The following is a 72,089-nucleotide window of genomic DNA, read 5'->3' as shown; positions in this document are numbered from 1 at the left end:
TGTCATCCTATCTCTGTGATAACCGCCTATCCCTTACGTAGTATATTGCATAAACAAGAGTTATCAGGTAGATTAGCCAAATGGGCTATAGAGCTAAGCGAATATGACATTACATATCAACCTATAACTGCAATAAACTCACAAGTTTTAGCAGATTTTGTGGCAGATTTTAGCCAAGGGATACAATTGGAAGCAGAAAAAGAACTGCAGGTATTTAACGGGTCTAATCCAGGAACTTGGACCTTATTTATTGACGGTTTATCAAATGTAAAAGGAGCAGGTCTAGGCATTATCCTGGTACCACCTGCGGGTGAAACCATACGACAAGCCATAAAATGTCATCCTGTCACTAATAATGAGGCAGAATATGAAGCTGTGATTGCAGGTTTAGAATTGGCACAAGATCTCGGAATAGAGTAGGTCATAATCAAAATAGATTCGCAGCTCGTAGTTTACCAAATGCAGGGGACTTATACAGCTAGAGAGGCAAGGATGCAACAATACCTGGAAAGGCACGGGATTTAGTTAGACAATTCCAAACTTGGAAAATCATGTAGATACCAAGGGAGGAGAATGTCGAGGCAGACGCTCTAGCTAATCTTGCATCCGCTGCAGAAGTAACAAATGAAGAAAACGCTTCCGTGATTCATTTGTTTCATTCAGTGCTTGATCAAGATAAAAACGAGGTAAATTACAATAATCTAACTTGGGATTGGAGAAACGAGATTGTCAATTTTTTGCAGTATGGAATACTACCTGAAGATAAGAAGAAGGCTCAGGCACTCCGCCAAAAGGTTGCTCGTTACTGTTTAAATCAAGGCAATTTATATCGAAAAATGTTCGGTGGTCCTCTACCAAGATGTCTCGAGCCTTCTCAAACGGAATATGTGATGAAAGAAATACATGAGGGACATTGTGGAAATCACGCTGGAGGGAGATCTTTGGTAAAAACCATAATCAGAGCTGGCTATTACTGGCCAAAATGGAAGAAGACGCGGAAAATTTTGTGGCTAAATGTGACAAGTGCCAAAGATATGGCAACAACATGCATCGACCAACTGAATTATTACATCCAGTTGTTGCACCATGGCCTTTTATGAAGTGGGGGATGGATATCGTAGGACCACTACCACAAGCCAAAGGCAAGGTAAGATTTCTGTTAGTACTCACCGACTATTTTACTAAATGGGTAGAAGCAGGAGCCTTCAAACAGGTACGAGAATAAGAAGTCAGAGACTTCATCTGGAAAAACATCATATGCTGATTTGGGGTGCCAAAGGAGATCGTGTGTGATAATGCCCGCAATTCATAGGTGCACAAATCACATAATTCTTCCAAAGTTGGCAAATTAAAAGGATTACCTCGACACATTATCATCCGGCGGGCAATGGACAAGTTGAATCAACAAATAAAGTTATTATCAACAACTTAAAGAAAAGACTAGAAGAATCAAAGGGCAGTTGGCCAGAGGTACTACCTGGAGTCTTGTGGGCTTACCGAACAACAGCAATAACAAGTACGGGAGAAACACCATTTTCACTGGTATGCGGAGCTGAAGCCTTAATTCCAGTCGAAATAGGGGAGCCAAGTACGAGATATACTCAAGCTACTGAAGAGTCGAATGAAGAAGAGATGCGGGTAAACTTGGATTTACTTGAAGAAAGGAGGGAAACTGCATTAATAAGGATGACATCGCAAAAACAAGTTATTGAGCGGTATTACAATCGGAAAGCTCGTCTCAGATACTTCAAGATTGGGGATTACGTACTCAAGAAAGTTTTCCAATCCACGAGGGCGGCCAATGCAGTAAAGTTAAGTCCAAATTGGGAAGGGCCTTACAAGATTCATGGTATCGCAGGAAAATGTGCATACGAGCTTGAAACATTGGATGGCAAGAGAAACCTTCAAATTGGAATGCTGTTCATCTGAAGAAGTATTATTTCTAAGGGAAGAAAATACCAACGGTCAGGTAACCCCACTCACGATTTTTATTTTTGAATTGTTATAATTTTACTAACGATTTTAGATGATAGGCAAAACACTAGCCCACACTAAATGATGAATTTTGACCTGAAAGGCACGTGGAAGGAACATAATTCCCGGTCTAGGGTTACAACTATTCTGATGGAAATGTAATGGGTTAAGCAGTCTTCATCTAAAATTGTACCTCCGAGTCCCGTATGTTTTTCCTTTTCAGGAAAAGGACCGCATGGAAGGAATAATCAAGTGCTCGAGATTTCGTACTTCAAAGCTCAAACACTTGGGGGACTATATAATATACATGTGATATATGTATAAGGGAGGCAAAGAAGGCAGAAACAATTAAATTTCAAGTCAAGCCTAAAGTCTACTCAATAAATATCAAGTTTAGAGCAAAGTCACGAGCCAAAAAACGCAAGCCTGATCCAAAAACCTATGATGAATACACTCGTGGATACAAATTTCAAACTCCTAAGAATGTTTAGGTTAAAGGCAGTATTTAGCCATGGGTCATAAAGAAACCCTTGGATGTTTTTTAAATCTGTTGTAAAGAAAATAGTTACGGAAGAGTTATAGAAGATATTTAAATACATTTAAGATGTTATTTAAGCTTGACAAAGTCCGAATGAAAACTTTATCAAAGTTATTCCAAGAAACATGCGTGTGTTCCTATTTCTCATTTCGTATGTTTACACCATTATGAAGTTGAGACGTCTTCTTCATTAAGTGTCGTATATAAAAGGGCCATCTTTTATAATTCATGTTTGATTCAAAAATCCATGAAATTAACTAAGCATTTCTAAAATGCAAAAAGTTAAAAGGGTAAAACAAAAATCCGCATATTGAAATTAAATAGAAGCAAGACCTTGAACTTATAAAGAAATAAGGCAATGGCAAATCATTAAAAAAGTATAACAGAGACTCAAAGTCAAAAGCATTAAGTTGAAGCAAAAACTTTATAATATTAAGTTGAAACTAAGTATGAACTTAGTTTTAAACTAATTTTCATTATAAATCGCCGAAAAGACCTGGGGATATGTTGTTACCAAAAATATTACCCCTAAATGGGACCAGGGGTAAAACCACCAAACATTCCACCCAACAAAATAAAAAGAGTCAAACTTCACAAATAAACTTTCACTTTTTCAGCAGGTTCTGAAAAAGAGTTCAAGACGACATCATCAGCAACAGAAGGCTCGATTTGGTCAGAAGGAGCTGGGATATCCACCGCACCAGGATTAGCTTCAACATTCTCGGGGGTATCAGCCATGGGTGAAGAGAAACTTTGGCTTTGCTGAGTTTTTTCTATGATCTCCTTAATCTTTGCTAACTCAGCATCCAAGTTAAAACCTTCTTGGCTTAACTCCATAAGAGTATCGTGGCGCGTGTTCAAAATGGCCCAACTTACTTCAACAGCAACCTTGTCCTCAAGAGCCTCGTAGTCTCTTTCCCAATGATCAATTTCACTTTTGAGCTCCTCCCTCTCAGCTAAAGTAGCATCGTAAGAAGACTGTAAGGGGGAAAGTGAACTCTCCAAGAACTTGACATTATCAGAAGACACTCGGAGATCTTCTTGGGTCTGAGTGAGTGTTTGAACAAGTTCACCAGCATAAACTTCTTTCTCATTAAACAAGGCCTTCAGACCTCTAATCTCTTCAGTAGATTTGGAGAGTTGTTCAGCAAAAGACGACTCGAGGAGGTTTTTATCCTTGCCTGCCTGGTTGGAAGAAGCTTTCTCAACTGCTAGCTCCAATGCCATGATTCTTAGCTGCTGCTCTAAGGTCTTGTTTTCTTCTAAAACTTCCATTTGCAAGGTGAAGACTTTCATACTGCTCTTACCAATTATCTGCCTCAATCCGGTAATCATGCATCAATTGCTCTGTATGGGAAACCCTTTTCATCATCTCCGTACCGATGAGATTGATCTACATAAAAAAGATGAATAAGAATCTTAGCAAAAGGAAAATGGAATAGAACATGAAAAGAAGTCTATACCTTCAATGATGATTGCACGATGTCATTCATCCAAGTCAAAGAACTATGACTTTCCATCTTGGACTTTTCAACCGGACCAATCAAGGGTTTCAACCATACGTCAGCTTGGCCTGACTTCTTCAGAAGATTACCATCGGCAGGAACCTCAATGGTAATTTGCTTCATCACTCTACTTCCAGTTAAAGAACCGACTTCAGTTCGAGAAATATTAGTAGTAGGGACTGTAGAGGAAGTCATAATGGCTTGAGGCGGAGCAGAAACAGCAGCAGTAAGTGTCACACCTCCTTTTTCACTACACCCCCGTAAGGAGTATAATAAAAGGGAATTTTTTTCAATTAAAGGACAATAGAAACGGGATTATATTATTAAGAGATTCAGAGTCGCCACTTGGGAGATTTATGGTGTCCCAAGTCACCGGTTTCAAATCCCGAATCGAGGAAAGGGTTGACTCTGTATTACAGTCCGCGAACCAGAAATCCGTGTAAGGAATTCTGTTAACCCGGGAGAAGGTGTTAGGCATTCCCGAGTTCCGTGGTTCTAGCACGGTCGCTCAACTGCTATACTTGGCATAATTATCTGATTTTAAGAATATTTTGAACCTATGTGCACTTTAACTTTTAACCGCTTTTATTCATTTTTTAAAGAAGATTTCAACGTCATCTAAAATACGTCTTTGGATCACGTCACATGAAATGCACCCGTAATCCGAAACATATTTCATTCAACGTTATAAGGATTTGGATTTGGGTCACATGAAATGCACACCCGAGTTTATGAAGGTAATATTATTAAGGTTCGCGCCTAAAGCAACTACGCGTTTTAGCTTTGCGAGGGCCATGAAATTTGCTAAATGGCACGCCTCGGGTTCTAAGGTTGAGTTTAAAATTAAAAATGAGGGCCACGCAATTGTCATTTTTGGTTTGGCATGGCGCGCCTCGACTATCTAAAAATATCTATAGACTTAATTTTTTAGGGCCATAAATTATAACTTGTCGAATATGGCCCGCCTCAAGCCTAAACCAAAGTGTATAGGGGAAAAACTGAATTTATATTGAAGGTGACGTGGCATGACACGTGGACTGGTCAAATGGTCAAAACATGATGATCAGTTAAGAGGCACGGGCGATATCAGATACGAGGAGAAGAAAGTTAAATAGGCACGAGATGCTATTCAAATGATACGAGTCTCGTATCTATTTAACTTAATTAAAGCCAGGAGGTCAGAAGGAATTGAAGATATGAATCTGATGGCATAAAGGAGTCTAAATTCAGTATTAAATGTCAAATACGTTAGCGAATCAGTATTGAATAGGAATGATTGTGTAACGTTTCATTTAATGTCATTTAATGCTCATAATTGCCTCTTTAAGGCTAAGGCATTATACCTTTTCCTAGAAAAATCAACTATAAAAGGAGGAGGTCTCAGCATTTGTAGGGACACGGAAAATCATTGAGATTACATTGAAATACAAACTTATTTACTGCTTTATTATCCTCAAAAATTTCTTATTCTTTTCGTCTCCTGATTATCAGTAACCCGATTTTTTTCTCTTAATTTCTAGTTTTAACCGAAATTCTATTTTTTTTGGTTAAACAGTATCCGCATTGGAACCCGACTATATCCGGATTCGCGCCGCATAGGGCCCCATTCGGGGGGAAGCGCTCCCTACCAAGAATTTTTCCATACTCAGGAGTCAAGACTCGAACCCGAGACCTCTGATTAAGGGAGGAGCAGTCTCATCCACTGTACCACATCCTTGGTGGTGGTAGAGGTATCAAGTTATCATCACACTAAAGTAAGCAAGAGGTGAATCCTTAAATTTTGTTTGGAATTAGGTAGGCCCTTTAATAATCAAACTGCACTCATCCGGAGTACGAGTGTTAAATTTAATTCGGAAAAATCCGCCTAACTGGCTCTAGTTTGGGACGAGTTTAGCATAATATGTTATTATTAGCAGGTAAATTTGAGCACAACACAAATCCTTTTTCGTCGCAACACAAATTAGCCTATTTTAAAGCTTGTGCGATTACAGAAAAGAAATTTAGATTTGATTGGTTAGATATAACCATATTAAATATAGGAAAAAACTTATGTTACTTGATTGGTAATTAAACAAAAAAAAAATGAATAAATAAACAAATGAAAATAATTTCGACTTAAGTGGATTGAGTTATGGCACTTGTTTGATATTCCAAATTAACCCACCCATCCTGACCCAATTAAACTTTGTGCAAACTTGTTTATTGATTCATCATTCAACCCATTTAGCTCGCCCAGATTTAACTTAATTTGCCCATTTGACACTCAGTAATTTGAATTGAATCCACTTATTGAGCTACATGATATGTTATTGTCGAAATATCACTTTCTTCGATGCACAAAGAATGACGAGTCCCTGCATACAATGTAAACACAACCACTTTGTGTGAATTTGAATATTGATTTCTTGATATATTAAAATAATTACACAAAAGTACTAAGAGACACAATTATAGTTAAAAAAAATTGAAAATATCATTATGAAAAAAAAGCTAACGTTAAGATTTTCAGTTGATAACGGTGCAATTTCTTTTGGAACTGAGGGAAAATTATAGCTACTTTCACGACGGAAAAAGACGGATTTCTTCCTTTATATTGCAAAAAGATGCCTACATTTAGAACGTATTAAATATGGCTATCATTTTGTTTATTTAGGTATTGTGTAGATCCAACAAATAGATTTTGGTTGATTTTGATCAGCGCCGCCAAGTCCCATTTTAGGAAAAATTATAGTCATTGGCCATTAATCTTTTTCCGATTTACTATTCGTTATCTGAAATCTTTGATTCGACCAATACAACTTTATATTGTATAAGTTTATTATGGGAAGCAAATACTTTCTACCAAAATACTTTTATAATTCAAACCTAAAACCTCTAATAAAATGTGAAGGTATTTCAACTATCTGACCTCGATGGTATTGACCAAAAGATCGAATGGAGGAGCATGTCCAGAACTATGAAATGAACCCAATTGCTGCTGTGTTTCCTTTTCGGCGAACACAAAAAAGCATTGATAGATTTATCTACCTTTGCATTTATCAATGTGTTCCCTGACATGACACTGTTAGCATCTCCAAATGTGTCTTTCTTTACACAAAAGAGCTTTTATAGTTCCATCCGCATCAACTTCCAGAATTTTATAGCTCAATATCATTGATTGCCCTTTGTACGAAACATAGACCTTATTGGTAAAATTAAATGCCGATCGAGTCACCTACAACCCTGCCAAACAAGTGTTGCTTTAGGTTTGATATCAAAATATGCGGATAATATTGTTAGCGCCTCGCATTTGCGGAGAGAGTTAATTGTATTGGAATATATAGTTAAGTGTACAGAGTTTAGAAGTTAGTAAGATATGGGGACCTAATTGTACATGTTAGAAGTTAGAGTGTGTTAGAGTTATTTTAGTTACTTAGTAACTAATTGTTAGTTAGAGGTGTATATAGTCGGTAGTCTTGTACTCAATTAGCTCATTGAGCTATTCTTCAATTCCAGTGATTTCTTCTCCAAGCTTTCTCTACTAACATGGTATCAGAGCTGTGGAGAACGATTCATGGATGCAAAGGCTCAATTTAGTAAAATCGTTTCCTTACATCTCCAAAATAATAATTTAATAACTGTGTTCTTCATTTCCCAGCAGATTGATGAAATTTCTGCAAAATTAGGTCGATTTTGTTACTGTTTTTCTTTGATTGTGCAATTTAATTGAGTTTGAGGTCACGCGTCAATGGCGGAGAAGACGAAGATCGATTACACTCATCCTTTGTTCCTGCAACCTTACGACACCCAGGACTGGTATTGATTCCAATTCAACTCACAGGATCTGAGAATTACCTAAAAGCAAAGCGTAACCAATGATCTGACTCTGTTGCCGTGTACTTTACAGAGCTGAAGGAGCTATGGGCTGAATATGATGTGCTTGTACCTTCTCCGAACTATGGATGTGTGAAATCAAAGGAATATGTTGTACATCTGTATCAACAGGGGCTGATGCAGTTTTTGGACGGTTTGAACGATACTTATGACCAAGCTCGAAGACAGATTTTGATGAAAGCGACTGAACCTACACTCAACCAAGCATATGCTATGATCACACAAGATGAAAGCCAACAGTCTATGGGTGATAGTGTTGATACCCAATTTTCCCTATGTATTTTTCAGTATGCAAAATAACTTTAAAATGGCATATGTATGCATATATGAGTATATCCAAGTGTTTCATTATTTTTCGTTAATTTTTAAATCAATTTATTCCCCTATTTTATCCATAAAAATCCAATAATAATTTCTAAAATTATCACTTTTGGTGATTCACTTATTGAATTTTTATATTTATGCTAAAATATAGCCAAGATGATTTTTGCATATTTTTACAAATTTTACTTAGTATTTTTAAAGCTAAATTGCATAATTACAATATTAGCCTCTTTTAGGATTTAATTACGTTTACATTTACAGAATTAACTCCAGTATTTTTAAATAGTTAATTATATGTTATAAATCATTTTAGCGCTTTCAATTTATTTTCAGAAATTAATTTATTACTTTTTATAAATTAAATAGGGCAAATTGGCTATTTAAATAATGCCCCAATTTCATTTCAATTATAACCTAAAAATCTGACCCCAATTGAACCCAATTAAACCCCGACCCAATCCCAATTAAACCGACCCAGACCCGGATCCCCACCTATCCTTTCTAATCTCGACCGTTGATCTACCAGATCAACGGTCCACGTTATTTCTTCCCTTTTTAACCCAATGACCCCCCAAAACCCTACCCCATTCATTCATTGCACCGCCCCTGAATCCCTCCTCTCCCAAATTCTCTCTACAACACCACCCAAACCCTAGCCACTGCCACCCTAATCCACCCTAATCCATGGCCTTCCAGGGTCATCTGAGACCTGTACCAGCCTTCCATGGCTTCTATGTGTTTGGTTCTGTGGTCTCATGACCAGATTTTGAAGGAATTTGGTCCAGTCCTTGCTCGATGACCTTTAGCCTGTCATCCCTAACCTTTCTCCGGCCAGCCATGGCCATTCGAGTCAGATCCTTGACTCTCCTGGCTAGATCGGTAACTTTCAAGGCCTTTCTCATTGCTTTTGGGTTTTCTGAAACCCTAATCTCTAAGACTTTTTCGATTTCTTTCAGATCTACCTTAGATCTGTGCTTTCCATGAACTTTTTAAGTGTTTCTCGAAGTTTCTTTGACCATTCTTTCAAAATGACTCTTCACTTCCGGTTAGGGTTTTCCTTCGAGTTTTTCTTTTCAAAATCTCCTCTCTGATTTTAACTTGTTTCTGATTTTTGCTATGTTTTGTTCATGTTGTTCTCCTATCTGAGTTAGCATGTTGAAAAACCCTAATTTCTTTTGGGTTCATTCGAGTTCTGAAACTGTTCGTTAGGTGTGTACCCATCTGTTTGCTAGTACTTGTTTGATTTATTTGGTTATCATCTTTTAAAATCGATTGTTGTTGAAGCCCTAGGTCTTTCGGGTCTGAAATTGCTTGTTTGAGTACTTGACTCGACTAAAGCTTTGTTTTAAAACTCTCTTTTCTCTATGTGACTTATCTGACTATGGCTGAACCCTAACTTTTTAAAAGGGTTTCCCACCTGCTATTTTCGAAACCTTTGCATGTCTCTAAGGCTATGTTTTCTTCTCTATTGATTCAATGTGATTTGACCTACTTGATTACTATGCTTCGAATGCTTGCTTTACTACTGAAACCTATCCTACTTCTGCTACTACTGCCCGTTTGTGATTTTGTCCATGAGTTTGGCCTCGCATTTCTGATGACCTTGTTCACTTTATTTATATGTTGAAGTTTCTTCCTTGATTGATCTTCATCTTGTGACTAATTTCAAAGCTCTCCTTTTATGAACCCTGATTTCACTCGCCTGTTCAAATTGATTGATTCTTTTCCATTTGTTGTAATATTTACCTTGCTGAATCTATTCCCAAAATAAGTATATTTCTGTACTTAGACTCGATCGCTTACTTAATGTTTTTTACTACTTCTTTTATGGCAATAATCAGGCTGTCTCTAAATTGATTTCCTTCCTTATTTGAATCTGTTAAACAGTGATTCCTTAATTAAAGGAAATCACTTGTATGATTGATTCTGACCGGAGATTGTTTCTATATTTGTATTAAAACTTTAGTTATTACCTTCCTCCACTCGTTTTCAAAAGGCTATAAATACCCTTCACCCCTCTTCTTTCAGAAACAACGAACACAAGGAACGAAATATTTGAGTTCAGAATACACACTTCACTCAAAAATCTCTCTCTTTTTTTTCTGTTACTACTTGTGTTGCTGCCTTGTCTAGCCGGTTGAAAGCCAAGGCTAGGCTGTGGAAATTTGCTTACGTTTCTTTCTGCATTTGCTTCTTTACTGGTATGTTCTAATTAATCTTCCAGCACCAGCAACAACATTTTTCTTTACTATCTCCTTAACTCTTGCCTATTTCCTGCTTGTGTTCAATCAAGTTCCATTTCTGAGCATGCTGTAATCTGCCCCTTTCTCTTCTGAATTAATGTTTCTTATGTATGAACTCTGTCAGTCACTTATTATTACTTATGAATCCCAAACCCCCATATCCCCTATGTGTTTGTATTCCGTGGTTAGTTTGTGGGCATGTCAGCATTAGACATTGCTGTGCATAACCCAAACCTGACCTTCCCTGGGGTCATAACCTTCACATCCCCTCTATGTGTTGTATTCTCTGGCTGGTTCCTGGGTATGCCAACACCATCTATTGCTGTGCATGTACAAACCTGACCCCTCCTAGGGTCATATGCTCCCCGCAATGTATTCCCAAACCCTTGGCCCCTTTGTATGGAAATGCTGATTGTTAGCTTTACTACTGCTGTTTTTTTACCCTTACCCCTCTCTATTCTCCACTCAGTTTTAAATCTCTGTTTCTGCACTTCCACTATACTCTTAGACTTAGGTTCTGCCCCTCTTGTGTGAGCCTTGCCTTGGGATCCATGAGCTCCTTCTGAACTTGGACACATCAGGGCTGGCCCTTCCATACTATACTCATCTCTATCTGGTTATGCAAACTTGTGTGTACACACTGCCCGGGGTCCCTTGAGACCCTTAGGGAACTTTGACACACCCAGGTCTGAGAAAGGCTTTGAAACAAGTGGCATTTGAGGTGATTTGTTCCATAACTCTGAGAGGAAGTCAGAATCAGGCTTCCTATGGTTGCAACTTTTTTTTCACACTTTTCTGATGTAATTCAGTATTTGGTCTCTAATAATTTGTAATAAACATTGGGGCTGGTTAGTGAAAAGGGCTGGGTAATTATGCATGTTTAACTATTAGAAGGGTAGAGAACATGCCTATAGGACCTGTTTTTGTATGATTAATTCAGCATTTAGATAATATGCCTATAGGATTTTTAGCCTGCATGTTTAATTATGCATTTAGATAACATGCCTATAGGATTTGTCCCAAATTCTGCATGTTTATTACCACACTTAGATACCATGCTCCTAGGATCTAAATGGTTACAATCAGACATCATGCTCATAAGATTAAAATCAGTATTTCTCCATAGAAATCATGCCTATAGGAATCTCAAGTAAACCCTGCCTGCTTCATTTCGCGTTCGACTAGATATCATGTCTATAGGAATTAAAAATCAGCAACAGTAGAGATCATGCCTATAGGATCTGAAACCAGTCTAGTTTAAAATCAGTTTGACTCATACTGTTCTGAACTATTTTTCAATGACTCTCTCTCTTCTGGTTAATACGATTTAGAAAGCATGCCTATAGGATCTCAAAGTGCTCGTTTTAATCGTTACTGCCTTGCCACATTCCGAATCAGTAGTAGATACCATGTTTATAGGATCTCACCCAAACACCTAGGCAAGCCTTAGGTGATAACAATAATAAAACTGAACCTGCCTTTGTTAATCAGTAGTTGCTACAACCAGCAGGCAGGCCTGATTCGAACTTCTTATCTGAGTTATGTAATAAATTGGTCTGCTTCAACAACTTAAACTCCTCTTGCCTTAGTACTTTAGATCCAGACCCTGATTGTGTTTGAGTCATGCTATTTATGCGCTTTGCTTGAGGAGGTATACATGAGCTATTTAGTTGTTTACGTGCTTCCCCTTAACGTGCAGTCCTATGTGTTTTTGTATGTCGCCTTAGCTTTTTTACCTTTTGAAACCTCAAAGTCAGCCTAATATCCCTCCCTTTAGGAATAGTAGTCCTAAGTTCCTCCGGGACTGATAGGAATGGGACGGGTAATAGCATGCAATAGTGGTCGAGACCAATCCGCGCTTTAGTACCTTAACGGGGTGGGAAGGGTAGACATAGATATGATGACCGGTGCGCTAATACCACGTGTAGCCCCTCGTTTGAGGAGTGATTACCAGTTATTGCATTGATGTGATCCATATTGCAAATAAACCTAGGACCTCCCCTCATCTTTCTTTTCCTTTAAATATTTATAGAATTGTAATTTCTTTTCAAAATCCGCCCTTTAAATAATTGCTCTTTCAAACTCTTATGTGTTTAAACTTAACCCCCTACTATTTGAGCCTATATTTGTTTACTTGCTAATTGCACAAATTCACAAAGAACTGTTTCGCCGGGAACCACACTAGTGGATCCTGAGGGGTGCCTAACACCTTCCCCTTGGGATAATTTCAAGCCCTTACCCTATCTCTGGTTATCAAAAATATAGTTGTTGTTGAACCTTATAGGTGTCCTAATGCACCCTAAATCATTAGGTGGCGACTCTTCAAATGCAAAACCCAGTTCCCAAAAGGAATGAGTTGTCCTATGCCCAAAATGTCATAAACCCGATTTTTCGATGTAAAGAGGGAAAAAGGGGGCGCGACAGATAGTGCAATGGCAGAAAAGGTGGATCCTATGGCAATGCAAGTTGGAAGAGGTCAAGGTTTTCGAGGAAAGAAACAATTCCTACAGTGTGAGCATTGCCAAATGAAGGGCCACTCTAAGTAGAATTGTTTCAAAATCATTGGTTACCCTGAAGATTTCAAAGGGAAGAAGAATTATCAGACTAGAGAGTATAGGACTAAAGAACCTTTCACTGCAGTCAACAATATGGAAGGACCGTTAACTTCCAATTCACAGGAAGCAGCATAGCAGAAAGGAGATTACTTCTTTACTGAAGCACAATACCAGCAGATACTTCACTTGCTCAACAAGGATTCAAATGTTGATAATCAGATACAAGAAAACATGGCATATAATATTGTATCTCTTGCCTCAAGTGTTTATAATGAAAATTGGATAGTGGACTCAGGGGCCACACAACACATAGCATCTTCACTAGAATTACTACAAGATGTCAAGAATGTAGATAGTTGTAAAAGGGAAAAGGTGAGATTACCAAATGGAGACAGTACTGATATTACACATATTGGTAGTATATAGATTTCAGCAGATACTAAACTTGAAAATGTGTTGTATGTTCCTGACTTTATGTTTAACTTAATGTCAATTTCAAAGTTAACCAGAGACTTACAATGTGGTGCTCTATTCCTGCCAAAAATATGTCTTTCAGGACCTTTACAGTGGCATCGTGAAGGGGATTGGTAAGAAAACTGGTGGCCTTTATCTGATAAGAGGAAGAAGAATAGAACAAATAACTGCTCATATCAGTAAAGTGGAGAAAAACAAAGATATAAGAGAACTTTGGAACAGGAGGTTAGGACATCCTTCATTGAGTAATGCAGCATGTTTCTTTTTTGCATAATAAAGTAGACAATACATTGCATATAAATGTTCTATTTGTCCATTGGTTAAGCAACATAGGTTACACTTCCCTATTAGTGAGCACCTAAGTACTAAGCCTTTTCAGCTTGTTCACATGGAAGTATGGGGACCTTATAAGTGTCACGACCCCAACTCCGATCGTGATGGCGCCCAACACAATGCTAGGAAAGCCCGACCACTACAACACTCTCAACCCTCGTACGAAGCTCATTACCAATTAATAGAGTAAAATTACCAATTTAACATGATTACATTCCGTGATAGCAGTAAAAACAGTGCGGAAAGCCATAAGAATATCAATACAACTCCCAAAAGATCTGGTGTCACGAGTCGAGCCTCTAAATACAAATGAGTAGCAGCCTATACATGAGAAGTCTAGAATGCGGAAATAAAAGGGGTAAGGGGAGAAATCGGGTCCTACGGACGCCAGGAAGCTACCTCGATAACGCCGGTGACAATCTGGACAGCAGCAAAAAAAACTCTACTAAGCCTCCGGGATACCTGTATCTGCACACATGGTGCAGGGAGTAAAGTGAGTACTCCGACTCAGTGAGTAATAGCAATAAATAACGACTGAGGATAACAAAACTCGTAAAAAGCACTAAGCAGTTCTATATCAAAGCAGTAAGAACATTTAAACAGCAACTGAATGAAGAAACCGGATAAAATCCTTTAAGCCAGTACTCAACTCATTTACTCCTCACGATAATCGAAATCATAATTATACCGCTGCGGCGTGCAGCCCGATCCATATAGTATACTGCTGCGGCGTGCAGCCCGATCCATATATATATATATATATATTACTGCGGCGTGCAGCCCGATCCAATAATAATAGTCGACTGCGCTCACTGGGGTGTGCAGACTCCGGAAGGGCTCCTTCAGCCCAAGCGCTATACTACTGCGGCGTGCAGTCCGATCCATATAAATATACTACTGCGGCGTGCAGTCCGATCCATATAAATATATATACTGTTGCGGCGTGTAGCCCGATCCGTATAAATATATATACTGCTGCGGCATGCAGCCCGATCCAATACGTATCAAATACCCTCACAACGGGGTTCTCAACCCCTCTCAGTCAATATAAACTTAGCCCCTCGGGCATACTAAGATAGGATAGGGACTCCAGCCCACATGTTACTCTTGTTTTTGGTTTAGCTATTTAGAGCCAGTTCGTATTTTATTAAGCGATTAGAAACATGACCGAGGGTATGATTTTTACCGAGTAAAGTGAGGTTGATCAGTACAAATACCCCTAAGGGTTCTACAGGTCGGCACAAGGCCCCAAACATGGCAACTAGCCCAAACTAACATTTTATTAATTAAGCCTCAGTCAAATACAATAGAATCAGCAATCGGGATGGACCAGGTCCAAATCCCCAGCAGTAATGGCCCCACGCACATCATGCGGCGTGTGTCTCACCTCAACATAGCACTACGTTGTGCAANGCGGATCATCATACTGGCGCTCTCTGATGACCGGTCATACAAGGAAGACTGAGAAACAACACAAGCCAACACTCGACTAGGCTCTGAAATGTCTAATCTCACCATCCGATTGGCTAAAGCCTGAACATCAACCGCGAAGGGCCTCTCCCCAACTGGAATGTACGCCAAACTCCCCATGCTAACCGCCTTCCGGCTCAAAGCATCGGCCACCATATTGGCCTTCCCCGGGTGATACAAAATTGTAATATCATAGTCCTTGAGTAACTCTAGCCACCTCCGCTGCCTCAAATTAAGATCTTTTTGCTTGAATAGATGCTGAAGACTGCGATGATCGGTGAATACCTCACAGGATACTCCATACAAGTAGTGCCTCCAAATCTTCAAAGCATGAACTATAGCAGCCAACTCCAAATCATGTACAGGGTAGTTCTTCTCGTGGGGCTTCAACCGACGAGAAGCATATGCAATAACTCTACCCTCCTGCATCAACATACATCCGATCCCAACTCTCGAAGAATCACAATATACAGTGTAAGAACCTGAAGCTGATGGCAATACCAACACTGGAGCTGTGGTCAAGGCTGTCTTGAGTTTCTGAAAGCTCTCCTTGCACTCATCCGACCACACAAATGGAGCACCCTTCTGAGTCAACTTGGTCAAGGGCAATGCAATAGAGGAAAATCCCTGAACAAACCGGCGACAATACCCTGCCAACCCAAGGAAACTACGAATCTCTGTGGCTGAGGTCGGTCTAGGCCAACTCCGCACCGCCTCTATCTTCTTCGGGTCGACCTGAATGCCTTCGCTAGACACCACGTGTCCCAAGAAAGCCACTGACCCAAGCCAAAACTCACACTTGGAGAACTTTGCATAAAGATTCTTCTCCCTCAATCTCTGTAATCCACTCGCAAATGCTGTGCGTGCTCCTCCTGGCTATGCGAGTACACCAAAATATCATCAATAAAAACAATCACGAACGAATCCAGATATGGCCGAAATACACTGTTCATCAAATGCATGAACGCGGCTGGGGCATTGGTCAGCCCAAAGGACATAACAAGAAACTCATAGTGCCCATATCTAGTCCTGAAAGCAGTCTTCATAATATCTGAATCCCTGATCTTCAACTGGTGATAGCCCGAACGGAGATCAATCTTGGAGAACACCCTCGCTCCCTGAAGCTGGTCAAATAAATCATCAATACGAGGCAGGGGGTACTTGTTCTTCACTGTTACTTTGTTCAATTGCCTGTAGTCAATGCACATCCTCATGGTGCCATCTTTCTTCTTCACAAATAGAACCGGTGCACCCCACGGTGACACACTCGGCCGAATGAACCCCTTATCTAGGAGTTCCTGAAGCTGATCCTTTAATTCTTTCAACTCTGCTGGTGCCATACGATATGGCGGAATGGAAATGGGCTGAGTGCCCGGCACCAGGTCAATACCAAAATCAATATCCCTGTCCGGGGGCATGCCCGGCAGGTCTGCAGGGAAAACATCGGGAAACTCCCTCACAACTGGGACAGAATCAATGCTAGGAGTCTCGGCTCCAACATCCCTCACGAACGCCAAATAGGAAAGGCAACCCTTCCCAACCATACGCTGGGCCTTTAAGAATGAAATCACCCTGCTAGGAACATAGTCAGTCATACCACGCCACTCGATCCTCGGTACACCCAGTATAGCCAGAGTGACTGTCTTAGCATGACAGTCTAGAATAGCATGACACGGAGATAACCAGTCCATGCCCAAAATAACATCAAAATCTACCATGCTCAATAGCAACAGATCAACTCGGGTCTCCAGACCCCCGATAGTAACCAAACATGACCGGTATACATGGTCCACAACAACAGTATCACCCACCGGGGTAGATACATGGACAGGTAAAGCAAGACACCCTCGGGTCGTACCCAAATGATGAGCAAAATATGAAGACACATAGGAATAGGTGGAACCGGGATCAAATAAAACTGAGGCATCCCTGTGGCAGACTGAAATAATACCTGTAATAACAGCATCCGAAGCAATAGCATCTGTCCTGCCCTGGAGAGCATAAAAGCGAGCCTGACCACCGCCCGATCGACCACCACCCCTGGGGCGACCCCTGGCTGCCTGACCCTCACCCCTAGCTGGCGGGGCGGGTGCTGAAGAAACTGGACCCGAAGATGAGGGCTGACCCCTCTGCTGAGATGAGCTAGCAGCACGACGAGGACACTCCCTCCGCATATGCCCGAACTCTCCACACTCATAGCAACTCCCGGGTGCTGGGAACTGGGACTGAAGGGAACCCCTCGCGCCGGAGTGACTAGCTGATGCACTCGGCCTGGAAGAACCCTGAGCAGATGGAGCACGAGACGAACTCTGTGCTGGAAGAGCGCTGAGAGATGGCTGACTCTGCTGAGAACCCTGATAACCACGACCTGAAGATCCTCCTCGATACTCGGGTCGAGCTGACTGAGCGGGCCTGAAAGAACGACCCCGACCCTGCTGGAACTGGCCCCTCGAAGGAGCGCCACTATAACTACCAGAACCTCGAGGCCTCTTGGCCTCCCTCTCATCTCGATCCTGCCGGCGAACCGACTCAATCTCTCGGGCTATATCAACCACCTCCTCGAATGTGGCACCCAGCACTCGCTCCCTAGTCATAAGAACACGAAGAGGGTAGGTGAGACCATCAACAAACCTCCGGATACGCTCACGATCTGTCGGAACCAGCCAAACTGCATGACGAGACAACTCAGAAAATCTCATCTCATACTGGGACACTGTCATATCTCCCTGCCGTAGCCCCTCAAACTGTCTGCGCAGCTCCTCCCTGCGAGACTGCGGTACATACTTCTCCAAGAAGAGAGTGGAGAACTCCTGCCAAGTCAAAGGTGCTGCACCAGCCGGCCTACGCCGCTCATACGCCTCCCACCAAGTGAAGGCAGCTCCCGTAAACTGAAAGGTAGTAAAAGCCACACCACTGGACTCAAGAATCCCCGCTGTACGGAGCATCCGCTGACATCTGTCGAGAAAACCCTGGGCATCCTCGCCCTCAGCTCCACTAAATATCGGAGGCTGGAGTCTACCAAACCTCTCGAGGCGACGCTGCTCGTCCTCGGGCATAACTGGAACCCTGAACTCCTGTACTGGTACCACTGGCTGAGCTGGAGGTGCCTCTGGAGTCTGTAATCCCTGTGCTACCTGCTCAGGTGTGCGAGCAGCGGGGGTCTGATTGCCTCCCCCGGCCTGTGAAGTAGCTGCTGGTGCTGTGGTGGCTGAAACCACCTGAGCCAGGCCCGTGCACACTGTCAAGATCTGAGCTAACGTCTCCTGAAGGCCAGGAATCACTATGGGCACAGCCGGTGCCTGAGCTGGTACTGCTGGAACCTGATCCGGAACTGGGGCAGCTGGTGGATCAATAGGTGCTGCCCTCGCTGCTCTACCTCGGCCACGACCGCGTCCACGGCCTCTGGTGGCCTCAGTAGGTGGCACTGGTGGTCGTCTGCCACGTCCGGTAGCTCGTGTCCTCACCATCTGTGAGAGAATAGAATAAGGAGAAGTTTAGTATTCGGATCAACAAGTTCGCACGACAAGAATTTCAAGAATGTGGAATTTTCCTAAAGGTTCTGCAGCCTCTCGAGGATAAGTACAGACGTCTCCGTACCGATCCGCAAGACTCTACTAAACCGGCTCATGACTCGCGAGACCTAGTAACCTAGGCTCTGATACCAACTTGTCACGACCCCAACCCCGGTCGTGATGGCGCCCAACACAATGCTAGGCAAGCCCCACCACTACAACACTCTTAACCCTCGTACGAAGCTCATTACCAATTAATAGATTAAAATTACCAATTTAACATGATTACATTCCGCGATAACAATAAAAAAAATAGTGCGGAAAGCCATAAGAATATCAATACAACTCCCAAAAGATCTGGTGTCACGAGTCGAGCCTCTAAATACAAATGAGTAGCAGCCTATACATGAAAAGTCTAGAATGCGGAAATAAAAGGGATAAGGGGAGAAATCGGGTCCTGCGGACGCCAGGCAGCTACCTCGATAACTCCGGTGACAGTCTAGACAGCAGCAAAACAACTCTACTAAGCCTCCGGGATACCTGTATCTGCACACATGGTGCAGGGAGTAAAGTGAGTACTCCGACTCAGTGAGTAATAGCAATAAATAACGACTGAGGATAAGAAAACTCGTAAAAAAGCACTAAGCAGTTCTATATCGAAGCAATAAGAACATTTAAACAGCAACTGAATGAAGAAACCAGATAAAATCCTTTAAGCCAGTACTCAACTCATTTACTCCTCACGATAACCGAAATCATAATTATACCGCTACGGCGTGCAGCCCGATCCATATAGTATACCGCTGCGGCGTGCAGCCCGATCCATATATATATATATATATACACACACACTACTGCGGCGTGCAGCCCGATCCAATAATAATAGTCGACTGCGCTCACTGGGGGTGTGCAGACTCCGGAGGGGCTCCTTCAGCCCAAGCGCTATACTACTGCGGTGTGCACTCCGATCCATATAAATATACTAGTGCGGCGTGCAACCCGACCCGTATAAATATATATACAGCTGCGGCGTTCAGCCCGATCCGATCCGTATCAAATACCCTCACAATGGGGTTCTCAACCCCTCTCAGTTAATATAAACTTAGCCCCTCGGGCATACTAAGATAGGATAGGGACTCCAGCCCACATGTTACTCTCATTTTTGGTTTAGCTATTTAGAGCCAGGTCGTATTTTATTGAGCGATTAGAAACATGACTGAGGGTATGATTTTTACCGAGTAAAGTGAGGTTGATCAGTACAAATACCCCTAAGGGTTCAACAGGTCGGCACAAGGCCCCAAACATGGCAACTAGCCCAAACTAATAGAATCAGCAATCGAGATGGACCAGGTCCAAATCCCCAGTAGTAATGGACCCCACGCTCATCATGCGGCGTGTGTCTCACCTCAACATAGCACTACGTTGTGCAATTTCGGGGTTTCAAACCCTCATGACATCATTTATAACCATTACTCACCTCAAGATGGCCAAAGTCCTAGCTCGCTATGCCCTTGCCTTGCAAATCAACCTCCTCGTGCGTAGAATCTGGTCAAAACCACAAGGAATACATTACAATAGGCTAAGGGAACATAACCCAATCGAAAAGACTCGAAAATTATCAAAAATCACGAAGTTGGAAAAACCCGAGCCACCGGCCCACTTCTCGAAAAATTACAAAATTCACATCACCGGATTTCTCGTCTCGCCACGAGTCTATACATATCAAATTTACCAAAATCTGAGCTCAATTGCTCCCTCAAATCCCAAATTTTCATTTCAAAAGTCAAGCCCTAGTTCTTCCAATTTTACTCAAATTTCCATGAATTTAAGGGTTGATTCTTCAATAAAATGATGTTTCTAAGCCATAGGACTCACATCCAATCGATTCCCAGTCAAAACCCTCTTTAAACCTCGTCAAAAGCTCTCAAGGATACTCAACAATGGAGGAAATGAGACTTGGTTCGCGGATGAAATGTTATAAAAACCCTTCTGCCCAGCTATAATTTCTTCTATGCGACCGCGGCCCTAGGCTCGCGATTGCGATGAGCAAATTCCCAAGGCTTCAAAAACGTTCTATGCGAATGCGACAGGGGCTCCGCGATCGCGATGCTTCACTTTCCAAACCTACGTGAACGCGGCTTATGTGATGCGAACGCGATGAATAAAATATGCTGGCCCCAAAATCCTCATATGCGAACGCGGGCTATACCACGCGAACACGAAGCTTCCGCTTCCAATGCTATGCAAACGCGTCCCAATGACTGCGATCGCGAAAGCCAAATCCCCTCTGCAATAACTGCTGAAAACCTGCAACTTGTAAGAGCCAAACTTGGTCCGATTGACCATCCGAAATCACCCAGAGGCCCTCGGGACCTCAACAAAAGCACAAACACATCCTAAAACATCATTCAAACTTGTTCCAATCATCAAACCACATCAAACAACGCTAAAACCATTAAATCACCTCGGATTCAAGCCTAAGTTCTTAAAAACTTCCGAAATACGCATTTGATCAAAAACCCAACCAAAACACCTCCGAATGATATTGCACACACATCCAAAATCACCTAACAAAGCTACTGCAACTCTCAGAATTCCATTCCGACCCCCGGATCAAAATCTCACCTACCAACCGGAATTCGCCAAAATACTAACTTCGCCAATTCAAGCCTAATTCTACACCGGACCTGCAAAATCAATTCTGATCGCACTCCTAAGTCACAAATCATCCCCCGAAGCTAACCGAATCACCGGAAATCACATCCGAGCCCTCTAACTCAATAGTCAACATCCGGTTGACTTTTCCAAAACAAGCCTTCCTTAAAGAGACGAAGTGTCTCATTTCCATTCTAAAACCAATCCAATTAGACTCGATCACCTCAAATACCGATAATGAAGCATAGAGAAACATGAGATGGGGGAAACGGGGCGGTAACTCACGTGACGACGGGACGGGTCATCGCATCCTCCCCAACTAAAACAAATGCTCGCCCTCGAGCGGGTCAAGAAACATACCTGGAGCCATAAACAGGTGAGGATATCTGCTCCGCATCTCCCGCTCGGTCTCCCAAGTAGCCTCCCCCACGGGCCGACCTCTCCACTGCACCTTCACTGAAGCTATATCCTTTGATCTCAACTTCCGAACCTGACGACCCAAAATAGCCACTGGCTCTACTTCATAGGTCAAATCATCATCCAACTGAACAGTGCTGAAGTCCAATACATGAGACGGGTCCCCAACATACTTCCGGAGCATAGATACATGAAATACCAGATGCACGCTCGACAAGCTGGGTGGCAAAGCAAGCTCATAAGCCACCTCCCCAATCCTCCTAAGTACCTCAAAAGGCCAAATGAACCGCGGACTCAGCTTCCCTTTCTTCCCAAACCGCATAACACCCTTTATGGGTGAAACCTTCAGCAAGACCTTCTCACCAACCATATAAGACACATCTCGAACCTTCCGGTCCGCATGACTCTTCTGACGCGACTGTGCTGTACGAAGTCTCTCCTGAATCAGCTTCACCTTCTCTAAGGCATCCTGGACCATCTCTGTCCCCAATAACCTAGCCTCACCGGGCTCGAACCAACCAACAGGAGATCTACACCGCCTCCCATACAACGCCTCATACGGAGCCATCTGAATACTCGATTGATAACTGTTGCTGTAGGCAAACTCTGCGAGCGGCAAAAACGCATCCCATGAACCTCCAAAATCAATAACACAGGCAAGCAACATATCCTCCAATATCTGAATAGTACGCTCGGACTGCCCGTCCGTCTGAGGATGAAACGGTGTGCTCAACTCCACCTGTGTACCCAACTCCCGCTGAAAGGTCCTCCAGAACTAGGAAGTGAACTGAGTACCCCTATTTGAGATAATAGACACTGGAACTCCATGCAATCGGACAACCTCCCGGATAAAGATCCCTGCCAGCCGCTCCGAAGAATAAGTAGTACATACTGGAATGAAGTGCGCGGAATTGGTCAGCCGATCCACAATCACCCAAATCGAATCAAACTTCTTCAAAGTCCGAGGGAGACCACTCACAAAATCCATAGTAATCCTCTCCCACTTCCACTCGGGAATAATTATCAGCTGAAGTACACCGCCCGGCCTCTGATGCTCGTACTTAACCTGCTGACAGTTGAGACACCGAGCTACAAACCCCACTATATCCTTCTTCATCCTCCTCCACCAGTAGTGCTGCCTCAAATCCTGATACATCTTTGCGGCACCTGGATGAATAGAATACCGCGAGCTGTGGGCCTCCTCCAATATCAAATCCCGAAGCCCATCCATATTGGGCACGCAAATCCGGCCCTGCATCCTCAACACGCCATCGCTATCAATGGTCACATCCCTGGCATCATCATGCTGAACCCTGTCCTTAAGGACAAGCAAATGCGGATCATCATACTGGCGCTCTCTGATGCGGTCATACAAGGAAGACCGAGAAACAACACAAGCCAACACTCGACTAGGCTCTGAAATGTCTAATCTCACCATCCGATTGGCTAAAGCCTGAACATCAACCGCGAAGGGCCTCTCCCCAACTGGAATGTATGCCAAGCTACCCATACTAACCGCCTTTCGGCTCAAAGCATCGGCCACTACATTGGCCTTCCCCGGGTGATACAGAATGGTAATATCATAGTCCTTGAGTAACTCTAGCCACCTCCGCTGCCTCAAATTAAGATCTTTTTGCTTGAATAGATGCTGAAGACTGCGATGATCGGTGAATACCTCACAGGATACTCCATACAAGTAGTGCCTCCAAATCTTCAAAGCATGAACTATAGCAGCCAACTCCAAATCATGAACAGGGTAGTTCTTCTCATGGGACTTCAATTGACGAGAAGCATATGCAATAACTCTACCCTCCTGCATCAACACACATCCAATCCCAACTCTCGAAGCATCACAATATACAGTATAAGAACCTGAAGCTGATGGCAAAACCAACACTGGGGCCGTGGTCAAAGCTGCCTTGAGCTTCTAAAAGCTCTCCTCGCACTCGTCCGACCATACAAATGGAGCAACCTTCTGCATCAACATGGTCAAGGGCGATGCAATAGAGGAAAATCCCTGAACAAACCAGCGATAATAACCTGCCAACCCAAGGAAACTACGAATCTCCGTGGCTGAGGTCGGTCTAGGCAAACTCTGAACCGCCTCTATCTTCTTCGGGTCGACCTGAATACCCTCGCTGGACACCACATGCCCCAAGAAAGCCACTGAACTGAGCCAAAACTCACACTTGGAGAACTTTGCATAAAGCTTCTCCTCCCTCAATCTCTGCAATACAACTCGCAAATGTTGCGCGTGCTCCTCCTGACTACGCGAGTACACCAGAATATCATCAATAAAAACAATGACGAACGAATCCAGATACGGCCGAAACACACTGTTCATCAAATGCATGAACGCTGCTGGGGCATTAGTCAGCCCAAAGGACATAACAAGAAACTCATAGTGCCCATATCTAGTCCTGAAAGCAGTCTTCATAATATCCGAATCCCTGATCTTCAACTGGTGATAGCCCGAACGGAGATCAATCTTGGAGAACACCCTCGCTCCCTGAAGCTGGTCAAATAAATCATCAATACGAGGCAGGGGGTACTTGTTCTTCACTGTTACTTTGTTCAATTGCCTGTAGTCAATGCACATTCTCATGGTGCCATCTTTCTTCTTCACAAATAGAACCGGTGCACCCCACGGTGACACACTAGGCCGAATGAACCCCTTATCTAGGAGTTCCTGAAGCTGATCCTTTAATTCTTTCAACTCTGCTGGTGCCATACGATATGGTGGAATGGAAATGGGCTGAGTGCCCGGCACCAGGTCAATACCAAAATCAATGTCCCTGTCCGGCGGCATGCCCGGCAGGTCTGTAGGAAACACATCTGGAAACTCCCTCACAATCGGGACAGAATCAATGCTAGGAGTCTCGGCTCCCACATCCCTCACATATGCCAAATACGAGAGACAACCCTTCCCAACCATACGTTGGGCCTTCAGGAATGAGATCACCCTACTAGGAACATAGTCAGTCATACCACGCCACTCGATTCTCGGTACACCCGGTATAGCCAGAGTGACTGTCTTAGCATGACAGTCTAGAATAGCATGACACGGGGATAACCAGTCCATGCCCAAAATAAAATCAAAATCTACCATGCTCAATAGCAACAGATCAACTCGGGTCTCCAGACCCCCGATAGTAACCAAACATGACCGGTATACATGGTCCACAACAATAGTATCACCCACCGGGGTAGATACATGGACAGGTAAAGCAAGACACCCTCGGGTCGTACCCAAATGATGAGCAAAATATGAAGACACATAGGAATAGGTGGAACCGGGATCAAATAAAATTGAGGCATCCCTGTGGTAGACTGAAATAATACCTGTAATAACAGCATCCGAAGCAATAGCATCTGTCCTGCCCTAGAGAGCATAAAAGCGAGCCTGACCACCGCCCGATCGACCACCACCCCTGGGGCGACCCCTGGCTGCCTGACCCTCACCCCTAGCTGGCGGGGCGGGTGCTGAAGAAACTTGACCCGAAGATGAGGGCTGACCCCTCTGCTGAGATGAGCTAGCAGCACAGCGAGGACACTCCCTCCGCATATGCCCGAACTCTCCACACTCATAGCAACTCCTGGGTGCTGGGAACTGGGACTGAAGGGAACCCCTCGCGCCGGAGTGACTAGCTGATGCACTCGGCCTGGAAGAACCCTGAGTAGATGGAGCACGAGACGAACTCTATGCTGGAAGAGCGCTGAGAGATGGCTGACTCTGCTGAGAACCCTGATAACCGCGACCTGAAGATCCTCCTCGGTACTCGGGTCGAGCTGAGTGGGCTTGAAAGAACGACCCCGACCCTGCTGGGACTGGCCCCTCGAAGGAGCGCCACTGTAACTACCAGAACCTCGAGGCCTCTTCGCCTCCCTCTCATCTCGATCCTGCCGGCGAACCGACCCAATCTCTCGGGCTATATCGACCACCTCCTCGAATGTGGCACCCAGCACTCGCTCCCTAGTCATAAGAACACGAAGAGGGTAGGTGAGACCATCAACAAACCTCCGGATACGCTCACGATCTGTCGGAACCAGCCAAACTGCATGACGAGACAACTCAGAAAATCTCATCTCATACTGGGACACTGTCATATCTCTCTGCCGTAGCCCCTCAAACTGTCTGCGCAGCTCTTCCCTGCGAGACTGCGGTACATACTTCTCCAAGAAGAGAGTGGAGAACTCCTGCCAAGTCAAAGGTGCTACCGGCCGGCCTACGCCGCTTATACGCCTCCCACCAAGTGAAGGCAGCTCCCGTAAACTAAAAGGTAGTAAAAGCCACACCACTGGACTCAAGACTCCCCGCTGTACGGAGCATCCGTTGATATCTGTCGAGAAAACCCTGGGCATCCTCGCCCTCAGCTCCACTAAATATCGGAGGCTGGAGTCTACCAAACCTCTTGAGGCGACGCTGCTCGTCCTCGGGCATAACTGGAACCCTGAACTCCTGTACTGGTACCACTGGCTGAGCTCGAGGTGCCTCTGGAGTCTGTAATCCCTGTGCTACCTGCTCAGGTGTGCGAGCAGCGGGGGTCTGATTGCCTCCCCCGGCCTGTGAAGTAGCTGCTGGTGCTGTGGTGGCTAAAACCACCTGAGCCAGGCCCGTGCACACTGTCAAGATCTGAGCTAACGTCTCCTGAAGGCCAGGAATCACTATGGGCACAGCCGGTGCCTGAGCTGGTACTGCTGGAACCTGATCCGGAACTGGGGCAGCTGGTGGATCAATAGGTGCTGCCCTCACTGCTCTACCTCGGCCACGACCGCGTCCACGGCCTCTGGTGGCCTCAGTAGGTGGCACTGGTGGTCGTCCACCACGTCCGGTAGCTCGTGTCCTCACCATCTGTGAGAGAATAGAATAAGGAGAAGTTTAGTATTCGGATCAACAAGTTAACACGACAAGAATTTCAAGAATGTGGAATTTTCCTAAAGGTTCTGCAGCCTCTCGAGAATAAGTACAGACGTCTCCGTACCGATCCGCGAGACTCTACTAAACCGGCTCATGACTCGCGAGACCTAGTAACCTAGGCTCTGATACCAACTTGTCATGACCCCAACCTCGATCGTGATGGCGCCCAACACAATGCTAGGCAAGCCCGACCACTACAACACTCTCAACCCTCGTACGAAGCTCATTACCAACTAATAGAGTAAAATTACCAATTTAACATGATTACATTCCGTGATAACAGTAAAAATAGTGCGGAAAGCCATAAGAATATCAATACAACTCCCAAAAGATCTGGTGTCACGAGTCGAGCCTCTAAATACAAATGAGTAGCAGCCTATACATGAGAAGTCTAGAATGCGGAAATAAAAGGGGTAAGGGGAGAAATCGGGTCCTGTGGACGCCAGGCAGCTACCTCGATAACTCCGGTGACAGTCTGGACAGCAGCAAAACAACTCTACTAAGCCTCCGGGATACCTGTATCTGCACACATGGTGCAGGGAGTAAAGTGAGTACTCCGACTTAGTGAGTAATAGCAATAAATAACGACTGAGGATAACAAAACTCATAAAAAGCACTAAGCAGTTCTATATCAAAGCAGTAAGAACGTTTAAACAGCAACTGAATGAAGAAACCAGATAAAATCCTTTAAGCTAGTACTCAACTCATTTACTCCTCACGATAACCGAAATCATAATTATACCGCTGCGGCGTGCAGCCCGATCCATATAGTATACTGCTGCGGCGTGCAGCCCGATCCATATATATATTTACTACTGCGGCGTGCAGCCCGATCCAATAATAATCGACTTCGCTCACTGGGGGTGTGCAGACTCCGGAGGGGCTCCTTCAGCCCAAGCGCTATACTACTGCGGCGTGCAGTCCGATCCATATAAATATACTACTGCGGCGTGCAGCCCGATCCATATAAATATATATACCGCTGCGGCGTGCAGCCCGATCCAATACGTATCAAATACCCTCATAATGGGGTTCTCAACCCCTCTCAGTCAATATAAACTTAGCCCCTCGAGCATACTAAGATAGGATAGGGACTCCAGCCCACATGTTACTCTCATTTTTTTGGTTTAGCTATTTAAGCCAGTTCGTATTTTATTAAGCGATTAGAAACATGACCGAGGGTATGATTTTTACCGAGTAAAGTGAGGTTGATCAGTACAAATACCCCTAAGGGTTCTACAGGTCGGCACAAGGCCCCAAACATGGCAACTAGCCCAAACTAACATTATATTAATTAAACCTCAGTCAAAATACAATAGAATCAGCAATCGGGATGGACCAGGTCCAAATCCCCAGCAGTAATGGACCCCACGCTCATCATGCGGCGTGTGTCTCACCTCAACATAGCACTACGTTGTGCAATTCCGGGGTTTCAAACCCTCAGGACATCATTTATAACCATTACTCACCTCAAGCTGGCCAAACTCCTAGCTCGCTATGCCCTTGCCTCGAAAATCAACCTCCTCGTGCGTAGAATCTGGTCAAAACCACAAGGAATACAGTACAATAGGCTAAGGGAACATAACCCAATCGAAAAGACTCGAAAATTATCAAAAATCACGAAGTTGGCAAAACCCGAGCCCAGGGCCCACTTCTCGAAAAATTACAAAATTCACATCACCGGATTCCTCGTCTCGGCACAAGTCTATACATATCAAATTTACCAAAATCCGAGCTCAATTGCTCCCTCAAATCCCAAATTTTCATTTCAAAAGTCAAGCCCTAGTTCTTCCAATTTTACTCAAATCTCCATGAATTTAAGGGTTGATTCTTCAATAAAATGATGTTTCTAAAACATAGGACTCACCTCCAATCGATTCCCAGTCAAAACCCTCTTTAAACCTCGTCAAAAGCTCTTAAGGATACTCAACAATGGAGGAAATGGGACTTGGTTCGCGGATGAAATGTTATAAAAAAACCCTTCCGTCCAGCTATAATTTCTTCTATGCGATCGCGGCCCTAGGCTCGCGATCGCGATGAGCGAATTCCCAAGGCTTCAAAAAAGTTCTATGCGAACGCGATAGGGGCTCCACGATCGCGATGCTTCACTTTCCAAACCTACGCGAATGCGACTCATGTGATGCGAACGCGATGAATAAAATATGCTGGCCCCAAAATCCCCTTATGCGAACGCGGGCTATACCACGCGAACGCGAAGCTTCCGCTTCCAATGCTATGCGAACGCGTCCCAATGACTGGGATCGCGAAAGCCAAATCCCCTCTGCAATAACTGCTGAAAACCTGCATTTTTAAGAGCCAAACTTGGTCCGATTGACCATCCGAAATCACCCCGAGGCCCCCGGGAACTCAACCAAAAGCACCAACACATCCTAAAACATCATTCAAACTTGTTCCAATCATCAAAACACATCAAACAACGCTAAAACCATTAAATCATCTCGGATTCAAGCCTAAGTTTCTTAAAAACTTCCGAAATACGAATTTGATCAAAAACCCCACCAAAACACCTCCAATGACCTGGAATTTTGCACACACATCCAAAATCACCTAACGAAGCTACTGCAACTCTCGGAATTCCATTCTGACCCCCGGATCAAAATCTCACCTACCAACCGGAATTCGCCAATTTACTAACTTCACCAATTCAAGCCTAATTCTACACCGGACCTCCAAAATCAATTTCGATCGCACTCCTAAGTCACAAATCATCCCCCGAAGCTAACCGAATCACTGGAAATCACATCCGAGCCCTCTAACTCAAAAGTCAACATCCGGTTGACTTTTCCAAAGCAAGCCTTCCTTAAAGAGACTAAGTGTCTCATTTCCATCTACAACCAATCCAATTCGACTCGATCACCTCAAATACCGATAATGAAGCATAGAGAAACATGAGATGGGGGAAACGGGGCGGTAACTCACGTGACGACGGGCCGGATCATCACAATAAGGTAGCTACACATGATAATAAGCATTACTTTCTTACCGTTGTTGATGATTACACTACAGGAACCTGGATTTTTCTCATGCAGTTGAAAAGTGAAACAATCATATTTCTAAAACAGTTCTTTTGCATGGTACAGAATCAATTTGGTGTTAGTGTTAAGACAATTAGGACAGACAATGGTAGAGAATTCTTTAACCATCAGTGGAATGTTTTCTTGAAAAATCATGGAGTAATTCACCAAAGTAGCTGTGTGCACACCCCACAATAAAATGGAGTGGCTGAAAGAAAATATAGACACATCTTAGCCACTGCAAGAGCACTGAAGTCTCAGGCTGGAATACCAAGTAAGTTTTTGTCACACCCTTTTTTTTTACTCCTTTTAGACCTCTTTTAGAATAATTAAAGAGTGTTTTTAAGCTCAAAAGAGTTTTTAATTAGAAAGTGACAAAACATTGGTTTAAAAGGTATTATTCAGAGTCGCCACTCGGCGTATAATCTCGGTGTGCCGACTCACAATTTAAAACCAGTTTTCCCTTAAAAATACATTTGACCCTTAAACCAGTTTGCACCAAAGATTCTAAGAAAGGGGGTTCATTTTACTCGGGGAAAAGGTGTTAGGCATTTCTCGAGTCCCGTAACTAGTACGGTTGCATACTTGATCTAGTCGGCTTTTGAGATATTCAAATTGAGGTAGAAACACACAAAAAATGATAATGAACACTAACGAGGCTCGAGATCGTTACCACCTAATAAAAGAAAATGAAAAGAAAAGAAGAGAAAAATCCTACACTATGACTTCTCCACGACGCTCATCCAGGCCTCCGAATACATGTATACGGGGCATTCACCGGATTAAAAATATTTACAAGTTCTTCAGGGCATTCCCTGGATAAATTTAAATAAGGAACGATCTCTCACCTCAAAAATAATAAAATGTCCTAATAATTCCTACCCAAGTGTGGTCGGCCTAAACATGCTCCTATCGAATAATACAATACAATAAAATAAAGAGAACTAAGAACAAAAGAAAAAAATCAATTTCTGCTCGGGTTCTTTTAATTATCATTTCATGTATTTGGACCGAGCCCAATCCTAAAGCATGCAGGTGAGTTAAATACTAATGGGATCAACCTTTTCCCAATTCCCACGACCCAGTACACCCTAAAGTTAAACATACACGATCATCTGAACAAAAAAACATCCGAACATATGAAGAACATGAACAAACAAATTCAACTCACTGACTCCATAAGATATGTATCATGTACACATCAAATATAGAACATGGGGAAAATTAGATGAGTTTAATATATGACCCAAACTTGAAAGAAGAATAAGTATAATATTGTCCAAGTAGGAGATGAGACTAACGAACTAGTCTGTTCAATCAAAACCATGGGATTCGATTACATTGCTTTTGAATTCAAATAAGTAGATCCCTTTCATGTTCAAATCCAACAGAAATATACAAATCATCTTTTAGGAAAAATATTAATCACATGCTTAGATTTGAAGAAAAACGAGCGAGAACTTTAAGAAAATAGGGATAATGTTAACAATCTGATCCTAGAAAGATAGGATTAACCTTCCTTGAATAGCACAAACAAAATACTTATTTACACCTAATGTAACAATTCTTAATTTATACATGAGCAGACAAAGAGGAGAATGAAGCATATCAATCACTTAAAGTACTCAAAACGCACTTAACGGCCTCACGATATTCAAGTTGCGATCAAAACAATCAGAACATCAGCATGAACTTAAGAGAAAACAGCACCTCAGATTCATGTTTTGATGAATACGGTAATAAAATAAGAGAAATAGCAAGGATATGAACCTGAATGCGAGCAACTTTCGATTTAATATGTTTAGGAACGAATACATCCAGACCGACGTTAGAATTTGAAAGTGCGACAAAAAACTAACAGGACAACAACAATCGAAACCGGTACCACGAACCTCGACTCCGAATCGCACTTGATACCACTCCGGACAACGACGATTTCAATAACCTTAGCTTGCCATAGTTTAAACTTTTCTCGTTCTCATCACTGTTTTTCGGAGCTCATGCTTTGTTTTTCGCCCCTTTCTAGCCTCCGTTCTGTTCTCACTGCCTCTCCGTTCGTCCTCCTGTTTCTATCTGTGTCTATGGGTGGCCGGTGGCAAAGAAGGTGGTAGGCTAGTCTTTTGCATCTCTAGAATGGAGGAGTTTTTGTTGAGGGTGTAGCTGGTTTCTTTTGAAGGGTGGGCGGCTGAAGCTTAAGGCCTTAGGTTAGGTTTTTTTTGCTAATCTCTCTCTTTTTAGGGAAGTGGGGGTATAGGCTAAGGGCTCAATTCAGAAAATGGGCTTCAAAAATGGATTGTTTTAGCCCAAATTAAATTGTTTCTCATTGAACAAGAAGAAAAATACTACCAACATATACTAATTAATCTTAGTTAATAAGAATAAACTATTAAAGTGAACTATATGTTAAAATAAAAATATTTTTGGTATTTTTTGTTAAATGTTATAAAAAGGTAGAGAAAGCTATGTTAAAGTAATGGTAAAAAAATAAACTATGATCATTATAAAATACTAATAAGCTTAAATAAATAAATAAGCTATATAATAAGAGAAGAAATATTATAAAACTATTTTTGTGTTTTAAAATTTTAATATGAAGTAAAATTGACTAAAACTCCGTAAAAATTAAAGTTAAGTTAAATAAATGTTTTAAACACTAAAAATAACTCAAAAACGTGACGGGTCAAAAATTACGTGCTTACAGCTGCCCCTCTTTGCTTGGAAATACGAAGTATTTTTGAGCAATGAATCAAGTAAGCGACGTAATTGATTTCTAACCCGACACTTATTCAAAATGAAACGAAGATGGACAAAAGATTGTGAACGAGCCCTGGTATCGGAGCTGCCTACATATCCTTGGCTATAAAGGAATCACACCACGTGTAGTTCAGAAGTGAGAAGAGCGATGGAGTATACCGAGGTGGAAAGCCGATTGAGGTGTCGTCGAGGTTCCGGTCCGCTGTTCCTGCCATTACATATAAAATAAAAGGAAAACTCACAGCAAAAATAAAAGAAAAATACAAGATCATGTCTACTTCTTGTCTCGAATCTTCCTTGAATCTCCACTTGATACTTCAACATGAAACTAAAAATTCACCTATTCTTCAGGTGGGCATCCTGCTGACTTGAATTTGAAGAAAATTGGAAGTTGACCCTGTTCTTCAAGCGGGCATCCTGCAGCTTGCACTTGAAATAAACTTGAACTTGGAGTAGACTTGAGCTTACAAACCTTGTCCTCCAGGCGGCTCGTGCTACTTCTGATTTGAATTGAAAAAAACTGCAGGTTAACCCTATTCTTCAGGAGGGATCATGCTGCCTCTGACTTGAACATGAAAACTAAAAATTGACTAGTTCTTTAAGCGGTCTCCTGATGCTTCTCTAACTTGTACTTGAAAACTGAAAGTTGACCTGTTCTTCAGGTGGGCTCCTGGTGCCTCTGACTCTAACTTGAAAAATGAAAGTTGACCCTGTTCTTCAGGGGGGATCCTCCTGCTTGATCTTGAAATAAACTGAAAGTTGACCCTTTTCTTCAGGCGGGCTCCCGGTACTTCTTTGATTTGAACTTATAACCGATTCCTAAAATATTGACCCTTGTTCTCCAGGTGGGTGCCTGCAATTAAAACAAACAAAATGAACAAAATTTTCTGCCTTGCATTGGAAAAATTTGTGAGTTGTTGGCAAAACTATAAATCACATATGTTATTGATGAAGGGTGCGATGATGAGAGTAAACTAAAGACTCGACTAGGATGTGTGCCTCTTGTGATTAAAACATACAAACTTATACTAGGAAGTGCGTTTCCTAATAGTAAAACTAACAAACTTTGACTAGGAAGTGCATCTCCTAAAAAAAGTATAACAAGAATGACTCAAACTAGGAAGTGCGCCTCCTAGGGATGAAACTTGAATAACCCAAACTAGGAAGTGCGTCTCCTAGGGTGGAATCTCAATTTTATAAGTGTATCTCCTAAAAAGTATAACCTGAAAGACCCAGACTAGGAAGTGCGTCTCCTAGGGGTAAAATCTCAACTTACGAAGTGCGTCTCCTAAAAAAAATAACTTGAAAGACCCAGACTAGGAAGTGCATCTCCTAAGGGTAAAATCTCAGAGACTCAAACTAGGAAGTGCATCTCCTAGGGAAGAACTTAAATGACCCAAACTAGGAAGCGTCTCCTAGGGGTGAAATCTCAATTTAGGAAGTGAGTCTCCTAAAAAAAAATATAAATTGAAAGACCCAGACTAGGAAGTGCGTCTCCTAGGAGTAAAATCTCAATGACTCAAACTAGGAAGTGCTTCTGCTAGGGATGAACTTAAATGACCCAAACTAGGAAGTGCATCTCCTAGGGGTGAAATCTCAATTTAGGAAGTGCATCTCCTAAAAAGTATAACCTGAAAGACCCAAACTAGGAAGTGCGTCTCCTAGGGGTAAAATCTCAATTTAGGAAATGCGTCTCCTAAAAAGTATAACAAGAAAGACCTAGACTAGGAAGTGCGCCTCCTAGATGTGAGACTGAGCTTGAGGAAAACTATAAACTAAGCTTGACTAAGGTAAAAACTGACCCTATTCTCCAGGCGGGACCCCTGAAGTCAAGGAAAACTAAAGATTAACAACTTAAGAAAACTAAAATTGACCCTATTCTACAGGCGGGACCCCTGAACTTAAGTAAAACTAAAGATTAACGACTTAAGGTAACTAAAACTGACCCTATTTTCCAGGCAGGACTAAAGGAAAACTAAAGATTAACGACTTACGGAAACTAAAACCGACCCTATTTTCCAGGAGGGACCCCTGAACATAAGGAAAACTAAAGATTAACAACTTAAGGAAACTAAAACTGACCCTATTTTTCAGGCGGAACCCCTGAACTTAAGGAAAACTAAAGATTAACAACTTAAGAAAATTAAAACTGACCCTATTCTCCAGGTGGGACTCCTGAACTTAAGGAATGCTAAACCCCCGAACTTAAAAAAAAACTAAAGATTCTTCCCAACTAAGGGGATGTCTAGGAGGTATGGTCTTCCCAACTAGGGCAAATTCTTGAGAGGTGATGATCTTCTCAACTAGGGGGATGCCTAGGAGGTAAAAAAACATTCTCAAACAGCCTTTGTGCTGACAAAATTAGGCATGGCACCTGAAAGGTTCAAGCTTCCAAGCTTTGATTTGGACATAGTCTTCGTCCCTATTTCAAACAAAGAAAACTTGTGAGTTTAAAATATGGTGGTTGGTTTGTAGCCTAGACCTTGAGGGTGAGGTCGATTGCTCCTGCACTTGCCATGAGTAAACTTGATTTCAACTTGGAAGACCTTGCTTGTTATTGACTAACCACTTTTCTATCAACCCTTACCACAGAAAACACCTCTGATCCATTTAACCCCAATACCCTCTATCTGTTGCACTTTACTCTATGAATTGACATTTACCAAATCTTTGCATTTCACATGAATCCCAAAGCACGCCAATTGACACCAACTCAGTGCGCATACTACTCTTTCTTGACTTATGCCTCTTTAATGTGCTAGCCAGACTCCGCTTTGTGCAATTGGAAAGGTGGTAGCAAATTTTGAAGTCATTTCTCACTTGTTTTGACAAAACAGACTCAAAAAGAGGACTTAAACAAAGGAAGATGAGCCTAGTAAGGGGATAATGGAAAGATATGATATCTAACAAGAAAGTTACAAAGTAGAAACTTATCAGATGTGGATACCAAATCTAATGACCATGACATGCATTTTGGATAAAGTGGCCTAATCTGTCCAGTAAGTCTAATTTTCAATTCTTTTCGTACCTTCGACCTTTGGAAACTTGAATTGTCCAATTGTTCTATTAGATTCACAATCCTTATTCAACTTGTGGTTCCCTGAAGGGTTTTCGCCATCAAGCCTCTCCCATTTTTGTTCTTTCTCTCAATATGCCGTCCTTATGGTGCCCGTGAGGGTTTTCACCAATAAGACTCTCTCATTTTGTGCTTTTCTTCGTATTTCCACTGATTCTGCAGATGACAAGACATTAACGATGGTAAAGATATCATATGCTCCTGGAATGTTTAACTCGGCACTCTCAAAGATTATCAGGGAGGTCTTTTTTGAACTGTAATGTAGCTTTTGGACATGGTTAGAAAGAAAGGATATCATAAAGGCTCAAAATAACTAAGAAAATAGGGTTTATTTATTTACAACTTTTGGAATCCATTTTGAACTTTGCCCCAGTTTCTTTTGATTATTATTTTTTCATTTGAGATGGAATTTCTAAGAAAACTGCCCCACTCTTGACTTCGTGGGATTATGAAATATTTTATTTGGTGCGACCGAACCGTAAGGTTGCCTACATATTTAGTGGTGAAAAGAATCAGGTCGAACATAGTTCAAAAGAATACTTTTTGTTGCTATTTTTCTTTTTCTTTTTTTTTTCTTCTTTTCTCTTTTTTTTCTTTTTGGAATGAACTTTCTAATAAAACCTTTTGGGGGCATGAATTTTTTTTTCAAATGACTCTAACTCGATTCCAAAAAAGGGAGGTCAAGAAAATTAGCATAGGCTCAAAAGGGGTACCGAATGGTATAAAATGTTTTGGTAGCTGAAAGAGGGCCTCCTAATCCCTAAAAATGCCAAGTACAACACATGTAGCTTGAGGATGAAAATTGAAGATCATGCATAGCATTTATTTTGCAGCATTGGCATTGATATCACAGATATGCTTTCCACCTTTCTTTAGTGCCTTGTCAAGAATAAAACTCTTTTTCGGTGATTCCCTCTTCACAATGGATGTCCTCCGTCAATTTGGAGCAAACTCTCTTGGCTTTATCTTGTAAATTGAGATGCACTGGAACTCAAAACTGCTCGCTTCAAATTGCCTGAGACGCACTCTCTTGTAATAAATTCTTGTAGTCCTTTTAGCTTCCCAAACTATCCGCCCCAGTTTCACACAATTCGGGCTTTAAATGATCTCAAACTGTCCAAATCTTTACTTGTTTCCCTCAAATGTCTCTGTCATCTTCAAAACTTGTTTCATTGCCTTCATGATTAGACTAACTTTCAAGACCAGGCTGAGAATTCCGCATGCAAGTCATCTCACTAGAGTCAGCATGAAAAGAACTGTAAAAGAAAAGAGAACTAAACAAATACTGACTAGAAATAATAGAAAACAGGAAAGTGCATTAGACATAAAGTGAAAGGGTTTGAATAGTGAGACAAGCAAAATAAACTGGGGTTACAACCTTGGAACAAACCTATATAACACTAAACAAGTTACTACGACTGAACGAACTAGGCAAAATAAAAGGATAGAAGAGTTTGAGTCACTAGACATTGTCCGGATTACAACCCTTAAATAACCTGGACAATAGAAATGACGATAAAATAAACTACCAGGACTCCTTCATGGCTAACCAAGTGTTGATACCCAATTTTTCCCTATGTATTTTTATACACAAATGTTTTCAAAATAACATGTACACGCATATATAAGCATGCCCAAGTGTTTTGGTATTTTTCCTAATTTTTAAAGATTTTTTAAAATCAATTTGTTGTCCATTTTAGCAATACAAAATCAGTAATTATTCCCAAAACTATCAATTTTGGTGAATAATTTATTTTATTCTCATATTTATACCAAAATATAGTTAAGGTAATTTTTGTATATTTTTACAAATTTATTTGGTATTTAAAAGGTTAAATTGCATACAATTGCGATTTTAGCCTATTCTAAGATTAATAGCATTTTTTATTATAAAATTGGTCCCAGTATTTTTAAATTAATATTTATATATTATTAATTAGTTCAGTACTTTTAATTTGCCTTTAAAATCATTTTCACTATTTTTACAAAATAAAAAGGGAAAATTGGCCATTAACATTTAGCCTCCCCTTATTTCAATTACATCCTCGTTTGCATTTTAATTTTAACCTTAAATTGACCCAATTCTACCCCTATTTGGACCAGCCCAATTTCATTTCAACCCAGTCCCCCGACCCAATTTAAAATTCGCCCGTTTCCTATCTTTGATCCAGGCCGTTGATCATTTTGATCAACAGCCATAAATCCCTATTACCATTTTTAACCCCCAATGACTTACCCTAATCCCTCATTCTCACCTGGCCCGCCGCCTTTGAATCCCAAAACTCTCTCCAAAACTCTTCGAAACCCTAGCCTCCTCCTACCTTCTTTCACCGTGTTTTCACCAGAATCCATGGCTTCTCAGGCCATGGACGGTCCGTACTCACCCATCTCCACCATTAGACCTTGGGTGTTTGAGGTTTTGAAGGCTGACCTCGACGGTTCTCTTTCAGATCTTCTCAGATCTTTGGTTCTATGGCTTCTTCGGCCTTTGCTCAGGCATATTCAAGCCTCAAGAGCCTGATTCCTGACCTCTTCGACTCAAGATCTAATTTTTTCCAAGCCTTTCTCATTTCTAGGGTTTCTCCGAAACCCTAAGCTGTTCGAGGTTTTTCCTCTGTTTATTTTCTTAGATCTATGGTACGATTGTGTACTGCTGGACTTCTAAATTGTTTTTCCCCAAACTTTTCTTTCAGAATTGTTTTCTTCGATTTAGGGTTTCTGAAAGGGTTTTCAAAACATCTTTCTGATTCTTTCTGTTCTTTCCTTCATGTGTGTTTGTCTATATTAGGCTCGTATGTTTTCATTTTTACTACGCGTGTGTTGTTCTTCCGCTTCTTCTTTTTCTACTATACATGTTACTCCTATGCTCACATGCTAACCCTTGTTATGTTTTCCTTACTCTTCTACTATATGTGTTTACTGTTGAGTTCTTGGATTTTGTTTGCTTTACTGGACTCTGTTTGTGTCCTTGCTAAGCATGTTTCATCTACTGTTGCTTAAGTTTACACCACCTCTCTTTTCTTCTGAACTTGCTTGAGTTCCGACATTTCTAAAACATGCTCTTTTATGCTCTTAAATCAGCTTTCTTTCTTTGTTGTTTCAAACCTGCTATCATATCTGTTTTGTTTCTCATAAGGCTCTGAAATAGACCTTTGAGTCTGTTTCAATGGCTTGCCTTCTCATCTCTATGTCTAATTCGATTTGAAACCCTAGGATTTGGGGGTTTCTTTGGCAATTTTGATTAGGGTTCTGCTTTGGAACCCCGGACTATCAGACTCACCCTAAGTATTATGAACTGAATATGAAACTCTTTGCTTGTGATTCTGAACCTTTCTATTCCTGTCTTTTCTAATTAGCATGACAACCCTTTCTTGTTTGATATCTGTGTACTTTATAGATGAGGATTTCTTCTTACAAAAGGGTTTTGCTAACTATTGATTGATTCCGAATTTCTTTTAATAAGTTCTGATTGATTGCTACTGATTTTCTCTAATTGAACCCTCTTTACTTTTTTCCTGGCTTGGTTCATTCGAACAAAGCCGGCGATTTTGATTTCACTGGCTGTCTGATTGATTCCCTTTCCTTATTTTTCACAAACCGTGTACCACTGAACTTTGCCTTAAATAACTCCTGTGTACTTACCCTTCTTGTGTTACTTTGGAAAATATTTCAATCAAATTTCTTTCCTTAATTGTCTTCTACCCGTTTGAAATCAGAACCCCTTAACTGAAGGGAGATTCTTTGTGATTGATTGCAAACTATTTTCTTACCTTTTCTTACTTGTTTTCTGCACTATAAAAAGGGGCACGACCCTTCTGCACTGAACAACCTGGAACCCTCGGTTGAACACTTACAAACCAATTCACATTACGAATTGCATACTCTCACACACATACCTTCAGTCACAATACTCTTTCAAACTCTCTACTCCCTACTGAGACTTTTGTACTGCTTTGCTTGCAACTTGGCTTTTCAAGACTGCTGTTTTTACTTATTTGTTTCCCCTGAAACTGGTATGTCTCAATTTTGATTTTAGCTCTTTCCCTATGTGTTTACTTTACAGTTGCTCTATTCCTGTCTACCTTGCTGCTCATGTTCTGTATATTACTTCCTTTTATGTTTACTGCTTGTTATAAATCCCCCATACCCCCATTCCCTTTTTGTGTGCTGAGTTAAAGTTCATGGCCTGGCGGTATCCAAATTAATGCCCAGGTCTGAAAATGACCTTGAATAGGTCCTAACTCCCAAATCCAAGCTGACAGGCTGGTCAGGGGTGTGCCAGCATCCTAATTGCTGGGCATGACCACTAGTTTGTCATGGCTTTCCCTAATTCCCCCTCTATTGCACTTACACTTATTCTTAGACTCTAAGTTCTGCCCCCCTTCTATGAGCCATGCCTTGGGGACCTTGAGTTCCCTCTGAACTTGGACATTTGAGGGCTGGCCCTTCCACACTGCACTATAATCTGATCCTGCAAATGTAATTGGGTGTAAGCACTGCCTGGAGTTCATGAAGCTCCTTGGAACTTTGACACACCCAAAAGATGAGAAAGGCTTTGGAAATCTGATCTTTGGAAGTTGGTTTATTTCATGTTTCAGACTAGGAGTCTGAATTAGGCTCTCCTTGGTTGGAACTTTATTTTCTGATGTAATTTTTTATTTTTCTTGATTCATTCGGGTTGTAATAATTTGTAATAACTTATGGGGTGTATAGTGAAAAGGGGAGGGTCACTCATGTTATACATGTGGGTAGACATCATGCTTTAGGTATTTATTTATGCAATCATAGCCTGTTTTACGCTTATGCATCTACATATAGAAATCCTGCCTATGAGTTTATGCATCTGCATGTAGAAATCCTGCCTATAAGTTTATGCATTTGCATATAGAAATCCTGCCTATAAGTTGTTTCATTACTACATTAGAAATCCTGCCTATAAGTTGTTTCATTACTGCATTAAAAATCCTGCCTATAAGTTATGCATTTCATTAGAAATCATGTCTATAAGTTTCTGCACTTCTGCATATAGAAATCATGATTATAAGTTTTCTGCACTTCTGCATATACACATGTCATTAGTCAAACAATCCATAGGTTAAGAAATAATCAATTGCATCCTAGATACCATGCTCATAGGATTCCAGCACTTACATAACCATTTTAAAATCAGTAACGCTTAGAATTCATGCCTATAGGAGCATCGTTTAAATCTGATTCATCCGCAAGTCTAAAATCAGTAATAATGTTGTTAATATCCGCATAATTGGTTTATTTCTAAAGTCAGTAATCTTCTTTAAAATCAGTATGTTTGACCTTGTTAGATATCATGCCTATAGGTTTCACCTAGGCAAACCATTAGGTAATCAATTAATTATACCAGTCTTTAATAATTACAACCAGCAGGCAGGCCTAATTCGGACTTCTTATCTGAAAATATGTAATAAATCAGCCACCCCCCTTTACGTAAGTTTAATTAAAGACCTAACCAGTACTTGTAAGTCATGCTAAACAATTTCTGCTCTGAATGAGGAGGCCTATTTGAGCCTTAACTGCTATGTGTTTTCCCCTTAACTACTCTTATGTATTTTATTTGTCGCACTAGATTTTGTCCTTTTAAACTTCAAAACCCAATATCCCTTCCCTCTAGGATTAGTAGTTTCAACTGCCTCCGGGATTGATAGGATTGGGGCGGGTAGTAGCATGCAATAAGTAACGAGACCATTCCGCGTTTTAGTACCTTAACGGGGTGGGTAAGGGTAGACATGGATATGATGATCACGCGATAACACCACGTGTATAATTGGTTACTGGGTGTTGCGTGGGTGATCCATGTTATTTATAAGCCTAGGACCCCCCCTCCCTCTTTATGTGTTTACTTCTTTCTTTTAGAATTTTTAAAACTGTCAGTTTTCAGTTCTTTTAAACCTCGTCCTTTGCTTTAATCATTTAAAATCTCTTTAACTTTCCAGTACTGTTTTTCTCTCCCAAATTTCCGCCCCATTTCATCCCTCTGTTTGATTACTTGTACCAATTATTCGACCCCTATTTTTCTGCACTTGTACATTCTTTAAATAAATTATGAAATGTCCGTCCAAATGTCATAAACCCGATTTCGCGAGAAAAAGGGGGCATCGACACTAAGTAAGGAGTGTCTTTTCAATTACTAAGCTCGACATCATAGCCACTGAGTTGCACATCGACATTACTAGGACCTTTACAAGTCTCCATCACATTGACCTCAGCAAATTGCTTTTGGGTCCTCTTTGCCAACTCGTTCTTAAGATCAACTTCTGGAACCGAGACTGATAGCTTTGAAAATTTCGCGGCGAGTGGCCCTCCAAGGGATTCAGAGGAGTTCTCATATTCTTTTTAACACAAATCATGCGCACCATATGCGTCTCATTATGAAAAGGCAATGGACTTTGGCTAGTATCCGCTGCATCTAGATTTTGCATGATAATGTCACCTGCATCATTAAGCTTCTAGACTGTTCAGATGCCAAAACTTTTCTATACTGTTCCCCGGGGCATTAGAGTAATATGCGCACCTTTGAGAATAATCAAAATTCTTTGGAAGAGGGTTCGACATTTTTATCTGAATCGACTTCAACATGTCCAATTGCTTCAACCTTTGGAACAAACTGGCATATGATTCTCCAATAGGAGTGAAGTCTTTTCCTTTTACTGTTGCCTTTTCATTTCATACTCTAGCCTCGGTTGGAACCTTTTGTGGTCAGGTGGATGATATGCTTGTAGAGGTGAATAAGACATTTGTAGAGTTGGTGCAGGCCATTGCGGGTCTTGTGGATGTGGAGCATATGGCAGTGCATTGTGGATAGAGTACTGAGAAGGTGAGGTATGACTTTGGGGATTTTGTGGAGAGAAGTAGCATTAGGAATAATTATCTGGAGTACGGGGATATTCATGGGGTCGATATTGAGGCTGAAAGTGTTGAGCAGGAACGCCCATCGGATCATGTCGTTGGCGGGGCTCAACAATATTTTTTTCTATTTCTCATTCTTCACCCCAAACTTACTGAGATGTTCTGAATGTCTTTTGAAGTATCTCTCAGTGCAGAATAACTTATGATTTTTCCTGACTTGATCCCTTCTTCTACCATCTCCCCCATTTTTATCACATCATTGAAAGGTTTACTTAAAGCCGGGATCAAATGACTGAAGTAGGTGGATCCTTGATCATGTATGAAAAGTTTAACCATTTCTTCTTCATCAATCTGGGGACTGACCCGAGTAGCTTGTTCCCTCCATCTGAGTCCAAACTCCCTAAAACTTTCCTCGGGTTTCTTTTCCATCTTAGATAGGGAGGAGCGGTCTGGGATAATGTCTAGGTTGTACTGAAAGTATCGAACAAAATCTTGAGCCATGTAATCCCATGCATGCCACTTGTTGACACCTTGACGAGTATACCATTCCAAGGCTTCCCCACTCAAGCTCTCACTGAAATACGCCATCAGACTAACCCTTCCCGCCAACACTTCTCATTTCACTACAATAACCCCTCAGATGGGCTACTGGACCTCCATGCCCGTCATACAGGTTAAAATTTGGAATTTTAAACCCAGCGGGCAGATGAATATCAGGAAACATACACAAGTCATTGTAAGACATACTAATTTGATTTCCCATCCCTTGCATGTTCTTTAAGGATTGTTCTATACCTTTTAGCTTTCTGGATATCTCATCTCGCTCTTCTTTTCCTGTGGACTTTTCATTTTCAACATGAGGCTCATTCCGAGGACTATGATTGTATGAGTCCGAGACCTGGTGGGCCAACTCTGGGGTGGGTAGTATTGGGTACCAAGAGGTTTGAACTGGTGTTCACTGTTGGATCTATGAAAGAAAGGTTGTTGAGAAGTTGTGATAGTGGGGATAGTGGACATGATAGGAAGGCTATTTTTGGAAAATGTAGTTGGAGGACGAACAATGAAGCTACTAGGGAGGTTGGGAAAGCTATGATAAGCGGGAAAATCTGGAGAATATGATGGATCATCTGACACTATAACCGGAGCTTGGGTAGGGGTGGCATCTAGGAAGCTAGGTGGTGGCGGGGTGGTGCCTTACTAGTCATCCAAGCCTGATACATGTCCGCCATGTGTTGTCTTAACATCCTTACCTCTTCAACCAACCCAATGTCCTGTTCAACTAATTGCTTTCGGGCACCAGTATCAACCAACTCAATTCTGCTATCGTCTACCATTGCCTTTCGACTTTATGTTGTAGGAAAGAGTTACCAGTTTAAGTTCCACAAACCAACTACCCTTCTATTATAATGAATATAACAAGAGGAACAAAATAAAATCATCACGTTAGTGTTAGGGTATTTAATATAAGATAATCTCACATTATGTCGATGCACCTAGTCACAATTATCGGTTCTAAAATGACTTTGAGGGTACGAAGGTCATCTTGGTATCATCCCAATTTTACTCTCCTTGCCCTTTTCCTCTTTATTTTCCTTTCTAGCGCTTCTTGGTTTTTCATTTTCTTCCCTCTCTTTTCTTTCTGATTATCGCTCTTTTCTTTCCTCTCATTTCTCCATTCCACAACTTCATCTTTTTTGTTCCTTTTAGCTTCAAAAATAATTCGATCGAACCCGATGTAGGTTGCCTATGTATCATGCTCCACATGAATCAGACCAAGCGTAGTTCTGGAAAAGTAATGGAAGAAATAAACTAACAATAAAAATCTTTTTGGATTTTTCATTTATAATTTTTTTTGGTTTTCAAATACATCATAGGAAGTATGATAACAAAAGATTCAACAAACTGAACTAGATTACGACAAACCGTGACACCACCTAAAAGACTTGATACTACTTTACAAGACTAGAAAGTAAAAGACAACATGAATGACATACTCAAAACATAAAAGTATCCTCAAGCAGCTCATGTATGCAACGGTCCTGACTGGAACGGTCTTGGGGTATCTGTCATGCTCGAGCTCTGGTAAATGAATCCATACCTGAATGAGAAAAATAAGACCAAATAGACTAGTGACCGAGACACTATGTGAGATCACAACACCTCCTATTGGACACATGCACGACATGATTGGGCTATTTTTACAAAATGGCCTACGTGGCCAAATGTTGATATTAGTGCAAACTCAACAAAGGTGACCTCTAAGACATGGAAGTACCTCACTAAGGCTTATATGGATTCAAACTCCCAATAATCATGGCACTAAAAATTACTTTGTAAAAATGACCCATTTTGCAAGCATGGCCAATATGGCCAAACACGACTAGAGATGCAAATTCAACTAGGATGGGCTTTAAAGTAATATTACACCTAGTCGTGGACTCAAGATTCTACGACATGGGTCACTGAACCACTTTCGCGAAAATGACCCCATTTTGCAAGCATGGCCGATGTGGCCAAAAGTGGCTAGACATGCAAATTCAACAGGAATGAGCCTTAAACTGAGAGGACACCTTGTTGTGGACTGAGGGCTCTAAGACATGGGATAACAAGTCATTTTGAGAAAAATGCCCTATTTTTCAAAAATGGCAGATGTGGCCGAACATGGCTAGACATGTAAGATTTGGCTACGACCCCCTAAGCCAAGAATTTAAGGCTAACTAGGAAGACCGGACCCTATGTAGTCTGCCTACGTATCCCGCCTTGAATGACAAGAATCAGGTATGCGTAGTTCGGGAAGATTGGATACGAGAGAGAATAAAAAAAATGACTAATTTGGAGAAAACAAACTTTTTGTCTTGTTTTTTTTTTTGAAAAATGATGGGAAAGTGCAAATTTTTTTGGATTTTTCATTTTTTATTTTTTTCTGAAAAAGCTGTGAAAGAAAAATATAACTAGGCCCTACTTGCTTCAGTTTTATACTTTACCCTCTTTTCTTCTCATTCGTACCCAACAAACATTAGTACGCCAAATGACCCTTTTACTCTTAAAGAATGCAACATGTAACACATAGGGATGATTAAATATCTTTTTGGGCCACGAGCCCACTTTGACATAATTTGGAAACACCTCCTACAAAGGTTCACGGTGCCTGGGACCGAGCCCTGCTAGGTCTAAATAACATGATGCAAATACGAATGACCTAAAGGCTGACCTAAGTTTGGGGTTCACTAGACAAGGCAATTCGGGGCGACACGTGGTCGATGGCGGCTGCTCTAGCTGTTCGCCCACTCCACGCTCCCACGCCACCCCCCTAAAGACACGGGTGACTCAAAAAAAGGCCGTGTATGCTCAAACGTACTCCGGAATACTTGTTGTAGAAAGATGGCCCATGGTTATGCAAATGATAACAGTTTATAAAGCAGTAACACATAAGGAAAAGCGATAAAACAAATAACCAACAAAACAGGAAATAAGACAAACAAACCAAATAAACAAAGCAAATAAAGCAAACAAACACCCCAACCGAATACCCTAGAAAGCCAACAAAATCAAGTATCAGCTCGACCTGCAGCTCCCTAGCGGAGTCGCCAAAGCTGTCATACCCATTTTTTTCCCACTCCTTTTAAAATAATAAAAGAGTGTTTTTAAGCTCAAAAGGGTTTTTCAATTAGAAAGTGACAAAATATTGGTTTAAAAGGGATTATTCAGATTTGCCACTCGGCACATAATCTCGGTGTGCAGAGTCACCATTTAAAACCAATTTTTCCTTAAAAACACATTTGATCCTTAAACTAGTTTGCACCAAAGATTCTAAGAAAGGGGGTTCATTTGACTCGGAAGAGGGTGTTAGGCATTTCCCGAGTTCCGTAACTAGTACGGTTGCATACTTGATCTAGTCAGCTTTTAAGATATTCAAATTGAGGTAGAAACACACAAAAAAATGAGAATGAACACCAACGAGGCTCGAGATCGTTCACACCTAATTAAAGAAAATAAAAAGAAGAGAAGAGATAAATCCTACACTATGACTTCTCCACGACGCTCGTCAAGGCCTCCGAATACATGTATACGGGGCATTCCCCGGATAAAAAATATTTACAAGTTCTTCAGGGCATTCCCTAGATAAATTTAAATAAGGGAACGATCTCTCACCTCAAAAACTAATAAAATATCCTAATATTTCCTACCAAGCGTGGTCGGCCTAAACATGCTCCTATCGAATAATACAATAAACTAAAATAAAGAGAACTAAGAACAAAAGAAAAAAAAATTAATTTCTGCTCGACTTCATTTAATTTCTATTTCATGTATTTGGACCGATCCCAATCCTAAAACATGTAGGTGAGTTAAATACTAATGGGATTCACCTTTTCCCAATTCCAACGACCCAGTACTCCCTAAACATACACGATCATCTGAACAAACAAATATCCGAACATATGAAGCACATGAGCAAATGAATTCAACTCACTGACTCCATAAGATATGTATCATGTACGCATCAAATATAGAACATGGGGCAAAATCAGATGAGTTTAATATATGACCCAAACTTGAAAGAAGAATAAGTATAATATTGTCTAAGTAGGAAATGAGACTAACGAACTAGTCTGTTCAATCAAAACCATGGGATTCGATTACATTGCTTTTGAATTCAAATAAGTAGATCCGTTTCATGTTCAAATCCAACAGAAATATACAAATCATTTTTAGGAAAAATATTAATCACATCCTTAGATTTGAAGGAAAAAGAGCGAGAGCTTTAAGAAAATAGGGATAATATTAACAATCCGATCCTAGAAAGATATGATTAACCTTCCTTGAATAGCACAAACAGAATACTTATCAAAACTTAATGTAACAATTCTTAATATATCCATGAGCAGACAAAGAGGAGAATAAAGCATATCAATCACTTAAATTACTCAAACGCACTTAACGGCCTCACAATATTCAAGTTGCGATCAAAGCAAATCATAACATCAGTAGGAACTTAAGAGAAAACAATACCTCAGATTCATGCTTTGATCAATAAGGTAATAAAATAAGAGAAAGATCAAGGATATGAACCTGAGTGCGAGCAACTTTCGATTTAATATGTTCAGGAACGAATACAGGTAGACCAGCATCGAAATTTGAAAGTGCGACAGAAAACGAACATGCAACAACAATCGGAACTGGAACCGCGAACCTTGACTCCGAATCGCACTCGAAACCACTCCGGACAGCGACAGTTTCAATAACCTTAGCTTGAATCCATAGTTTAAACTTTTCTCGTTCTCCTCACTGTTTTTCGGAGCTCATGCTTTGTTTTTCGTCCCCCTTTTAGCCTCCGTTCTGTTCTCACTCCCTCTCCGTTCGTCCTCCTGTTTCTATCTGTGTCTATGGGTGGCCGGTGGCAAAGAAGGTAGTAGGCTGGTCTTTTGTATCTCTAGAATGGATGAGTATTTGTTGAGGGTACAGCTGGTTTCTTTTGAAGGGTGGGCGGCTGAAGCTTAAGGCCTTAGGTTAAGGTTTTTTTTGCTAATCTCTCTCTTTTTAGGGAAGTGGGGGAATGGGCTAAGGGCTCAATCCCGAAAATGGGCTTCAAAATGAATTGTTTTAGCCCAAATTTAATTCTTTCTCATTGAACAAGAATAAAAATACTACCAACATATACTGATTAATCATAGTTAATAAGAATAAACTATTAAAGTGAACTATATGTTAAAATAAAAATATTTTGGTATTTTTTGTTAAATGTTATAAAAAGGTAGATGCTATGTTAAAGTTATGATAAAAATTAAACTATGATCATTACAAAATACTAATAAGCTTAATTAAATAAAAAAACTATATAATAAGAAAAGAAATATTATAAAACTATTTTTGTGTTTTAAATTGTAATCTGAAGTAAAAATTGACTAAAACTCCATAAAAATTAATGTTAAGTTAATTAAATATTTTAAACACTAAAAATAATTCAAAAACGTGATGGGTCAAAAATTACGTGCTTACAGTTTTGGGGGGGAATGTATGCAAACAACTGTTTATCATAAACAGACTTCCTACTAGAGTACAAGGTGGTAGAGCCCTTTTGAGTTGCTACATAGCAGACAACCCTCACTAACACATCTGAGAACATTTGGATGTTTGTGTTATGCTACAAATGTGGTGAAGGAGGACAAATTTGGATCTAGAGCCAGGGAAGCTGTTCTAATGGGGTATTCCACTACTCAAAAAGGATATAGACTGTTTGACAGAAAGACTAACTCTTTCTTTGTAAGCAGGGATGTCATATGTTCCTACTAATCAATTCCCAAGTCACATAGATGATGCCTTTGAAACAATACAAAGGGAAGATATGATCACCATGGATCCAGACCTCTCAGATTCAACAAGCAAGGAATTCAATCAAGCAGGTTCAAAAGCAGATGCAACACATGATGCAGATGACAATAGTGGTGATGTAGCAGAACAAGCAGATACCACAGATGTAGCTGATCATGCAGATACACCAGGAAATATAGATTCACAAATGTAAACTGAATTGGGCCTAACTGAACTTCCCATAGCACCTATTTCTTCTACTTCTATCGCTCTCCCTAGACAGTCAACTAGAGCAAAGAACCCTCTTATTTGGATGCAAGATTATCTAGTTGGTGGAAAGAAGAATTCTCAGTGTCCTTATCCAATATCAAATTTCCTATCTTATGACAATGTCACACAGGAATACAATGATTACATCATGGCTTTCTCAACAATCACAGAACCATACAGTTTTAGGGAAGCAGTGAAAGATGACAGATGGGTACAATCCATGAAACAGGAGATTGAAGCTCTAGAGGACAATAAGACCTGGGTGGTGGTGGACCTACCACCTGGAAAATCCTCTATAGGATTAAAATGGGTCTACAAAATCAAGTACAAAGCTAATAGAAAGGTGGTGAGGTTTAAGGCTCGACTTGTTGCCTAGACTACCATGAGACTTTCTCACCAGTTGCAAAATGGTGACAGTTCGATCAGTCATAGCATTAGCTGCTTCCAAAGATTGGTCCCTCTATCAAATGGATGTCTTCAATGCTTTCCTAAAAGGAGACCTAGAGGAGGAAGTTTACATGGACTTACCACAAGGTTTACAAAGACAGGGGGAGAAAAACTTTGTAGGCTGCTGAAGTCCATATATGGACTTAAACAAGCATCAAGGCAGTGGAATCTTAAGCTCACAGAAGCCTTACTCAGTGCATGCTTCAGTCAGAGTGCTTATGATTACTCCTTATTCACTAAGAGGTCTGGAAATGAGATAGTGATTATCCTAATCTATGTGGATGACCTATTGCTAACAGGAATCAACATAGAACTCGTTAATGAAGCCAAGTCAGTACTGCATCAGAAGTTCAAGGTGAAGGATTTAGGTGAGTTAAGATATTTTCTAGGGATTGAAGTTTTGAGGTCTCAGAAGGGAATTCTTCTTAATCAGAGGAAATACACTCTAGAACTCATTTCAGAGATGGGCTTAAGTGGAGCTAAACCTGTTGTTATACCTATAGAACTCAATCAGAAGCTGACTTCACTTGAATATGATAAGGGGATTGGCAGTCAAGGCCTTGAACTTTGATAGATGCCACAAGTTACCAGAAATTGATCGAAAAACTCTTGTATCTTACAGTCTCTAGACCAGACATTAGCTATGCAGTACAAGTCTTGAGTCAATTCATGCAAACTCCCAAAAGATCTCACATGGATGCTGCTACTCGTGTGGTGAGATACCTGAAACAGGAGCCAGGCATATGAGTGATCATGAGAAGACAACAAGCTGATGTCTTGATTGGATTCTGTGACTCAGACTGGGCAGCATGCTTAATGAGTAGAAGATCAGTCAGTGGTTACCTTGTTATGTTTGGAGATTCTTTAAGTTTTTGGAGGTCGAAGAAGCAACACACAGTCTCTCAAAGCAGTGCTGAAGCTGAATATAGGAGTATGTCATCTGCAGTAGCTGAGATAGTGTGGTTGAGAGGATTGTTTGCAGAACTAGGGACCCCAATCCATCAACCAATTATCCTATTCTCAGATAGTAAGGAAGCAATTCAAATAGCTGCTAATCCCATTTTTCATGAACGAACAAAGCATATTGAAATAGATTGTCATTTCGTCAGGGAGAAGCTTAAGCAAGGGATGCTACAAACACAATATGTATCTACATGAAATCAACAAGCAGAGATACTCACTAAAGGATTGGCATCGCCTCAGCATCAGTTTCTACTTAGCAAGCTTGGTGTGTTAAACATTTTACACCCTTCAGCTTGAGGGGGAGTATTGGAATATATAGTTAAGTGTATAGAGTTTAGAAGTTAGTAAGATGTGGGGACCTAATTGTACATGTTAGAAGTTAGAGTGTGTTAGTGTTATTTTAGTTACTTAGTAACTAATTGTTAGTTAGAAGTGTATATAGTCAGTAGTCTTGTACTCAATTAGCTCATTGAGCTATTCTTCAATTCCAGTGATTTCTTCTCCAAGCGTTCTCAGCTAACAGATTGACCTACCTTTTGTGATTGAGTACGAGTTAATATTCATTTTCTTATTTTGGTAAAGGGTCAGACTCATGCCCATTGTTGTGTTACTCGATGTTGACTCTCCCTATTACATTTAGATACAATGCAAATGTCCAATTTTACCGAGTGTGTCAGGAGAGTGTTAGAATGTCCCACATTGATTGAAAGAACGCGATACAATCTTCTTATACCATCTTGGACAACTCTTACCTTTTGAGCTATATTTGGGGTTGAATAAGATCCAATATTCATTTATTAATCAATAATGCTATAAGTTGTTCACTTTGGGATCTTGGAGATATTTCTTCCTTCCTTATTTCTCATGCAGCAACTCAGCATTTCCAAACGTTTGCTACTCATAGACGGATGTAGATATTAATGAATAGTGGGTGTGTTTACCTTGACACCGTGCGTATGGCAATGCCGTATACATTCAATTCTTACTATACAGCAACATTAAAATTAAATACAAAAAAATAATCTGCCCAGGTACTATTTGCCCGACGCCTCCTCTCTTAATTTGTGTAGGCAACTCAAAAAGGAGTGATTTATCAGACATTGCATGAAGATAAAATCGTACCTCTTTGACTGTTGGTGATGATTTTCATTGACTGTAGAGTCGTGGTTGGCGTGGGTTGAACTTTCAAATCGATCAGAGTTGATGTATCATATATATAGTATGTAATTGCTGCTTTAATTTGATCTCTTCTTTCCCAACACGCAACACGCTGTCTCCCCCCATGCTTTGTCGAATGCTACTCAGAGTTATGCTCTCCTTTTACATATCACCACTGCTAGCTAATGAGCGCTACCTTTTTTACTTTTTCTTTAAAAATTTGGTATTCAAAAGTCAGTGATGTAACTATTTCAATTTGCGTTATATATGTCCATAATGTGCTTCAATTTGTGATTGTAAATACATCTTGCTCTAGGATCAATTAAATGGGACTAAATCAGATTTTCTTTTTGACTTCATACGACCCCAAAATTTTGTTTAGTTTAATTTTAGAAAGACATTACTGATAAAGTACTCTTCACTTGCACTTTTTCCTATGTATCGTAGAATTCAAAAAGCAGTTTCTAATTGAGATGATCTTAATTTACCCATATAAAAATTAGCTAATCACTTGTAAGTGAAAGCCATGTTTGTGCGATAATTAATCAAACATAAAAGATTCTTCACATATCTCCTTGCTAGTAGATGTGGCATCCGATCTAACAACTCTCTTGAGGCGGATGCCTCTTAAGAGCAATACATATTTGAAATAAATTCTCCTAGTATTATGATTGGATGTGCAAAAGAATATGACCAGATATTTTGGTTTTATATTTGGACTTGAATATAACTCAGACTTTCAGCCGTAGATTAAAATATAGACTTTTAAAGTTTGAACGTGTTCACTAACGTTCACTCGATAATCAATGGCGTACACAAGAATATATGCAAGCAGTGTTACTATTAAAAATCGTAAACAACTAGACAAATCAATGTAACAATAACACCTTGATATAACACATTCAAATGTATTAGTACAATTGTTATCGACGAGCTTTATTACTATTTTGGCACTACTAGAAATTCGGCAAAAACCGACCAAGGTCGACCGACCAATTTTAGTCGGTCAAAAAACCGACTAAAGTCGGCCGGTTTTTTAAAATATTTTATTTTTTAACTTTTTTTACGACACCGATCAACTTTGGTCGATTTTCTTTGGCACAAAAATGCGGGAAACTATTTTTGAGTCCTGCGAAATTTATTTTTCAAGAAACAGACCAACTTTGGTTGGTTTTTCATTTAAAATAAATTAAGATTAATATTAAAAAACCGACCGAATTCATCGGTACCGACATTGGTCGGTTATTTTCGTGCGAAAATACAATTAAAGAGTATAAATGAAATAAAAGACAGTCTTAAAACAAAATGCACCAATGGTCTAGTTGTAGAATAATATCCTGCCACAGTACAAACCCCGATTCAATTTGCATTTTTTAATTACATAAATAAAATACTGACCGACTTTGGTCGGTTTTTTTGGTAATTATTTTTTTGAATTTAATTGACCGACCAAAGTTGATCGGTAATTTCTGACCAACTTTGGTCGGTATGCCCTTCCGAGCTTTAAAATACCGATCAAACGTTGCGTTTTGGACGGTTATTGGCCATTACCGACCTATTTTGATCGGTTTTTTAGACGATTTTTCCCGAATTTCTAGTAGTGTGGTAACACATATGAATATTACCATTCCTTTAAACCAGATTATTTACAAACTAAGAGCACCTCATATATGCCTCAAGAAAAGAACAACAGCTAATTACACATCTCTTGTAACAATCCTATGCAATTCCTAGTTCTCTTTGAGCCCTTAAGTATATCCACTCTTTCTCTAACTTCTAGTTTAGTCTGTTGCACTATAATGTCGTTCTGTACAGTAATGTTTCTAAAAAAATTCAGTTCCTGGCTATCCAAATGTTATAAATAAATGTTGCATAGACTGCTTGTATACGGTCAAAATCGGGCTTGCCCTTTAGTGTTACTAATCGAGACCGAAACTTGACAGGCCAAGTTTCAACCTCGTGTTATATCAAACTATGATGCAAAGTTAGATTGTCGAGTTCATGACCAAGAGACCGATCGAGATTGAGATCGACCAAGATCTAGACCGAGCAAGATAGGGATCGAGCGAGATCGAGGAAACCTTACCGAGACAAATAACGGATAGCCGAAATATCCGCAATCGGGCGAGGATCACGGCTGGAATTCTGACACGTATCAAGAAGAGGCCGATTAATTAGCTAATTATGGGATTTTTTTACCTCATATAGGATTGTAACAAGAGTAGGACTCCCCTACTATATAAAGGGGGTCTGATCATTTATAAAACATGATCATAGTCACGCAATACAAAGCAATATACTGTTAGTTTCTAGCTTTCACTATCTTGTTATTCTGTTCATAAGCCAGTTAAAACATATTTGGTTCAAGGGTGACTGAACTCGACGGCCAAGGCTGTTCAATTTGTGTGGTTTGTATTTATTCTTTCATCGTCAATATCAATATTAATTTATTCTTCTTAATTTGTACCAAGTTATATCACGTGTCCTTTTGTTATCCAATTTTGGGGTAAACAGTTTGGCGCCCACCGTGGGGCTAAGGATAATAGTGGTTACCTGGTACAAACTTTCGTAACACACACTATTTTACACTTGTTCTTTGAAGTATCTTTGATTACAAGATTAAAAAATATCAAACTCTCAGTCAACACCTCTATACGTTGACAATGATCTCGGCCACCACGACAAAAATGATAACATAGCACCAGGGAACGATGTACCCCCGGTTGGCCCCGATGGAGTTCCGGTTGTAGATCCAATCGACGTCAGTTCACATGTAGCCATCAACGAAAATTTGGCTGTCGATCCTGAAGGCAGCGTCCGCAGGGATGCTCGATCAGCCGCTCGAAACGTACGTGGTGGTGAAGATGGCGGGATCAGCCTGCAGGTGATCTTTGAAATGTTGCAGGCTCAACAGGCAGCAATAGCTAAGCTCCAAAACCAGAATTACACACCGAGTAGGGTCGAGCCCGAGCCGTCCCAAGAATTTTTACACAGGGTCGAATTGGATTCAAGAAAATCGAGCGAGAAAGAGATAGAGACCAACCCTGTAATCATGAAGATGCTCGAATAACTGACAAAGCGAATTGAGTCGGGAGAAAAGAAGATCGAGGCAAACGATAAGAAGGTGGAAACTTATAACTCTAGGGTCGACCAAATCCCGGGGCACCACCAATATCAAAAGGACTGGATTCCAGAACGTTCGTACAAAAACCTTCCCCCCCCCCCCCCCCCCGAGTGCGGCTCCGAAGCCAATCCCTAAGAAGTTCCGCAAGCCCGAGATTCCTAAGTATAATGGGACGACTGATCCAAACGAACACGCCACCTCCTACACGTGTGCTATCAAAGGGAATGACTTAGAAGATGACGAGATCGAATCCGTCTTGCTGAAGAAATTCGGGGAGACCATGTCGAAGGGTGCTATGATATGGTACCATAATTTACCGCCTAATTCTATTGACTCGTTTGCTATGCTTGAAGATTCTTTTGTAAAGGCACACGCCGGGGACATCAAGGTCGAAACTAGAAAGTCGGACCTTTTCAAGGTAAGGCAGAAAGACAACGAGATTCTCAGAGAATTCGTGTCTCGATTCCAAATGGAACGGATGGACTTGCCACCGGTCGTCGATGATTGGATTGTTCAAGCTTTTACTCAAGGTCTCAACGTTCGAAGTTTAGTGGCCTCACAACAGTTCAAGAAGAGTTTGATAGAATACCCAGCTGTCACTTGGGCCGATGTGCACAATCGGTATCAGTCGAAGATTAGGGTCGAGGACGATCAACTTGGGGCTTCTTCTGGGCCCGTTTATCCTATCAGACCCGTCGATAGAATCAAGAGGGTTATTGACCGAGAACCAAGGTCGAATAAAGATCGATATCAACCATATAATGGAGACCATAGGAACAGTTGGGCGAAACTTTGCATGAAATGAAAGAAGAAATGATCGAGGTTCAAGCTCATGGGGACTCATGAGCAAGAACGGCTTCGATGGATCTATTGGACCCAAAGAGGCACCACGATTGTCAGAGTATAACTTTAATGTTGATGTGGCTGCCACCGTATAGGCTATCGGGCACATCAAAGAAACCAAATGGCCTCGACCTTTGCAAACTGATCCAACACAAATGGATCCCAACCAAATACGAAAATACCATGGCACACATGGCCACATGATAGAGGATTGTCGACAATTGAGGGAAGAAGTAGCCCGATTATTCAACAACGGTCATCTTCGAGAATTTTTGAGTGACCGAGCTAAGAATCACTTCAGAAACAGGGACTCCAACAAACAAAATGAACAAGACGAACCCCAGCACATCATCCATATGATCATTGGAGGGGTCGATGTTCCTCAAGGTCCGATGATGAAACGCACCAAAGTATCAATCACAAGAGAAAAACGAACTCGAGACTACCTGCCAGAAGGGACTCTATCTTTCAACAACGAGGATGCAGAAGGAATCATGCATCCCCATAATGATGCACTGGTAATTTCAGTACTTATGAATAAAACTCGAGTTAAAAACGTGTGCTAATTGATCCAGGTAGCTCGGCCAACATCATTCGATCGAGGGTCGTAGAACAACTCGGACTACAGGACCAGATCGTACCTGCAGCCCGAGTGCTAAACAGATTCAACATGGCTTGTGAAACTACTGAAGGAGAAATAACGTTGCCGGTAAACATAGTCGGTACCACCCAGGAGGGTGGTAATCGAGGGGACATGAGATACAACGCCATGTTCGGAAGACCATGGACCCATAACAAGAGGGTTGTGCCCTCACACATAATCGAGGGGACATGAGATACAACGCCATGTTCGGAAGACCATGGACCCATAACAAGAGGGTTGTGCCCTCGACCCTACACTAGGTATTAAAATTTCCAGTGCTAGAGGAGATAAAGACGGTTTACGGGGAAAAACCCGCCGCAAAGGAGATGTTTGCCGTCGATGAAGTGACTCCAATATCAACACTCTCATCAACAAAGGACTCAGGTTCTAAAACAAAATAGGAAGCCAATTTGCAATCATTGATACCATCTACGACCCAATCGGACAAGCAAGGGATTGACAAAGACGATGACTACGGGGTTCCTCGATCCTTTATCGCCCTCGATGATTCCGATGCTACCAAATCAACGGTCGAAGTGCTGGAGCAGGTCGTGCTGATCAAACATCTGCCCGATCGAAAGGTATACCTTGGCACGGGGTTAACTCCCGGGACCAGGAAAAAACTCGTTCAATTTCTTATAGCTAATATGGATTGTTTTGCTTGGTCCCATCTCGATATGACAGGGATCCCACCGGAGATCACTACTCACAAATGAGCTTGGACCCGAAGTTTCGTCCGATAAAGCAGAAAAGGAGACCCCAGTCCGAGATCAAGCATGCCTTCATCAAGGACGAGGTAACTAAACTCCTTAAAATAGGATCAATCCGGGAGGTCAAATACTCGGAATGGTCAGTAAACGTAGTAGTAGTTCCAAACTAAGAATGTGTGTAGATTATAAAGATTTAAATATGGCATGCCCCAAAGATTCTTTCCCTTTGCCTAACATCGATTGCATGATCGATGCTACGGCCGGCCACGAGATTCTCAGTTTTCTCGATGCCTATTCCGGGTATAACCAAATACGGATGAACCTGGGTGACCAAGAAAAAACCTCTTTCATCACTAAGTATGGCACATACTGCTAATGTAATGCCATTCGGATTAAAAAATGCTAATGCCACTTACCAACGACTAGTGAACCGAATGTTCGAAGAACAAATAGGGAAAACCATAGAAGTTTATATTAATGATATGTGTAGTTAAATCCCTGCGAGCAGAGGACCATTTAAAGCATTTGCAGGAAACCTTCAGTATACCAAAGAAATACAACATGAAGCCGAATCGAAAAAAGTGTGCATACGGGGTCGGGTCCGGTAAATTTCTCGGATTCATGGTATCCAACCGAGGGATCGAGATCAACCCCGACAAGATCAAAGCTATCGAGGATATCACGGTAGTGGATAGTGTGAAGGCTGTACAAAGGTTAACCGAGCGCATTGCAGCCTTGGGGCGATTCATTTCGTGGTCGTTCGATAAAAGCCATCGATTTTCTCGTTGCTGCAAAAGAAAAACAACTTCACATGGACCCAGAATGCCAGCGGGCCTTAGAAGAACTTAAGCGATACTTATCGAGCACTATTGCGTCACACGCTAAGGGCAGATGAACGACTATACTTGTATCTAGCAGTATTGAAAATAGCAGTAAGTAGAGTCCTAGTCCGGGAAGAGCAAGGTACGCAATTTTCGATTTATTATGTTAGTAGGACCTTAGGTGAGGCCGAAACCAGATACCCTCACCTAGAAAAATTGGCACTCGCCTTGCTAAGTGCCTCTAGAAAACTGAAACCATATTTTAGTGCCATCCTATATGTGTTATGACAACCTAACCTTTACGAAATATAATGCATAAACCCAAACTCTCGGGGAGATTGGCCAAATGGGCCGTGGAAATCAGTAGGTACGATATCGAATATCAACCCCGAACAACCATTAAATCCATGGCAGATTTTGTAGCCGACGTTACGTCGACCCTAATACCCGAAGTCGAAAGAGAGTGTTTGGTAAACTCGGGAATGTATTCAGGATTCTGGACCTCTTTATGGACGGAGCCTCAAACGTAATGGAGTCCGGACTTGGCATCGTTCTGAAGCCACCCACAGGAAATATAGTTAGACAATCTATTAGAACTATAAAATTGACTAACAACGAGGCCGAATATGAGGCCATGATTGCAGGTATCGAACTGGCCAAAGGCTTGGGGCGGAGGTGATCGAAGCTAAGTGTGACTCCCTCTTTGTAGTAAATCAAGTTAACGGGACGTTCGAAGTCAGAGAAGAACGAATGGAAAGATAACTAGACAAGTTACAGGTAGCATTACATCGGTTCAAAGAGTGGACTTTGCAACACGTGCCTCGAGATCAAAATAGTGAGGCCGATGCCCTTGCGAACTTATGATCATCGGTTGAAGACGACGAGCTCAACTCGGGGGCAGTCATACAGCTCATGAGGTCGGTAGTAGAGGAAGGTCACGTCGAAATAAACTCCACAAGGGGATTGAAGAAATAAATAAATAGAGTATTTGAAGACCGGGAAACTTCCCTCATATCCAAAGGAATCGAGGGCCCTGCGCACAAAGGAAGCCCAATTTAGCTTGTCCGAGGACAGAACCTTGCTCAGGAGAATATTCAATAGTCCGCTAGCAATATGTCTGGGACTGGGAGATATCGAGTATGTTTTGAGGGAAGTCCACGAAGGCACATGCGGAAACCACTACGGCGCCGAATCATTGGTTCGAAAGGTAATTAGAGTCGATTGTTACTGGGTCGATATGGAAAAAGATTGGAAGGAGTTCATACAAAAATATGATAAGTGCCAAAGACATGCTCCGATGATTCATCAACCAGGGGAGCTGCTGCATTCGGTTTTATCATCGTGGCCGTTCATGAAGTGGGGATGGACATTATCGGCCCTCTTCCATTGGCACCAGGTGAGGCTCAATTTGTCTTATTTATGACTGACTATTTCTCGAAGTGGGTTGAAGCACAGGCATACGATAAGGTCAGGGAGAAGGAAGTCATCGACTTCATTTGGGACTACATCATATGTCGGTTCGAGATACCATCTGAAATTGCATGTGACAACAGAAAATAGTTTATCGGTAGTATAGTGATAAAATTTCTCGAAGACCATAAGATCAAAAGGATCTTGTCAACACCTTACCACCCTAGTGGGAACGGACAAGCCGAATCGACCAACAAAACCATAATCCAAAACCTTAAGAAAAGGTTAACTGACGCTAAGGGAAAATGAAAAGAGATCCTGCCCGAAGTTCTTTAGGCATATCACATAACTTCAAAGTCCAGTACTGGGGCTACCCCGTTCTTATTGGTTTATGACGCTGAAGCTCTAATACCGGTCGAAGTTAGGGAGCCGAGCATCAGATTTTGATATGCAACGAAGGAATTGAATGATGAGGCCATGAATACAAGTCTAGAACTATTGGATGAAAGGCGTGAAGCTGCCCTTATTTGATTGGACGCCCAAAAGCAACGGATCGAAAGGTACTACAATCGAAGGGCCAACTTTCGATACTTCAATATCGGGGACTTAGTACTAAGAGGTCACATTAAACACCCGGAATCAAAACGAAGGGGAATTGGGTCCGAACTAGGAAGGGCCATATCAGATTCTCGAGATCGCAGGGAAAGGGTCCTATAAGCTCGGAACGATAAACAGAGAACAACTACCGAACAATTGGAACGTAACTCATCTTAAACGATATTAATGCTAAGGTAAGACCCATTTTAATTCTTTCTATTTTTTGACTAACACTTGCAGGTGATCGACAAGGAGTGGCACGAAGCCTTTAGGTCTGAAAGCATGCGTGACACTCTTTTTCCCTTGAACCGTTTTTGTCCTAATTGAGTTTTTCGGCAAGGTTTTTAACGAGGAAACAATGGATCGTGCTAACTTAGAATCGAAGGCCGATCACAAATCGATGTCAAAGACAGCACTAACAGTATCCAAGGTTCCTCTACAATCAACCTCGAATACTGGGGGGCATTACCCTCGGATGTCAACTTTTTGCGAGGAAATTACTTCGTAATAGCAGGGTCTCGATAGGTAAGATTCGTTGTAAGGGCCAAACGGTCAAACGAACCGTGCCCACATAGGTTGCTCGATCCCTGGCATAAAACATGTACGCATGTGCAACCATTTTTCACAAGAATAAAGAGAAGTACTTTCCTTGCAATTATCTTATGTCTTAGAAAAAATTTTCTACTTTACAATTTCGTACTTTCGATATCTTAAGGAAACGAGCTCAAGGGCCGATTATAACCAGAATTTGGATGATCTCCGCCACACTCGGGGACTGGCATCTGAAAAACAAACTTGAACAGATCAAACTATTAATTATCGGGGGCACAAGACCTCTCAGGCAACCCCCGAATTTTAAAATCCACGACCATACCCACTCGGGGATTAATATCTTTGGCGAGCCTGGATAACTCGGGAAAGCAAGCTCACTGGGCTACACCCGAATTAAAAGGCTACGTCCACATTAACACGGCTCGGAGACGTCCGAGAACTGTAACAAAAAATAGGCCTTCGAAATTTCATAACCGGTTTTAAAGGCTACCCTCGGCAAATTACGATCTGAGTTACTTACTTTGGGAGAAGGTTCCCGGTAACCCTTAACCTCCAAGATGACTAAAAAAAAATGTGAAGCGGGATTGTTCGAATTTAAACAACCTAAGCCATTTCATTCCAACCTTTGTGAATGCAAGTATTAAAGCAAAGGAATATTCGAAAGCTAAAGTGAAAAGAAAGCCTTGTATATATTTACACGATAGTCTTTTACAAAAGACAAAATGGCTTAATTCGAAAAAAATTACAATGTCTGAAATGGCCTCAAAAAGATGCAAAAGAAAAGCAAAAAATATAAAGGCCTAAGAGGCCTGGTCTTCATCAAAGGCAACATCTCCACCCTTGGGATCTTCCCCGCCTTCAGACTCACTTAACTATCTGAGTCTTCCTCGGGAAAAGCCAGATGTCGAGCCCTAGCTTCCTCTGCTTTGGCGTTCTCGAGTTCAGCATGTATATCGAAGCCCTGAGCATGGACTCCCTCGAGAGCTTCCCTTCGAGCTTGCCACTTTGCATGATCCACCTTGATTTTTCCTGCGCCTGGATGGCCTCAACGTCAACCTTATGTTGGGTCACTTGCGCATCGGCTTTGGTGTTGGCCACGGCCACCTCGAGCTCATTGGCCAATTTCGCTAATTGGGACTAAAGCTCCTTAATTTTCTTGGCCTGCACCGAGGCCTTCTCTCTTGTAGCTCGGAGCTGGATCTCGGCCGACTCCAGTTGTGTTTGGGCACCTTCCCTTTTCGAGGCTAAGATGTCCATATTTTTCTTGAACTCCTCAGCCTCAGCGCGAATTATACCTACTTTTTTCTGAAGCTCCCCTATCTATTCAAGCCTCTGCCGGACCTGCAGAATCGGATTGTTAGTCATTATCTCCAATTAGTATTCACTATCATGAAGTACTCGGAATAACTTCTCACTTTTCTCAGTGAGGTCCCGGACCTCGGCCTCGTGATGAGTTTATTCCTCCCAATATAGGAGGAAAGCCTCGTGATGCAGCACCAAAGCCTGCAAGCATAAGGGAAGATGTTACTTACAACTTTAAAAGTTAGAATATATGAAAAGAAAAGACACGCGAAATTACCAGATTTAACGCTTGTTGGGCTTCACTGAATAGGCAGGGGGTCTCCACCTCGTCTATCACTGCCTGATCTTCTTCGTCACTAAACACCGAAGGTAACTAGCGACCCCCACGGGGCAGAGAAAACTCGGGCGTCCCCTGGGATAGAAAATGCTATTGACCATCTTCGGTCAGAATTAACACTTGGGGTCGGGAATTGATCCATCACTTTTGAGCCCGACGAAGACTCGGTTGCACCCGACGACGGGCTCTTTCCTTGGCACTGGCAGGTCACCGAGCCCGGTGACATCTTCCAAAGCACTGGCTTCGACCCCATCCAAGAAGCCGTGGATATTAGTCACCCCCTGGGGACTCAACATACTGGCCTTACGAAGCATGGTGTCTGAAATCTGAGGAGACCCGCTGATGTCGATCTCTCCAAGTTTGTCTATCGGAGCACTTACCGCAGCTCGGGAACCATCGCCACCGGTCTCTCTTTCAACCCCCCTAACTTGGGACAGGATGGGCTCGACCCTTTCTAGCTCGCAAGCTTTATCCAAAGCTCTCTCACCGACCTCCTCATGTCGGGATGTTTCAGCCTTAGCGCCCGCCGATTCGAGAACTTTTTGTATGGTGACACCAGCCCGCACACAGCCACCAGTTTGGATTTATCTTCTTCTTCTTCTTCTTCTTCGAACTCATCCCTTAATCTGTGGATTGAGTCCAAGGACTTTGCTTCGGTGTCTCCCCTAGGCTTGCGAGAACTCTTCGTTGGCTTCTTCTTTTCTGAGTCTGGGAACTCGGAGCCCCTTTCCTTTTCTTCTCTTTGGCCTGCTTTGGAGCAGGTGGTCGGGGAAGGACTTCCTCACCACCAGATGGGGGCCTCATTGCAACATCCTTCCCGAGGCCTACAAAGGGTAAAAGACGAGTAAGCTCAAGAAGAAGCCCGAACCGTTCTAAGAAAGAAAATTACCATGATTGCGGGCCTCCCATCGAACCTTCGATAACTCCATCCAAGCATGCTCGGAGTATGGTCTCTACGACACCAGGCCCTCGACCGATTGCTTGAGATCGGGGACTACTTCCGGCACATGGGCCACAGCTACAACACCAAAAACATAGACGAGGAAAGAAGATAATAAGTAAAACGGAAAAATTGGACATTCAAGGCGAAGTAATGCTCACGATTCGTGTTCCATTTCTAAGGAAACGGCATGTCTTCAGCAGGGATCAGGTCTGAAGTCCTTATTCTGACAAATCGGCCTATCTAACCTCGGTCATGAGCCTCGTCTATGCTCGAGAACGGGGCCTTAATGGCCCGTCAAGCAAGCTTGATCAGACCTCATCGATAGAGTCAGGGATTGTAAAGGCGCATAAGGTGATCGAGGGTGAAAGGACATCCCTCGATTTTGCTCACGAAGAATCGGAGGAGAATCACTATTCTCCAGAAGGAAGGATGGATCTGGTCGAGGGTCACATCATACCTCTTGCAGAATGCGATGATGAGAGGGTCTAAGGGACCCAACGTGAAAGGGTAACTGTAAACACTTAGGAAACCCTTCACGTGGGTAGTGATCGACTCCTCGGGCGAAGGTACCACAACATGTTTATCCACCAGCGGCAATCCTCTTTAACTTTGGGAAGGGGATCATTGGTTATCGTGCATATGTACCTCGAGACCGATTCAAATCGACCAGGTACTGAGGAGGTATTTTCAATCCTAAAATCAGTGACAATAGGGCACCCTCTCGGAATGAAATCCTCAAGGGGATATTCCGTTGTAGCTTCGTCGCCGGCGGGCCGTGAAGAAGAGGCGGCCTCCTTTTGTGGTACAATTTTGGATGTCTTTGCCATTATAGAGCAGAAGAAAAAGGAACTAGGATGGTATGCGATTTACTAAAAGTTCAAGTAATTTGGGTAAAAAAATTGTAAAGTGAAGAGATTTTTGAAGAGAAGCAAGGATGGGAGAAGCTTTGAACGTAAAGTCTGAATAGAGGAAGGTTACAGTACTTATAGCTTGACGGCGATGGTTCAGAACTCATGGTGGCCGACCGGCAACTGACAGGCATTTAATACCTTGGTAACTGGACCGACAGTATGTTTCAAGTTGTTGCTTATGTCATGATCGGGTGTATCAGTGACGTTTGCCGTTTACATCATGGCTTATCGAGGCGGAGCTCGGAAATTCATGTCGTTTCTCGTCATCTTCTCTTCGAGAAACGAGGGGACTATCTGTATACGGTCAAAACCGGACTTGCCCTTTTGTATTACTAATCGAGACTGGAACATGACAGGCTAAGTTTCAACCTCGTGTTTTATCAAACCATGATGCAAATTTATGACCCAGAGACCGATCGAGATTTAGATCGATCAAAATCGAGACCGAGCAAGATATAGATCGAGCGAGATCGAGGAAAGCTTACCGAGACAAATAATGGAAAGCCGAAATATTCGCAATCGGGCGAGGATCATGGCGGAAATCCCGACTCGTATCAAGAAGAGGCCGATTAATTAGCCAATCATGGGATTCTTACATCACATACGATTGTAACAAGAGCAGGACTTCGCTACTATATAACGGGGGTATGATCATTTGTAAAGCATGATCATATTCATGCAATACAAAGCAATATACTGTCATTTTCTAGCTTTCACTATCTTGTTATTCTGTTCATAAGCCAGTTGAAACATATTTGGTTCAAGGGTGACTGAACCCGAGGGCCAAGGCTGTTCAATTTGTGTGGTTTGCATTTATTCTTTCATCGTCAATATCAATATTAATTTATTCTTCTTAATTTGTACGAAGTTATATCACGTGTCCTTAAAACCGCGTATAAATTCAATTGTTATCCGATTTTAGGGTAAACACTGCTACCATAGTTTTGTTCTTGAATCTCTTCCAATGCTTCCTCTCTATCTGCAGTATATTCTGCACTATGTCATTTTATCTGATTCTTAGACCACTCCAAATGTTAATCTCTTGCAGAACAGGTTTGGACTATGAGCATTCACCAAATAAATGTTGACTGGTTTTCACTGCATTTTCTTCTCATAATCTACATGTATTCGCACATGCAATCCCTAGTTTGCATAATCTTTCTTTTGCCAGCAACTTCCCTTGTACTGCCAGCTATATAAAATATTTGTGTTTTGACATTAGAATAGAGTTCCATATAAGTTCGGCCCTGTCTATGGCCTGCCTATTCCCTAGAGCCATTAGATAACTGGCAGATATAGAGTATTTGTCATTTGAGATCAAGTTGTATTTTCCATTGCTATACCATGTAAACAGGTTCTATGTGAGCAGCTTTTTCCAGTACCAGCTACAGTGTGCAGGTGGTGTGTGTGTCCGAAAGTCCCCTCTGGTCTTTATATATATCCCATGAACCCATTTGACCCAAAGCACATCATTTTTTCCTGATTCAATTCATATCAATTTACCTATAGAGGCCATATTCCAAAATTTACAATTCCTCAGAGTTAGTCCCACATACTTCTTTGGTAAGTAGATTCTATCCCAGGTTACATGTGCCATCTTCCTTTTCTCATCTGATGCACCCCGCATGTAATCACTAGATTTTTTGTCCACCTCATTCAATATACTTTGTGGTAGTATGATGTAGGGGTGTGCATTGGATTTATCGATTCAATTTTGACCCTTATTGATAATTACTTATCGATTATCGATTTGTACATATGCTTATCGTTATCGTTTCAATAAGGTTTCGATTTTTTCGATTTATCGATTTTTGGGGCTTATCGATTCGGTTATCGATTACACCAATAAGAAAATTTGCGGGATTCCGCGGAAAGTATATCGCTATAAACACGCCTAGCTAATATGGACAAAAAGAAGCTAAAATAAGACAAACACCATTTATAACATAAAAATTGTGTCAACAAGCACATGCAACGAAACTAAAGTAAGGGATCAAATGTGTGCCACCAATACTCCAACGGTATAAAAAAAAAATAAACAAAATACATCATCACGGCTAATTCTGTTTTCCATTAATTTGAACTTCATTCCCTTGAGCTTTAAATATGATCATTCTTTAAATGTGGTAGATGAAATAATAGGGTTAGGGACTTAGGGTAAAGGAAAGGGTATTATAGAATAAGGGTAAAAAAAATTGTCTTTAGTATATCTTATCGGTTTATCGATAAACCGATAGGACAAAATCGAAATCGAAATCGATAACTCGATAAGGAAAATTTCGAAATCGAAATCGATAAATCGATAAACCGATAACAAATAATCGATTCGATTTATCGATAAACCGATTCGAATGCACACCCGTAGTATGATGTCACGACCTCATTCTCCCACCTTAGGATGTCGTGATGGCACCTAGTCTCTAAGACTAGATAAGCATAATATTCATGAATACTTAACGAAATTTAACAACTAAAAAATAAGATAATTCGATAAACTCATAATAAATCTGAAACAGAACATCTGTAACAAAACTCCCAAAATCGGTGAAACTGAGTCATAGAATATACTGTAACATTCCTAGTACAACATTGTCTAGATAAAGAGTAAACAATAGCAAAATAAGAACAGAAGGTGACTCCGAGGCCTGCGAGCGCCGGGCAGGTATACCTTGAAGTCTCCGAACTGCATGGTCCACTCATTGATGCCTATCCTGGGTCGAGGTACCTGGATCTGCACAAAAATGTGCAGATGCGTAGTATGAGTATACCACAACGGTATCCAGTAAGTATCAAGCCTAACCTCGGTAGAGTGGTGACAAGGCCAAGTCAAGACACCTACAAAGATAAGAAAACTGAACAAGTATAGTGTGATCTAATAATGGAAACGAGGAAATAGTGACAATAAAGCACTATAATAAGGTAAGCTAACAACTGAATGTAAAGAAATAAAAGCAACAAGGAGGGAACACATGATAAGGACATAAATAATGCGGACAATTGCAGGTAAGGTAAATGAAAGATAACAACAAAAATCACAACTGAGGTACCGCCTCGTATCCTCATTTCACAATCACAATCTTTCCTTATACAGCCAGGTGATCCTTACATTAAGATATTTTTGAATTTTTTTTTCGAAATAGCTACACGCACTTTAGCCCCCCTTATATCGCCGCGTGGTTTCAAGTAATTCCTTTACTAGCAACACGCATATAAATTCTCACCTTATGTCGCCACATGCACATTAACCCCTGTCCTTATACCGCCGCATACGTATCAATATCACAACACAATAACAACATACAACACAAGTGGCCATATATCAAAACTTGACAAAATTAACAATACCGAAGATACCACAAAATATAGCCCACGGCTCAACCACGATACGAACAAGAATCTCAATTATAACAAAATAAGTGAGAATTTCTCAACAAGAAAAAATATCTCAAAAAGCAACAACTTCAAACAAGAATGACCCGACAACAAAGGAGGTAACATAACAATAAGAGAAATAACAAAGACAATTAAAGCATATAAGAGCATGTATGACAATAAAGGATAGAGCATGTGATAACACCATCAAGTATAGCATGTAAGAGTAATTTAACAATGGAAGACCTAATCATGATATTTCAATTTCTAATTAAATGCATGAAAGAGTCTAAGAGCCTAAATTGGTCAAAATACTATATATAAGCCCGTGTACACACTCGTCACCTCATGTACACGTCTTTCACATAATCTAAACAACACAATTCAACCCAAGTCCTGAGGGGTAGTTCCCCTACACAAAGTTAGACAAGATCACTAGTAAGCTTTTCCCGTGAAAATCCAACTCCAGACGGATCAAATCTAGCCAACCCTGGCCCGTACCTCGGAACCCGATCAAACTTACAAAATCTGAACACCCATTCAATAATGAGTTTAACCATACTAAAGTTATCCAATTCCGACCTCAAATCACCCTTCAAATCCTCAATTTTTAGTTTAGGAAGTTTTACAAAAATTCCCCAATTTCTTCACTTTAATTCACGAAATAAATGATAAAAACTAAGATGGAATCATGAAATATTAACAAATCCGAGCCAAAAATACTTACCCCGATCCAAATCTTGAAATTCCCCTCCGAAATCGCCCAAAATCGAGCTCTCTATCTCAAAATGTGATATATAACTCTAACCTACGAAATGAATTTTTAACAGTTGCCCAGTGATTTACCGCGACCGCGGACAAACCCACGTGGTCGCGAAGAACAACTTCCAGCCTCACTAAAATTTTCCTTACGCGAACGCGGGAAAAGAGTCGCGAACGCGAAGCATACACTCTACTACGCGAACGTGGAAACAACATCGCGGTCGCGTAGGCTAACGCCTGGCACCTCAGCTGAACTCACACTACTATGCGACCGCGACCGCGATTGTGAAGGACACAGCCATCCAAAGCTTAGCAAATGTGTCACCACTTCGCGAATGCTAAGTACATTTCGCCTGCCTCCCAAAACACTCTATGCGATCGCGTCCTTCTTTTCGCGATCGCGAAGGAGAAAATCAGTCACCAGATATCAGCAACTCTTCAAGTCCAAAACATGGTCCGACGACCATCCAAAACACCCCTGGGGCCCCCGGGACCCCGTCCGAACATGCCATCAAGTGCCAAAATAAAATACGAACCTACTCAAGGACTTAAATCACATAAAAAAGTATTAAAAGTACGAATTGCACCCCAATTCAAGCCTAATGAGCTAATGAACATTCGACTTCTAAAACTAATGTCGAACCACCGAATGAGTTCAAATTTTGCATGCAAGTTCAAAATGACACAACGGACCTATACCAACTCCCGAAATCACAATTCTAGCCCGATATCAATAAAGTCAACTCTCGGTCAAACCTATCAACCTTCCAAACCTTCAACTTTCCAACTTTCGCCAAAAAGCCTCAAACCAACCTACAGACCTCCAAATCAATATCCGGACATACGCCTAAGTCCAAAATCACCATACGAAGCTATCAAAACCATCAAAACTCTATTCCGGAGTCGTCTACATAAAAGTCAAACTCCGGTCAACTCTTTTAACTTAAACTTTCAAATTTGGGACTAAGTGTCCCAATTCTCTCCGAAATTCAACCGAAACCAAACCAACTGCCCCGGCAAGTCACATAACCATAATTGAACATAAAGGAGGCAATAAATAAGGGAACATGGCTAAAATACTCAAAACGACCAGCCAGGTCGTTACACATGATCACTGACCCCCAAAAGTTATGTAATGACAATAGCAATGAGTTTCTAACCTGCAAGGTCCCTGCATACGATAGGTCTCTAGCGGACACTACATGGATCTTTGCTGTAATTTTGACAATCAGTTGATGACAGTCCCACTCGCTCCAAGTTTTTTTTTTTTTTTTTTTTTTTGGTGTGAATAGTAGTCCCAAGTATCTTATGGAAAAGATCCCAATAGGGAATTCTGTTACTTTCAATATTCTTGTCTTTGTAGCTTCATCCACTCCTGCCATAAATATATTTGAATTTTCAATGTTGCCATTAGACCAGTAGAGTCAGAGAAGTGCTTCAGTGACTTCATTACTTATTGTTATCGACAAGTTTTATTAGTTTTCTTATGCATTAATGATAGTTTAAGTTTTAATATTTTCTCTTCAATTTGAACATACTCTTCTTATTACGTTCATTCGTTTTTATCGATTGACTCTCTATTCCAAGTTAACTGATCTTTAAGATGGTCAACTTGAATTTGAATCCTTGAAAGATACTTTAGGAAAATATCTTTCTATTTGGTACATAGTTAAACATTAAAATTTCGATAAGTAAAGCAAAATTTTACATTCTGGAGTTCCTATTCACATAGTATTAACAATAATGGTTCTCTTGACTTTTAAGAATTTTTTATTCTTAATGATAAAGTTTCAGAAACTTTATGTCACGATCCAAAATCCCCATAGGAGTCGTGATGACACCTAGTTTCTAAAACTAAGTAAGCCTAACACTTAACGTTTATTCATAATAGTAATAACATGATATAACGAAACAAAGTTTATAAAAATGCGGAAATAGGAGTAATATAGGTGATCTCGTCCAAGTTCACACCTAAATTCAAGGTTATGAAACGGTCGATTGCAATAGTAATATCCACCAAAGAGTCGGGTTCGAATTCCACAGGGAGCTATACGTGGGATATATGCGTATAGATTGCAGTGTATGAGTATGAACTATCTCAATTTACTCTCCCACAAATTGGTGTTTGTTCTATGTCTATTCTAATCTAAGATTGCAAGATTAAGAAATGAAACTAAGAAATTATTTTTGTTGTTTTTCAAGTTTTGTAAAATGCCTAGGGCTATGACCATCACCCAGGTGTTTGCCTAATGGGATATAAACCTAAATACTTGTTTTGTTGGTCGGGGTGTATTATAGTTATCAACACTCAATTACCCACTCAATACCTCTCGGTCAGAGAATAATTTTGCCCAATTTAACTTTCTCAAGTCCAAATGGGTATTGCACAAAACGATTGGTAAAAGCTCAAGTCGGGTTATTACTATCTCTAGGTTGAACCCTTTAATTGGGATTATCAATTTCTCAATTGACCCAATTTCTTGTTAGTCAAGTTTTCCTAGACTAAGTCTCTCTCTCTCAAGTAGAGACTAAGTCAAATAGGCATGAACTAATGCTTGCAACCATTAATTTCACAAATTAAAGCATGAACAAGGCTAAATAATAAACACCGAACCATAAACAAGCACTAAATCAAACACCCATAAGGTTTACATACTAGGGTTGGATCACAACCCTAGTAAAAGTCTAGCTACTCATGCTTGAAATTGAAGAAATAGAAGAAAAGATGCTAATTAAACTCATATTGTAAATTCAAAATAACAAAATCCATGTTAAAATAACTCAAAAGATGAAAAACTACTAAAAGAAGTAAGGAGAAACGGCTACTGTAGCTGCTGATGTCAAAAGTTGACCTAAAAAAGTGAAACTCTTTTATTTATACAGGGCTGAAATTTTCAGACAAAAATTCCCTTTCGGAGGTTCTGCGGCTGCACAATTCCATGCGCGGTCCGCACTTTGCTTCAGCCTGACAGGATTGGAAACTTGCGGTCGCATAATTCTGAACTGCGGCCGCACTTCTCTCTTTCTGCGGTCCGCACATTTCTGAGTGCAGCCGCACATTACTTCTGCGGACCGCACAATTGTTACTGCGGTCGCACAATAATTTTGCGGTCGGCACTTCTGTTGAACTTGAGATGCAGGTTCTCTGAACTTTTTCCCTTGCCTAGTTTCTGCGGCGGCACATGTCATGTGCGGACCGCACTTTGCACTTGTCTCTGATATGAGTTTCTTCACAATCTGCGGTCCGCACTTTTGTGCTTCTATGCCTGTTTTTGTCCTTGAGTTCAGATCACTCCTTCTTGAGTTGGATTTTATTTTGGGGGCTCGTTTTCCAATATTCCCGCAACTAAGCATATTTCATCAGTTTTCGGAAAAACTTTGGACTAAAACGAAAGCTAAAAGGCGCTAACAAGTAGTCAAAATCCTCACTTATCAACTCCCCCAAACTTAAGCTTTTGCTTGTCCTCAAGCAAATAAGGTAATTTCCACCTCCACAAGTTAAGAGCTATTCCATCTAATCAAAGATTCAATCACACATCAATTGGGCCAACAATTACCCACAATACTTATGAATTATCAGCAAGGCAACGAGTTGAACTTTTTAAGCACAAATAGTTTGAATGCGATACTTGAGCATCAAGAGTTGACTTTATTCATCAAGGACGATCGCTCTTTCATGTCAGTCATTGTGGATCCCAAACTCCTCCTCCTCCTCTACTCTCCGTTAGCATATCTCACTTAAGAATGTAGCACCCAATTCAAAGATTTGTGAAAGGTTCGCTCATCTCTCTCAAAAGAATTTTGCAAGTACGGCTCTAAGTACCATAGGATTGCCCCTCATGTAGATCACCATTAATGTAAGCTCACTCAGATTGAAATCACGTAGGGCTTTTTCGGAATGCAATGAGGGCTTTTGGAATAAGGTAGGATATGTTATGATAGGACGGGTTCATCTTTCCTTAAGCACTCCATTTTCTCTTATTGACTCATGCTTTGCGAACTCTTTGAGGCATTTTCTTTTCCATAGAGGAACTAGAGAGACTTAGCATCACTCTTTCTTGGTCATGATATTCATTT

The sequence above is a fragment of the Nicotiana attenuata genome, unplaced genomic scaffold, assembly GCF_001879085.1.
Source record: "Nicotiana attenuata strain UT unplaced genomic scaffold, NIATTr2, whole genome shotgun sequence".
NCBI classification, from domain to species: Eukaryota; Viridiplantae; Streptophyta; class Magnoliopsida; order Solanales; family Solanaceae; genus Nicotiana; species Nicotiana attenuata.
The sequence above is the reverse complement of the archived record's forward strand: the minus strand, read 5'-3'. Positions refer to the sequence as shown.